This window comes from Phaseolus vulgaris, chromosome 3, assembly GCF_000499845.2.
Source record: "Phaseolus vulgaris cultivar G19833 chromosome 3, P. vulgaris v2.0, whole genome shotgun sequence".
Classification (NCBI taxonomy): Eukaryota; Viridiplantae; Streptophyta; class Magnoliopsida; order Fabales; family Fabaceae; genus Phaseolus; species Phaseolus vulgaris.
The window spans coordinates 42,817,136-42,872,424 of NC_023757.2; the positions used below are offsets into that span (position 1 = coordinate 42,817,136).

General features: G+C 34.1%; 4 protein-coding genes and 1 long non-coding RNA gene across 11 annotated transcripts; 2 read left to right on the forward strand and 3 right to left on the reverse strand.

Moving 5' to 3' along the window:
* Positions 1–4,910: 4,910 nt before the first annotated feature.
* LOC137805653 (uncharacterized) lies at positions 4,911–10,139 on the reverse strand. Its single transcript, XM_068605594.1, has 3 exons — positions 9,308–10,139; positions 5,687–9,203; positions 4,911–5,589 (listed from the first exon to the last, which is right to left on the reverse strand). The coding sequence occupies exons 1-3, from the start codon at positions 10,137–10,139 to the stop codon at positions 4,911–4,913; spliced, it is 5,028 nt and encodes a 1,675-aa protein (XP_068461695.1).
* Positions 10,140–12,653: 2,514 nt separating this feature from the next.
* Positions 12,654–13,628, reverse strand: LOC137807893 (uncharacterized). The gene is made up of 3 exons (XR_011080610.1): positions 13,493–13,628; positions 13,250–13,409; positions 12,654–12,964 (listed from the first exon to the last, which is right to left on the reverse strand). It is a non-coding gene; the product is annotated as an uncharacterized lncRNA (long non-coding RNA).
* LOC137807892 (quinolinate synthase, chloroplastic) lies at positions 13,375–21,368 on the forward strand. Of its 5 annotated transcripts, none has more exons than XR_011080609.1 (8): positions 13,375–14,389; positions 15,668–15,952; positions 16,202–16,417; positions 16,532–16,711; positions 17,258–17,770; positions 18,043–18,204; positions 18,287–18,449; positions 21,163–21,368. XR_011080609.1 is itself a non-coding variant. In XM_068608735.1 (7 exons), exons 1-7 carry the CDS (start codon positions 13,475–13,477, stop codon positions 18,356–18,358), a joined length of 2,343 nt encoding a protein of 780 aa, XP_068464836.1. In that variant the 5' UTR covers positions 13,375–13,474; the 3' UTR covers positions 18,359–18,654. The 5 variants fall into 5 exon arrangements, 2 of the variants coding, with proteins under 2 accessions (XP_068464836.1, XP_068464837.1); XR_011080608.1 differs by lacking the exon at positions 21,163–21,368 and adding an exon at positions 18,866–19,545; XR_011080607.1 differs by lacking the exon at positions 21,163–21,368 and adding an exon at positions 19,004–19,545.
* A 2,875-nt stretch (positions 21,369–24,243) lies between these two features.
* LOC137807894 (protein neprosin-like) lies at positions 24,244–28,520 on the forward strand. Of its 2 annotated transcripts, none has more exons than XM_068608737.1 (7): positions 24,244–25,110; positions 25,206–25,292; positions 25,493–25,693; positions 26,172–26,336; positions 26,535–26,588; positions 26,674–26,820; positions 27,537–28,185. In XM_068608737.1, exons 1-7 carry the CDS (start codon positions 24,721–24,723, stop codon positions 27,912–27,914), a joined length of 1,422 nt encoding a protein of 473 aa, XP_068464838.1. In that variant the 5' UTR covers positions 24,244–24,720; the 3' UTR covers positions 27,915–28,185. The 2 variants fall into 2 exon arrangements, with proteins under 2 accessions (XP_068464838.1, XP_068464839.1); XM_068608738.1 differs by lacking the exon at positions 27,537–28,185 and adding an exon at positions 28,355–28,520 and having other exon boundaries at positions 24,494–25,110.
* A 9,486-nt stretch (positions 28,521–38,006) lies between these two features.
* On the reverse strand, positions 38,007–42,543 carry LOC137807895 (LRR receptor-like serine/threonine-protein kinase RGI3). 2 transcript variants are annotated; one of them, XM_068608739.1, is made up of 2 exons: positions 39,285–42,543; positions 38,007–38,723 (listed from the first exon to the last, which is right to left on the reverse strand). In XM_068608739.1, the coding sequence occupies exons 1-2, from the start codon at positions 42,124–42,126 to the stop codon at positions 38,221–38,223; spliced, it is 3,345 nt and encodes a 1,114-aa protein (XP_068464840.1). In that variant the 5' UTR covers positions 42,127–42,543; the 3' UTR covers positions 38,007–38,220. The 2 variants fall into 2 exon arrangements, with proteins under 2 accessions (XP_068464840.1, XP_068464841.1); XM_068608740.1 differs by having other exon boundaries at positions 38,007–39,085.
* Between the last annotated feature and the right edge of the window lie 12,746 nt (positions 42,544–55,289).

Consider the following 55,289-nt stretch of genomic DNA (forward strand, 5'->3'; position numbering starts at 1 on the left):
CATGTGTAAATTTTTTTTCTTGAATTGGTCACTATTTGTATTATTTAGAGATTTATTATATGTTACTATGTGTATTTTTTTCCTTCTAAATATAGCACTTTTAATGTTATATTTTTGAAGTTATGTTTTTAATATAAACTTTTAATCAAACACATATTTTAAGAAAATAACACAAATATGTATCGATATGCTGAAAAATAGTATATTTTATGCAAACGTACAGAAATACCACTTCTAATTTACCAATTCATTGCACATAAAAAAAATAAATCACTTTAACAATATGACACATGCAATATAAGCCCCATACGCAGTTATCTCTATATATATAGTGTCGTGAATTTAATAATAAGTGGGTTGATATGTAGTGATTGAAATTACATCCCTTGCTTTGATATAATTAATACGAAGGATATACTTTGTTAGTCTTTATAATCTTTACATTTTCGCACAAGGAATCATTGCTTGTGGCTGTATATATAGTATCTAATTAGTAAAATGCGTTGAAAAAATGTTTCTATAGGGCTCTATTCACACTCGAATAGTTTTGATTCCTTTGTGTGAACAATTACTAGTTGGGTTGGTGCGTTTGCCTCAGATATTCCCTTTTGAAACTATTTGGCATCCACAATATAGGAACGTGTCTCCACCAATATTCAATAATTCAATTCTATGAGGAAATTACAAATTACTATATGCAAGATAAATTTGTTAAATTTAATCATAATTAAAGATATTTTAAACGTTATGTTAATGATAGGTTTTGATTTATTGAAAATGTAAAAGTATATAAGAGAAACTCCAAGTCTATTTAATTATAGCTTTAGAAGTCCATATATATTTGGGTGAATTTAAGAAAAAGGTTCTAAAGAGCCTATGTCAATGAGGCAGCAGCATCATGATCATCATCTTGAACCCACTATGATCTCAGTGGGTTATCTGTATGGATTATCAAATGCAAACACACTTGCTTTCAAGAATCTATATACTCATTCTTCCTACAAGTTGCTTCCTACAAGTTGCCGCATGCTTTGAATATATTTTAGGTACTCACAAAAAGAAAAGAGTTTATTCTCCTATGGCCCAAATGCACCTCCACTTGCCAACCAGAACAAATTCCCCTCCAACTTAATCTTATTTTATTTTAGGCTACATGATATATTATTCTTCGTTTTAAATCTTGTGATATATAGATATGTACCTGTATGGATATTGGGAACTGAGTAATGTTGATCCACGTCGATACAAGGTGTCTGCTTCACTCTTAATTGTCCTGTTCTTCAAGTCTCCTTCTTCTCCGCGTGCCTCGGTCGGCCGGTGGGGGTATCTGCGATTGTGCTTCGACGCTCAAGTGACCGATCTTTCTCCGTGAGAATTTCCTGATTATCTGAAAAACGTACCTTTTTTCCTTCCAGAAGTTCCTTTTATGGGTTGACCTGGGCCTGGGCCATCTGGGTCAGGCAGTTGATGGTTAGAGACATGTTTAGTGGTTCTTGGGTCGTGCTTGATGGTGTCCTGAAAATTAGGGGAGTGGTCCAGAGGACGTGCTTCGACTTAGTCAATGGTCATCGTAACCGCTTTCCACTTCACGCGAAATAATTGTAGTGGATTTGATTAGATTTAATTAGGTTTACTCGACGTAAACCACTAGGTCGTTCGGTGCCTACCGGTACAATTAGGTTTACTCGACGTAAACCACTCGGTCGTTCGGTGCCTACCGATACACTAGCCCCCCAGGCTCGAGGGCGTGGATGACCGAAGAGTCGTATAAGATGCACGAAACTTTTGGGTTGGTGCTTGCTAGCTGGCATTATTAAATGCGTGGCAGAGATGTGACGCATGGCAGGGTTGCGACTTCGAGGGGCTGTCCCATCGTGATGCTTTCAACTGTGAGGATCTCGTGTCGTTTCATTTGCCCAATGCACTTAGCCGTTGGATTGGGTTTGATTTGACGGTGCTGAACGAGTGTTAGGGTTTTCTTCTCTCACTTCTCGCCCTATAAATACTGCTTCATTTGAACTTTTGAGGGTTTCTGAATTTCACTTGCTCTCAGTTTCACATTGGTTGTTTCGATCGCCGAGTGCTGAGTTTGTTGCCCGTGTCATTTTCTTCATTCAAGGTTAGTCATGCCTTCTTCTGTAGAGTCTTCGAATGTTGTAGATTCGTCGATGACCCGTACTGCTTCTAGTGGTGCGAGTCAGTCGTTGGACGACCCAAGCTATGATTGGGTTGATCCGTCTGTCCTTCAGATCCCTAGTAAAATGAAGTCTTCGGACGACTTAGATGGGTTTCTTGCTGTTCATAAGAATTTTCTAGCACCAGATTGTCCGACTGAGGCACTGAGTGTTGATATGTGTGGTGTGACCGACCGTGTCTGTCACGGTCGGGAGAATGCTCCTCACGACTTTTTCTTTGTGTATAGTACTTTCTTTTCCCACTTGCATATAAGTTTTCCCTTCGATGACTTCACCATGAGCGTTCTTAAGATTTTGAATGTTGCACCGACCCAGTTGCACCCTAATTCGTGGGCCATTTTACAAGCCTTTCGAATTATCTGCAAAATATTTGGCCTCACGCCGACCACCAAATCATTTTTATACTATTACAACACCTACCCGAGTACCCCAGTAGGTTGGTTGTCATTGTCTAGTCGTCCGGGTAATGTATGTTTTGCCGCTTTTACTACTTATAAGAATTTTAAGGACTACTTTTTTAAAGTGTTTGTTGAACCGGAAGGCCGGGACCTATTTTATAATGCCGATGGGAGCACAAAATTTCCATTCCAGACGGAGAAACCCACCTCCCTTGACCATCGGTTTTGGGAATCTTTGTCTCCCATCGACCAAGAAATTTTGAAGGTTGTGAATCAACTACCGTGTAGACTTCCTACGCAGGAACTGATAGCCCTTTACGGGTCGTCCAAGCAGTGGGCGGACCTAAATGGTGAGCTCTTTCTTCTTTCGGTCGTTCAATTAGCCGCGTAGTGTTTCTTACCTTCGTGTTTATTTTGCAGATATTGTTGTGAGCATGGATCCAAGTTTGAAAAAATACATGAACAGTTTGAAAAGGCAGGCAAACAAAAGCAAGATAGCCACCATCGTTGGGATTGTGCCACGGCCGGTCGAGCAGGAGGTTGTTCCGGTCGAAGTTGTGGCCGCTCCCGTTCAAGGTAAGAAAAGGGGGTGACCGGCGAAGGCACCCCGCATTGACGTTCGATCTTCGTCGGGCAGTCCTACTAGTATGCTGGGGTCATCCGTCAGGGTGGCCCCTACCATGCAATATGACTTGCGCCCCGAGGATGAGGATACCCTAGCAGCCATCCCCACCTTGGATCTAATTGAAGAAATGGTTGAGCCGCAGTGTCGTGCGGCCGTGGTAGGTAGGGCCATCGGGGATGAGTTAAAGAGAGTGAAGACGGTGTCGATTCCCAAATTGAAGTCGCAACTTAGTGAATTGACCGTTTCATTGAAGGATGCTCTAAAGGCTGTGGACGAGGCCCGGAACGATGCTCGGTTGGCTAGGGAAGAGCAAGAGACCTTGAGGGTTACACTGAATGAGGTCACGGTTGGACGAGCCGAAGCTATTAAAGAACAAGAAAAATTGGCTACTGAGAAAGAATCTCTCCTTGCCCAAGTTGAACAACTACAAGGGTTCATGCTAAGCATTAATGAACAATCCTTCAGACAAGGCGTCCGTCAGGTTGCCTTTTTCCATGGGGTACCGTCCGACGACGAGCGGTATGACTTGAACATGGATGTTGTGGATGGCCGTCTGATGCCTCTCGGGGATGAGGAGGCCGAAGAGAATGATCAAACCATCCATCCTGTAGCTGAGATGTCTCGTGGAAATGACACTATACAGTCGGAGGAGTCGGTGCAACCGGATGATACCCTTGACATCGTTTGACATTTCCATTACCTGAGCCCGGGGTGTGGGCTAATGACAATTTTACTGCTTTGTGACGTGTTTCAAACCATTTTACCTTTTGTTATCGAATTTGTTTTTATGTTCCTTTTAACACGCGGTTTATGACCGAACGATTGGTTGGCGGGTACTTTGATGAAGAATTTGGTGAGTGACATGGTTAATGATAACACTGATGGTGTTTCGTATATTAATCGGATCAAACGAACGATTAATAGATTATTAACTTCTGACTAATGATTACTTGGTTATATATTCCGTCCGGAAGAAATGGTTAATTAATAATAACCGAAATATTAATTTCTGACCAAAATTGGTAGATAACGTTAGTTATATGTGCTGACCGAAAGAACGGTTAATTAATTCAGATAACGTTTTAGGTTATAATTCAGATAACCTTAGTTATATGTGCTGACCGAATGAACGGTTAATTGATTCAAATAAGGTTTAAGTTATAATTCAGATAACCTTAGTTATATGTGATGACCGAATGAACGGTTAATTGATTCAGATAACGTTTAAGTTATAATTCAGATAACCTTAGTTATATGTGCTGACCGAATGAACGGTTAATTAATTCGGATAACGTTTAAGTTATAATTCAGATAACCTTAGTTATATGTGCCGACCGAATGAACGGTTAATTAATTCGGATAACGTTTAAGTTATAATTCAGATAACCTTAGTTATATGTGCCGACCGAATGAATGGTTAATTAATTCGGATAACGTTTAAGTTATAATTCAGATAACCTTAGTTATATGTGCCGACCGAATGAACGGTTAATTAATTCGGATAACGTTTAAGTTATAATTCGGATAACCTTAGTTATATGTGCCGACCGAATGAACGGTTGATTAATAATCTAAATATTAATTTCTGACCAAGGTTGGTAATTTAAAGTGCCTCGTTAAAACCTTCTCGGTAGAAAACCCTCCTTAGGGATAAAACAACCGAGCGAGGAAAGAGTGCACTAAATTCATTCATCAACTGTAATAGAATTTGAGATGCGTGGCATTCCACGTTCTCGGTATAGATTTTCCTGACAAATATTCTAAGTAATATGCTCCTCCTGTTGCTGCGTCAGAAATGCGGAATGGTCCTTCCCAGTTACTTGAAAACTTTCCGCCGTCCTTCCGAGCGTCGCTGCGCATGCGCCAAACTAAGTCTCCCTTCTGATAGCTTCGTGGCTTCACTTTCGAGTTATACCTTCGTGCTGCTCGTATTTTGCATGCTTCTTCCCTTATCTTGTATTTGTCTCTTAATTCATTGATGAGGTCGAGGCCGACCAGTAGACTTTCTTTATTCAAGTCTAAGTCTAATGTCTGTCGGCGCAATGAAGGCTCGCCGATTTCGACCGGAATCATGGCTTCTGTGCCGTACGTCAGGCTGTAAGGTGTTTCTTGAGTCGTTGATTGGGGAGTACAGCGATAGGCCCATAGAACCTCTAACAATTCTTCAGTCCAGTTTCCCTTGGACGGGCCAAGTCTCTTTTTTAACTCATTGAGAATAACTTTGTTGGCTGCTTCCGCCTGACCGTTGGTTTGAGGGTGTTCGACCGAACTCGTTATATGTTTGATATGGAGTTTCTCATAGAATTCAGCTAGCCCTCGGTCGGTGAATTGTCGACCGTTGTCTGTGATAATGATCTGAGGTAGGCCGAACCTGCAGACAATGTTTTTCCATACAAAGCTCTGTACATTACGGGCGGTGATGGTTGTCAATGGTTCGGCCTCAATCCATTTGGTAAAGTAATTTATGCCAACCAACAGGAACTTGCATTGCCCTTTTCCGGGTGTGAAAGGTCCGATAATATCCATTCCCCATTTCACAAATGGCCAGGGGGGATAGGATGTAGTGCAAGTGTTCTGGTTTTTGGTGTGATAAGGTGTCGAACTCCTGACACTTCACACATTTTTGAACGTACTCGGTGCAGTCTCCCTGCACGGTCGGCCAGTAGTATCCAGCTCTTAGAATTTTGGCGGACATAGTCCGTGCTCCTGAATGGGTTCCGCATATCCCTTCGTGTAACTCGGTCATCACATAGGTGACTTGTTCTGGACTAAGGCATTTTAGGAGGGGACGGGAGTACCCTCTCCTGTAAAGATCTTGGCCAATGAGTATGTATCGGGCGGCTTGTAGTTTCATTATTTTCTCCAAGTGTGAATCGCATACACCATCGGTCAGATATTGTTTTATGGGAGTCATCCAGTTAGGTTGCGTGTCGGTCGCCATGCATTCTTCGGTACCGACACTTGGTTTAGCAAGGGTCACGTGTATGGCCGATCGGTGGACACCTTTCTTTTTTAGGGTAGCCAATCTTGATAGAGCGTCCGCCCGAGTGTTATTTTCCCTCCGTACGTGTTGGAATGAGATTTCTTTGAACCTGTCTACAAGATTTTTCACAAAATGAAAATATTGTTGAAGTAACGTTTCTCTTACCTCATACTCCCCTGTGAGTTGTCCGACGACTAGACGAGAGTCGCTCTTACAAGTTATACTTGTTATCTCTAACTCGATCGCCAGATGTAGACCTGCGATTATAGCCTCATACTCGGCCTGATTATTGGAAGTTTTAAATTCGAACTTCATGGCTTGTTCGATAACGATCTCTCCTGGTCCTTCAAGTACAACTCCCGCCCCGGACGAACGACTGTTCGATGACCCATCTACGTATAATGTCCATCTGGGAGTTTCTTCGGTCGGATAGGGAGTGAGCTCTGCTGTGAAGTCAGCAAGGGCTTGGGACTTGATGGCCCCCCTGGGTTGGTATTCGATATGGAATTCTGACAGTTCGACTGCCCAACCTATCATTCGTCCGGCCAAGTCAGGTTTGATGAGAATCTTCATAATGGGATAGTTAGTCTTAACCATAACCTTGTGATTTTGGAAGTACATCCGCATCTGTCGTGCGGTAATGACTAAAGCTAAGGCAACTTTTTCGACCATTTGGTATCGGGTCTCCGCGTCGTGTAGGACTCGGCTGATGAAATATACCGGTCGTTCTTCCGCTTCAATTTCTTGTACTAGAACGGAACTCACTGCTTCATTGGAGACAGCTAGGTAGACTACAGTGGGTTCTCGTGCGTTCGGTTTCTGGATGACCGGTGGGGATGACAAAAATGTTTTTAGCTGTTGGAAATTTTGTTCGCATTCATCTGTCCATTCAAACTTAGTCGTTTTCTTCAAAAGTTTTATAATGGGTCTCGTTCGTTCAACAAGCTTAGGTACGAACCGAGATAACGATGTAAGACGACCAACTATTCTCTGAATCTCTTTGAGTCCGCTGGGACTTCTCATTTCATATACCTCCATGTTCCGACCGATCATGTCGTGGAATACGTGATTCATAAGTCGCTGGTACGTGGCTCCGACATTCTTGAGACCGAACGGCATGACTTCATAGAAGAAATTATCAGAATCCGTTCTAAACGCGGTCTTCTCTCGATCACGGTGGTACATTTGTATTTGGTTATAACCCGAATAAGCATCAAGGAAACTGAGGATTTGATGACCGGCTGCACCGTCGACCAGTCGGTCGATTGTAGGTAAGGGATACGAGTCCTTTGGGCATGCTTTATTAAGGTCTGTATAATCTACACACATTCTCCATTTTCCATTTGCCTTTTTTACAGTCACCACATTGGCTAACCACGTTGTGTAGTGGGCCTTCTGAATAAAACCAGTTTGAACTAGCTTGTCTGTTTCTTCCCGTGCGGCTTTGCGCCGTTCTTCACCTAGTTTCCTTTTCTTTTGAGCGATCGGCCTGGCCTCTTTATAGACAGACAACCGATGGGTAATTACATCTGGTTTTACCCCTGACATGTCTGCAGCAGTCCAAGCGAAAAGATCAGCATTTTTTGTTAATGTCTTACCGATCGCCTCTCGGTCGTCCAGTTTGAGAGACGTTCCCATGTGTGTCTTTCGGTCTTTGTCACGGAAGAATATGGGTTGAAGATCTTCCCCTGCTTCCATCCGGGGATCATCCAATCGAGGATCCAGATCAACTAAAGCGACTAAGTGTCTTCTGGATTCTCTTCCTTTAGAACGTCTTTCTGGCGACCGGCCTCTTCGCTCTGTGGTTCGCTCGGCCGACGTGGCATAAAGCCTTCGGGTCGGCTCCACCTTCAGGCTAGCTACATAGCACTTTCGTGCTATCTTTTGATCTACATGCACGGTTGCTATATCTCCATTGACCGAGGGGAACTTCATAGCTAAGTGAGGAGTTGAGACAATGGCTTTCAACCTGTTGATAGATGGACGACCGAGCAAAATATTGTACGATGTGTTGGCGTTGACGAGTAGGTATCGTATGTTGATGGTTTTACTGAGGTAATCGTCACCAAATGTAGTGTATAAATCAATAAATCCTCTCTTATCGACTCTTTCTCCTGAGAAACCAACTATCTGTTCGTTGTAGGGTTGTATCTCCGCCTCTGGGATCTTCATCTTCTTAAATGTTTCCCAGTAAAGGATGTCGACCGAGCTGCCTTGATCTACTAAGACTTTTGCGATTGCGAATTTGTCTATCTCCACAGTTATTACCATAGGATCATCTTGAGATGGGTCAATTGCTGTGAAATCATCGTCGGTGAAAGTGATTGGTGGTATGTGCGGTCGGCGTTGTGTGGAGGTATGAACGAATTGAATTGCCCTTAAATGTTTCTTCCTTGCTGAATTAGAACATCCTCCATCTGCAAAACCACCGGCAATGTAGTTAATCTCTTGAGGGGGCTGGCCGAGTGATACCGGTCCAGCGATTGTATTGATGACCGCGCGAACTTTCTGTTTAGTTCGGCTCCTACGCTCAGGGCTTTCGCTTTTAGGTCTCGTTCGTCGAACCGGACTTTCGCTTCTTTTCCTTCTGTTCGAACAATAATGATTCTCGCGGGTTCGGTCATCTCTTCGTCCTACACGTTCTCGGGGATCATGATCACGCTGGGGTGACCTGGATATAGTAACGGTAGCTTTCACGAACTTACGGAGGTGACCGGCCTGGACAAGCTCTTCAATTTTATCTTTTAGTGTTTGGCATCCTTCGGTCGTGTGACCGTAGTTACGATGGTACTGGCAACGTTTACTGGTATCGGCATTAGGAGGGGTTTGCGACTGCTTTAGTGCCGGAATCAATTCAATTTGTAGTGCTTCGTCTAGAACTTTCCCCCTTGGTACAATCAAGGGAGTGTAGCTGTGGAAGCGGGGACCCCTGTTGGGGCGATGGCGATCTCGGTCGGTCGGAACTATGGGGGGACGAATCCCTTTGCCTCTGTCCGCGTTCTCTGCATGTGTCTTTCAATGATAATCAATGTGTTCTTCTATCTGCATGAACTTTGTCGCTCTTGTTCTTAATTCATCCATATTACACGGGGCCGTTTGATAAGACTTTCAGTGAACCTCCTAGGTAGTATGGCTGAGACCAAATGATGCATGGCTATTTCTGGATTAAGGTTACGAATGCTCATACACACTTTGCTAAATCTGTTCATGAATGTTCTTAATGATTCTCCCCTTTCTTGTTTGACATTCAGGAGGGACATGGAGGATGTCCGATGAGGTCTACTTGTGGCATATTGTGTGGTGAATTTCAATTCCAAAGCGTCGAAGCTTGTAATGGAATTGGGTGGAAGATCAGAGAACCATCCGAGGGGGCCTTCCCTGAGAGAGGTGGGGAAGACTTTACACCACACCGTCCGATCAGTTGTGTAAAGGGTCATTTGAGTTCTAAATATATTCAGATGTTCGTCTGGGTCTGTGGATCCATCGTAAAGATTTATCGTTAGGCCTTTCCACTTGTCAGGGAGAGGAGTGGCTATGATATCATCAGTGAACGGATGGCCTCTCGGGTTTGCTACCCTGTTTGGGGTTACCTGCTTTACACTCTGATGGGTGTGCTGAACGAGTGATGTGGGAGGTATAGTTTGGGCTATTGTCTTCGTGCCTGACTGGAGTGGTGGTGGAGAAGGCGCACGTGAATGTCCCTCACGCTCAGATTGCTCGAGTCTTTCCATCAATCTTTTGTTCTGCTCTTTCAGTTGAGCTATCTCTTCTGCATGCCGTTGGCGTTCCTCTTCCTGTCTTTTCTTCTCTTCCTCTTGACGTAGTTGATCAATGGCTCCCTTCTGGAGCAACTCCTGCATCTGAATCTGGAGGGTTTGGAGTATCGTCCTATGTTCTTCCGTGGCAGTATCATTGTTGTTGTTCGTCGTTGAACCCATCCTTGAGGGTTGGTTCCTCTAGGTTTGGGAATAGTGATTACTCGGCCCCACGGTGGGCGCCAATTGTACCTGTATGGATATTGGGGACTGAGTAATGTTGATCCACGTCAATACAAGGTGTCTGCTTCACTCTTAATTGTCCTGTTCTTCAAGTCTCCTTCTTCTCCGCGTGCCTCGGTCGGCCGGTAGGGGTACCTGCGATTGTGCTCCGACGCTCAAGTGAGCGATCTTTCTCCGTGAGAATTTCCTGATTATCTGAAAAACGTACCTTTTTTCCTTCCAGAAGTTCCTTTTATGGGTTGACCTGGGCCTGGGCCATCTGGGTCAGGCAGTTGATGGTTAGAGACATGTTTAGTGGTTCTTGGGTCGTGCTTGATGGTGTCCTGAAAATTAGGGGAGTGGTCCAGAGGACATGCTTCGACTTAGTCAATGGTCATCGTTACCGCTTTCCACTTCACGCGAAATAATCGTAGTGGATTTGATTAGATTTAATTAGGTTTACTCGACGTAAATCACTCGGTCATTCGGTGCCTACCGGTACAAGATATTTTCTTTGATCTTCTCATTTCAAAGTTTAATTATCAATAGATATGTAGCATAATGCAAGTAAGTTACGTGGTTCTTTGCTTGCCTCAATATTTATTCTCTGATATCTAATTACAGATGCTGATTCCTTTCAAAATCACGCTCAGCCGTGGCAGCCTTTAGCAAAATCCAGAGAACCGATTCTATATTAATGCTTATGCCATAAAATCACACTTTTACGATAACAACTATGAATGAAGTTCATTCTAGGAATGCTTTGCAAAGCTTGTGGGGGAATCTGTTTTTTGAGACTCGTTTTTCGAAAGGGCATGACCAAAAAAACTATGCTTGTGGAGGAATCTGTTTTTTGAGACTCGCTTTTCGAAAGGGCATGACCAAAAAAACTAAGTAATTATATTAAATTCATCTCCTTCGATTGTAGGTGTTGTATATGCATCCGCGACTACTGTGGACCAATATTCATGCTGACTGCTGCAGCGTTTCTGTATATGACAATATATGTAAAACAATAAACTAAACCACCAATTTATAAGAAAGTAATAAAAAATGTCCTTTTTGACAAAACTGATGATAAATATAAAATGCTATCTTTCACATGGTTACCTCCACCATCACCAGGTGCAGGTTGTCCAGCCTATGCAAGCATTAGGATAGGGAAAAATAATGTATTAAAAAAGAGCCAAGAATATAATTCCTCTGTCTAGGAAAAGTGGGAGTCAAGGAGTTTATGTCGGATGCAACTCCTGCACTTATGTTTTCTGTTCAAATGTACATTCAAGTAAAAGAAATTTGGAGGACATTCAAGTAACATGTTTTGTCAAACGAATGAAAGGTAGAAGTGTTTCTTGATTAACTAGTGTAATGTAACCTGTGAAAGACATTGCATTATTGAAGTGTTTCTTCACTAACTAGTGTAATGTAACCTGTGAAAGATATTGCATTATTGAAATGACGAATGTTGCCAATAGATGTTTCTCCCATACCTTATTCACTTTTTGTTGTTTTTGCAAGTGCAAAAACATTTGCCTATGTTGGCCTGATCAGATCTTTAAATATCTCAAATATGCATTGAAGAGTTTATGTAAAGATTCTGGTATTATTTTTAAGTACTCATTATAAAAGTTAACAAACTGTAATGTCTGGACTATTTTCTCATTGTTTGATTAGAAAATTATGCCTAAAAATATGTCACCACTTGTAAGAGTCATAGTATACCATCAATTGAATGAAGTTAAGGGAAAGGAAATGATATATTCACCTGCTACAATATATGATGATATGAAGAAATGGTATTTTTGTTTTCATATTTCATGTAAAAAAGTGAAATTAAAATGAATTAGAATAGGATTATAGAATGGTGCATATCACTTATCTAAATGAAATATTCACCTCTTTCTCTCTCTCTCTTCAAGTGGGTGCATAAGTTAGTGCAACAATATTCTCCTCCTATATTCTACAATATCTATAGTACCACTAAGGTGAACAGAGCTCTACCATTGGTTTTAGTGTTGACATAGATTTAAACTAATGTACACGGAAATAAATATATATAACACTGTGATTGACAAAAAGAAGTTGAAGATGCTGGCAATTAAGGTGCATGGTTAGATACATACAGTCTAACAATAGGTGTGAACAGAATATTGACATAGTAATAGTATAATCTCTTTTCTCAAACATTCTTCTTTCAGTTTCACTAAGTTGACAGCAACTCACATAAGGTCATTTAGTTACTCTTATAACATCTAATTATATAGTCTTTTAGTGGTAAAATAGAATCTTTTTTCTATAGTATTAAAGCAATCATGCAACGTGTCACTTTTATTAGCCATGCCATTCTAAGTGAAAACTTGTATTTTAAGATCAGAACTTCTTAGTAGAGTTCCTCCATATTTAGACACTAAGAACAATTCTAAGCCATCGACTAGGATTTTGGATAGCGCAATGAAACAGAATTTAAACAAAGAATATTAAAATTTCATTATTTTATTAATTAAATTATTTTGAGTGATCATTAAAAACATATATTTGATCATTCAAAACAGAATAATACATTTACAATATTACAACACAATATACTATTTCAATAATGCATACAAAGAATCACAACTATGATTTCAAAAGTATACATGTTGGCCTCATAGAGATGGCTACATTGAATCCACATTCAACAAATTCAGATTTGCTTATCAAACACTACAGACAAACGCCACCCCTTTCATTCTTCTTGTATTTCATGAAAGCAAAAACACTGGATGTAGAAATGTTGACCTGAGAAACTAGACATACAAATACTGTAAAAGAACTCCAAACTTCATCATATTTCAAATGACATTTCAAATTTCAAATTCGAAAATTCAATACACTTATCAGCTACTTTATCTCACTGCAAAGCTGCAAATTCTCAGCATTCCATTTTGGCTAAAAAGGAAATCTACACATATGACGTGAGAAAAGAGTGGTTGTGTGTTTTGCTTTTAATTGTGTGAGAAAAGAATGAACAAAACAAATCTTGAAATCAGATTTCAAGATTCAAAATCGAAAATACAGAATATACTACCTACCTTCTTTCGGCACTTCAATTTTGGCTTGACTGAGAAAAGAATGAAGGAACCACGACTGTGTTCACATTGAGCAAACCTGATGTACACGTGCCTGTGTTTGTTTTGTGTCTCCGTTTTCTTGTTTTGGTACTTTTGCTTTATTGATTTTTTTTCAAACAACCTGTGAACGACACGTGTAAAAACTTCCGTATGTGCTCAATAATGACTGAGAAAAAAGAGTAAGAAATGACAAACTGGGTGGACCTATGCATACACTTCAAGGAATCACCCCTTTGGCCCTTCACTTATTCTTCATGTTCTTTCTTCTCAACCATTCCCTTCACTTATTCTTCATGTTCTTTCTTCTCAACCAATCCCACTTTTGCAGCTATTTTAATCCTTTCGCTCTTTCGCTCCAATTCAACCCTTTCCACGCATTCCTACTACCTAGCCATGGCCGTTGCCACTGTGAACACCACTGTCTCCACTTCCTTTTTCCTCTCAACATCATGCAACCGAAAACTCTTCACCGTCCAACCCCTCAAACAACACCTTCCGTTACTTAAATCCTTCAAATGCCTCCGACGACGTTCAGGTTCGATCAAACCAAACCCTGTGATTTCCTGCTCTGCGCTCATCACCTCGAAGCTCGTCGTTCCGTCGAAGCTCGAATACGTCGCGGCGGAGTTCCAGTCGCTGCGGGAGCCGAAGGAGCGGGTTAAGCGCCTGCTTAAATTCGCGGCGGAGATGTCGCCTATGGCGGAGTCAAGTCGGGTCGACTCAAACCGGGTGATGGGATGCACCTCGCGCGTGTGGGTGGAGGTGGGGATCGACGAGGAGGGGAAGGTGCGGGTGGCTGCAGACAGTGATTCAGAGATTACGAGGGGGTTCTGCGCGTGTCTGGTGTGGGTGCTTGATGGTTCGAAGCCGGATGAGGTCATGAAAGTGAGCACCGATGATTTGGTTGGTTTGAATGTGGGGTTACCGGGAGGAAGTGGGCGGTCGAGGGTTAACACGTGGCACAACGTGCTGGTGAGCATGCAGAAGAGGACGAAGCAGTTGGTGGCTCAGAGGGAAGGGAAGGTTCCCTTTGAGCCTTTTCCTTCCTTGGTTATTACCTCTCATGGGATTTTTCCCAAGGGTAGCTACGCTGAAGCCCAGGTTAGCACCGTTTCTTTCTTTTTTTTCAATTCTGACTCTCTGGAATTCATGCAATCACATATGTTGTGTTTGTTTGCTTTTTTTCTTGTCTTTTTATTTTTGCATAATTTGTTGCTTCTGGGGCTGGGAGTGATTACACAGTCTAACAAAATCTTACACCGTCCAAAAAGTAAAGAATTGTGGAGAGTTATAGTGAGTGTTGGCTTCCTTCTGTTATCGCGAGGATCTGATCCTCATCAAAAGGTGGAGGACTTTTTTGAATAAAGTTTGACACCCTTAAAAAATAACTAATCTGCAACTACTGTTTTTTTAGAATAAAAAATTATGTTTAGGTGTGAAATGAATTTAACTGTGTAAACTGAATATCATTGCTCCACTTTTTTTGTTTGAATCTATTTTGTCTTATTGTCGGATGCTGCTACCCTTATAGTTAGATACATGCTGTTATTAGCCAAAGTGTTTTTGATTTGTTAAAAAAATAACTACTGGACAATCTCTATTTAATATAGTATTAATCACATAACCAAAAAAGGAAAGATGAAATGCAAGACGCAAATTTTAATCATTCTTAATAAAAATAGTTAAATAATAAAATTACATATAGTTCTTTCTCCCTCTTCCTTTGGCCCTTATCTACCCCAACCTTTCTATTCCTTCCTTTCATCCCTTTCTTTCACCCAAAATTTCTTGTACTGTGCATCCAACACATCAACTAGACAAAATGTTGAATTGTGACTCAGATGTTTTGCTAAGCTGTCTTTCTACTTGCTATATCTTCACTATTAATTAGTTGCATTGAAGAACAACATCATCTTAAGATCTTTATAACACACTTTTGTGCGTACAAATTTGTGTTTGATGAAAGTCCTACTGTACCAAAACTTCCTGCGCATTTCTTTGGTGGTCCTTTAGTTTCATGAGATTTTTTTCTCAAAGTTGAGCACTTCAATGTGAATGACATGTCAACCAAAGACCAAGGATGGTGATGTATGTAGGTACTGTTAAGCTGTACACACTAACTTGTTACTCACTGTCCACACAATTTGGGCTTTTAGAAATTTTTGGGAGTTTTTCTTTTTCCTTTTTGTTTTTTTGTTAATGAACTTCAATTTAAAACGTTGTCATATGCTTACTTTATCTGTTCAAGTAGTTCTTCTCTGAAAGGACATGTTTACTTCACATCATTATAGATTGTTATGCCCACCACAAATGCCATAATTTCTTGGAATTATGACCTGACAGCATTGTTCTCCTAATTTTGTTCTAGCTTCACTGCAGGCAAAATATTTGTTCCCTAATGAGTTAAAAGTTAATGAACTAGTCAATGTGCTGAAGGAGAAGAACATTGGTGTTGTTGCACACTTTTACATGGATCCTGAGGTCCAAGGCATTTTAACTGCTGCTCAGAAGCAATGGCCTCATATCCATATATCTGATTCACTGGTCATGGCAGATACTGCAGTTAAAATGGCAAAAGCTGGATGCCAGTTCATAACAGTGCTAGGTGTGGATTTTATGTCAGAAAATGTGCGTGCCATCCTTGATCAAGCTGGTTTTAGTGAGGTATGCATTTCTCTTGTGTTTGTGTTTTCTATTTTGAAGATAGTCATCAGCAGGCGAAATATGTAATGATAAGTGAAGGCTGTCTAGAAGATAGCCTCTATTAAGTTAAGTTTCCTATTTATAAACATTGGTGAATGGTTTGTATGAAGCAGGTTATATGTGCTGCAGTAAACCATATTAGTAAAATTCAATATCTGGGTTGTGTGTTAATCCTTAGCCCTTAATTTTTCTTCGGATAATTACTTGCAGGTTGGTGTGTATCGGATGTCAAATGAGCAAATTGGTTGTTCTCTGGCTGATGCTGCAGCTACTCCTACTTACATGGAATATCTTTCTGCTGCTTCCAGATCTACGTCTTTGCACGTCATATACATTAACACTAAGTTAGAGACAAAGGCATTTGCTCATGAGCTTGTTCCTACAATAACCTGTACTTCATCAAATGTTGTCCAGACTATTCTACAGGTTGGTCAAATAAAAACCTTTATTATTCCTCTTTGACATTGTAATGATCATATGATCATCACCAAGCCCATTTAGTTGTTTCTTTAAATAATTTGTTGGTCCATACTCATGCAGGCATTTGCTCAAGTTCCAGATTTAAGCATATGGTATGGACCTGATTCTTACATGGGTGCAAACATTAAAGAATTGTTCCAACAAATGACAAAGATGACTGATGAAGAGATTGCTACAATACATCCCGAGCACAACCAAGACTCTATTAGATCATTATTACCTCGACTTCACTATTTTGAGGTAAGATCTTTAGCACGTTTTTTAAAATTCCAGGAAAGAATCTAATTCATTTGGAATTAGATGTGCGTCATTTACATGTTGTGTCAATCCATTTGATTGAGATCTTCTGTTTATCCTTTTGGGATGCTGGTTTGTAGTGAAAACGTTTTGTTGTGAACTATTTTTCCACGTGTCAATGATATACTCAGTAAGTTAGTATGATACCTCATTCTTATTGTACATTTCCCTCTCATAATTTCATTCACATAAGTTGGTATATATGCTTTGTTAAATAATTTCATCTTTCTTTTCCCGGTGTTGGGTTTTATGCGACATTACACTTTGAGAGAAATTTACCAGTGCCTGCACTTGACACTGTTGTGGTCTTTCTTTATTTTCTGCAGTTTTTTTTAAAAATTTGAATTTTCCTTGTATAAAATATGGCTTGTATTGTATTGGCTTATAATCTGCTGGTTTAAGTGTTTTTATTTTAGTAGGCTAGTACTAGCAATCTATGGTTCTGTACTTCATTTCATGATTATATATTCTTTTTTGACTTGGTGCCAGGATGGAACATGCATTGTTCACCATCTATTTGGCCATGAAGTTGTGAAGAACATAAAAGAAATGTATTGTGATGCGTTTCTCACTGCTCATCTAGAGGTTCCTGGAGAGATGTTTTCATTGGCGATGGAAGCAAAGAGAAGGGGAATGGGCGTAGTAGGCTCCACTCAGAATATTTTGACTTTCATAAAGGATCGGGTTCAGGAAGCTTTGGATAGAAATATAAATGATCATCTCCAATTTGTTTTAGGAACAGAATCTGGGATGGTGACTTCAATTGTTGCTACAGTTCGTAGCTTGTTGGAGCCTGCGAAGTCCTCTTCTGAAAAAGCAAAAGTTACTGTTGAAATAGTCTTTCCAGTTTCTTCCGACTCAATCTCAGAAACATCCTCAAGTTTATCCTCTGGTGTTCATTCTGCCAAAGTGGGTGATATCATACTTCCCGTGGTACCAGGAATAGCTAGTGGGGAGGGTTGTTCCATTCATGGTGGTTGTGCATCTTGTCCATACATGAAGGTAGAGTTTGTCGTTTGCTTTACATATGGTTAGCTCAGTTTGTAACCCGTTTTGAGATATTCTCGTAGAGTGACAAGATCTTGAATAGCAGTTGCATAAATGACGATAGTTGGTTGGTCATTAAGTACATTATAGGTTTATTTCTAAAATGTAATGAAAGACTTTAGTTCTATCATTTATCTCATCGAGGTGGGTTTTATATGGATTGTAACTAGTTTTCTTAAAAAAGAATTCTTGCAAGCTGTCATCTGATTGTATCTTCAACCTTTCAGATGAATTCTCTCAGCTCACTCCTGAAGGTTAGCCATAACTTACCTGATGAAGAAAATATTCTTTCTGCATACAAGGCAGAGCGATTTAAGCTACAGACACCAAATGGCAAATCAGTGGCAGATGTTGGATGTGAGCCTATTTTGCACATGCGGAACTTCCAGGTTAGCTTCTTGGTATATTTCCTATATTATTGAGTGGCACGTGTACCATGTGCTTTGAATTCACGTATTGATACTTGCACAGGCTACTAAAAAGCTTCCAGAGATTCTTGTTGACCAGATTCTTCACCCTCGAGAAAGTACACGGTCAATTTGATAAACTAGTGAAACAATAATGTGATCTGAAGACCGAAATTTGTGCTGCTATCTTGTGAGCAATTCCAAGTTGCAACTGCTGCAAAAGCTAGGTTCGTTCATGGTCTTTGTTGTTGTATGGTATCTAATATATATTATTTAGATAAAGATTACATAATATAGTCATACCGATATAGAGAAATAAATGAAATTACACCTGCTTTTTTTTTTCTTTTATTAATAAAAAAGATCGTACAGGACATATGATGTTTTGAGCGAGCAAAGTAGTATTGCACAAAATACCCATTTAGATATGCATTTGAAGTTTTTACAGGATGGATTTTAAGGTACATTAGCATGATATGTGGTCTATCATGAATCGCAATTGAGTTTCTAAATTAATATCATTATCACATGATTATAAGACATCCTTCAGACCAAATTCTTCCTCTTCTCCATATCTGAACTAATTTTGGTGATTTTTGGCGGTGGCCTTTTTTCCCTTCTTTTCCTCTCTGTCAACAACCAGATAACCGGCTTTCTTTATTACTATGAGTGTTGTCATTCTCGCCATCACATTCCTCCACAAGTATCATAGTCTTATCTTTCTCATTTCCCTAAGTCGGTTTTGTAATCGATTCCTCAATCATTCTCATGGTTTTGGCAGAGGGTGTGGAGGGGGCTCATGCTGCGTTGAAAGCCAAGGTGTTGTCTTTGGTCTCTGGGATTTTGCAATTCGCTATGTCATGTGTAGGGAAGAAATATTGTGCCTCCTCCATTTTGCTAGCCTAGTGACTGGTGTTCTATTCAACTATAAGGGGTTTCTGGAATGGTGGTTTCCATTATCTTGCTACGAAGATGATTGATCATTAGGTTACCTTAAAAGTGAACTAGGAGGATGACAATGGCGACATAGATTGAAAGATTGTAGTATGGTAGTCCACAATGAGGCTCCAATTCTTTGGAAAGGAGAAGGAATATGGTATGGATGGTGCACCATTGTGATATAAACATGAAATCAATTTGAGCGCAATATAAACCGCACTCATGGTATCGATATTTTTTTTGTGGCAAAATAGCAAATATTTCCTCTATAGTAGTACATCATTAAATATTTTACACTACTATTTCAATTAGTGATTAGCATTATTCACATTGTATATTCATGGATTTACCATCCTAAGGAATAAACACACTAATGTAATTGGATTTTTTTTTCTCAATTTTCCTAAACTGAGCCAAAAACTAATCTTTTCAAGATTCAATTTTGTCATTCCTTTATTTTATTATTATTTAAAACAATTCGAACAATTTAAATTGATGTTGATTTTTAAAAATTATATCAATAACTGTTTTTTTTTAATATGACTATTTTTTCCTTACCTTTATTATAATTCATATTTTTTTTCTTTAAAAAGAGTTCATTTACTTTATTTAAAAAAAAAATATAAACTATTATTTTCTTCTTTTAGATTAGACTCACGTTGGTCCAATATGGTTTTTCTTCTAACTTTAATAGTATATTGATTTAAATAAATAATGTGATATTAAAAGAGATATTTTACGCAAATAAATAATGTAACACTAACAGAGGTAAAATAAATATTTTTATAAGAATGAAAACTGCATAATAATAATAATAATAGTAATAATAAAAAAATAAAATAAAAAAAGATAAATAAGCAATCACTTACATAGATGATGTAGTAAGAATAGATTGAACAACTAGGCTAGATGGTGTAAAAGACACTAGAGGATCTAACAGCTGATTACTATCTTCACACTAGACAATATGAAGAGAGATCATCTATAAAAAAAAAATAATACGCAAAATCAAGTTTATCATAATTTATATCTTGAAAAAGGTAAAGATAGGTTTAAGTTTGCATTTAAACTATGCAAAATTTAAAATTTTAATATACACCTTATCTCCTATGATTTTATTATTTAAATTGTTTTTTACCTCAATTTCTAAATTATACGAGACTATTAAGATATAGAACAAAGTATTTATTTATTATTTTATTATAAACTCGTAATACCAAACTTGATTTCAATATACTCAAGTCTCACATGAAAATTTAGAACAATAATAAATTATAAACATTTATTTCCTTAATTCATTGAAATATTTTTAAAACAAAATAATGATGAAATGTTTAGCAACTAAAACAAATAATATGTTAAATGTGTCACTAAACATGAGCTTAAAACATGAATAGTGTAAATTTATCTAAAGCATTCGATAATATGCATGAGAAAGGGAACTTCCTCATCAACTTAAAAAGTCATTTTCATAATTTTTATCATTTAAAAAAACATTAAAATGTATTTTAAATGACAAAGTTCTTTAATACGAAATAAAATATTTAAAAAAAATTAATTATAAAAAATTAAAATAGTGTGTCTAAAGAAGTTATCTCACTAAAACAGTATTTGTGGAAAAAGTGTTCAATTGAAATCAAATACAGGATAATTTGTTTTTCAAAAACATTTATAATTAACCAAATGAATTTTCACCGTTCACGACCCACGCAAAAATCCCAATTCTCAAATAACACTGAGTTTTTTTTTTTTCGACATCACTTTGACCTCATATAATTCACATAATTGAATACAAAATAGAGAATATTTTAAAGATAATGAAATATATCATGTATTACTAAATAAATTCGAAAAAAAAGTTAGAGTAAAAACAATAGCAAATTAACGTATATTGAACTTGGGAGGGTGTAAGAATAATTCTTTTAATAAGAAAAAGTCAATATTTTTCTCTTATTATGAAGTTATTGACTCGTTTCCTTCTCTGATTCTTACAATTTACAGAAATTTGGACAATAGTTTGGTACAGAAAGATTAAATTTGAAGGGACAACATAATAACAGAATAGACACCCTTCAATCACTCTCGTGAATGGTGATTTGTGGGCACACTATTAGATTATTGACTCCTTTGACCAACAATTGATATTAGTTAACTATGTTCCTTGCGTAAAAGAAGTCATCATTTGAAATAAAAGATTCACTTTAATTATTTTATTTTATATTTTACTTTCTTTTTATTGTAAAATATTTCAGTGTAAATAAAATTACCCTAAAATGCATTAATGGTAACAGGGTACCTCTTCCTTGTTATAAAATATATATTACTCATTCTATTTTTTATTCTCTTAATTTTTTCTAAAATTTGTTGTTCATATTTTATCTATTTTAAAATTTTATCGCATCCTACAATTCTCCATATTTTTAAATCGTAAACTTCTATTTACTATAAAGATATTTTGTTTTTCTATTTTTTATCGAGGATTTAGTCATCAAACTTAGTTTGATTAGTTGAGAAAAGTGAAACTTTCAACTTATTATATCATAACTAAAATTATGATATGTTTAGATAACTTGCACTATATTCTCATACTTTGAAGTTAATACAAACCGCAAAGATGAGGTTATAAAATGTTTTTTGGAAAACAAACGATTCACGTAAGGAAAGTTAATGTGTTTGATAGAACTTTAGAATTACTTATATAAATTAGTCCATAAATTGGAATTATCTAGGTTAGATTGGAAATTTAGATAAAGTAAGTTTTGACTTGGTTGATGGATGAATGAGTTGGATTGAATGTTTGATGGTTGATTTGTATTGTATTGTTGAACTAAATGTTTGAATGGACTGAATAAGCTTTAGATGCAACTTTAAAAATGAATTTGAGTTGTCTGGAAGGTTAGATTTCTCATTCAAGTTTGAAATTTAGTTTGCAAATTCTGTCAAATTCGCTCAGTGTAGGAAAAATTTGTTCAATATAAATTTAAGGGTACTCTCAGGGTCAAATTTGCGTAACACATTTTGTCAACACTTAACGCTTTCACCCCTACGTCGATGCGAATTTGGATGCAATTTTGGGGTACTTTCTACCTCCAAATTCGCTTAAGCCTTTGCTCCTTCACTAAGCGAATTTAGTGAAAACTCAAATCCACTTAGTGCAAGCATAGTGTAGTTAGCAAATTTTCGTGGACTTAAGTCCGGACTTCCTATGATCAAGTCTTTTTGATAATATTTGTCATTTTTGCTTAACAATTTTTTGTTTCTTTTTTACGGTCATGAAATTGAATTAAACATTCGAAAATTTTATTATTTTGTAAATTATAATTCATTACAATTTTTTAATGTGAATATTTGATTCAACTCTCATGAAATTTGAATATTTAAAACAAGTATATATAACTATTATTAAAATATAAAGTTAATACTAATTTGTAAGATAAATTTGTTCCTTATCTCTCTTTATTAATCTTGAAGGAGAAATGATATCTAAATAAAATAAAAAAATACATATTACCACACAATCATATAATTTCTAACACACAAACTAAGATCCAAAATATCTATTATCACATTAAATTCACTTCTATTTATCCATTATATTGAATAATATTATTATTAAGTTCACAAATATGTTTATTTGTTCATTTGTCCTACTAAAAAACTTTATGTATATGTTTAAAAAAGTGAATAACTTTTTTAACAATAAATAAACGTGTTTGAGACAAATATTAGATGCGGTAGATGGGATTAGCCCACACTTGCACCCCATTTGGTGTGTTAGATCAAAGAAAGAAATAGGGAAGTTTTTATATTCTAATTCCTAAATTCCTGATCTAATGTTTAAGAAATAGTTAGTAGTAGTATCAAAGAGAAATAATATATGGTTACAAATATTCTCATTTTATGTGCAACTTTAATTATTAATTAATATAGTATAATATTAATTAAGTGTGGAACCTTAAGAATCTGAAAATAAAATGAAGAGATTAAAAGATGGTGATAAGATTTTGATGAGAAGGTTATTATGATGTAAAGAGATGGAGTAAAAAAGGAGTGAAGAGTATAATAAGAAGTTGTGAGTGTGGTTCCCCATTGATGATAGTGTTGGCAATGTGTATAAATAAAATAGAATAATTAGGTATGGTCCCATTAAAGTTGCTTTGGTGGGTGGAGGTAGCTTCATAGCCATAATCTTAAAGTCAGTTTCTCTTGGGCCGTATGAATTGCAATTAATAATATTAACAGAGGAAAGTAAAAGCAGATGCATATCCCCAAGGAAGACCCTAATCATACACAAATACTACATCCATAACCATGCTATTCAACTTTAACACGCACTAATTAAACAATGTTAATTGCCTTAACACCCATCATGAGCCTCTTATTTTAAGGACTTGTCCCAGATTTTAAGGCGTTACCTTTTTAATATTTAAAAGTTTAAAACAGAGTTAATCATGTTCTTAGTAAAAATATTTTTATCTCCTTAGCTAATATTGTAGAGACATTTGTCGAAGTTAGTGTGACTTAATTAACAACTCGTATTAAGCTTGTAGAAAAAATATGAATTCAATTCTTACATAATAAATCCAACCAGAACAATTAAATTCGGAGTTAAAAATATGTCTTTTAGACTTTTACGAATGGAATAAAAATCCATTTAAAAGTAATCTTAATGAAAAATAAATATTAAATTTAACAATGTGATTATTACTTCTTCATACTATTATAACTTGAATTGATCTTAGAATTAGAAATTACAATTTAATATTAAAAAAAATTAAAATCAGAAGATATAAAGAAATGAGAGAGCAGACCAAATATAAAAAGGACACATGTCATAGAAAAAAGATAGAACAACAATTTGACCAAAATTTCATATGTTTCTAACTAAATTGAATATTCTAGTTGATATTCATCATTTGCTATGACCAACCAAAACTTCAAATATACTTCTTAAATTTTTCAACAATAAAAAAAAGTCTTAATTAGAGTGATTACTTAAAAAAAAACATTCTAAGTTGTTTATTTATTAAATTAAAAGAGAGAGTTAAAGAAATAAATTGCCGGTCTATTTAGGGTTGTAATGCCTTTACACGGTTAGGTGGAAAAAATTTCAGTTGAATTCAATAAGAAAGAAGACCCTAGCTTCAAACAAAAGATATCGTGGTTTGTAGTAGAAGTTCCAATGTAAATGTTTGGGTTTATATTCTTATTCTGATTATTTAGTACAAAACCTTTGTTAACAAGAAGAATCCATGATGTAGCATCACATAAGTTTTGGCTTATTATTTTTTTGTGTTTAGTTATTGGAGTGTGTGTAGAGAGTCCTTTCCTTAGCGAGGTAAAAGTAAATTTGGAAAATGAAACCCCACCTATTCGGGTTCTGGTCCTAGTTTTGATGGGATGGTGAGGGAGCATAAAAATAAAATCACTATATTCTCTCACACTCTCTCTCCTCTCTCTGTGGTTATGAGCAGTAGGAAGAGTTGTTTATAATTTGAAAACTTGAACGCAGCCAACAAAGTAGGGGATTGATTGTTCTTTGTAGTTCTTCTGTTTTGTATGGACATGAAGGCATATTCAGTTTCCTGGACAAAACATAAGAAAGAGCCATATTTTGCAGTTCCTCACACAAGAAGACAACAACAGTGCATACAAGCAAATCATGATACCCCAGAAGAAACAACTTCACTAAATCATTCCCTGAAATTGGCGCTTTCCACTTCCCAAAACACTCTACTGCCTACGCTACCTGCCTTTGTTGTTTTGCTACTACTTGTTACTTCAATTGGCACATCATTTTCTCACCCCATTGCCTCCAATTCACCTTTGCCACCACCCTCTCACCCCACTGCTAACCATACTTTCAGACCAGCTCCAGTGTCGCAAAAGTTCAGGACAATCAGAGCTCACCTCAAGAAGATTAACAAGCCACCTGTTAAAACAATTAAGGCATTTTTCCTTTTACTTTACAATCTGTGACAATGACACTACTGCATTTCCCTTCTCCCGATTCAATGATCTTTGTTTCTGTTCCTTTCTTGCAGAGTCCAGATGGGGATTTGATAGACTGTGTTTTCTCTCATCACCAGCCTGCTTTTGACCATCCTTTGCTCAGAGGGCAAAGACCATTGGTAATTTCATCCAACTCAACCCAAGGAAACTGACTTTCTTTTCAAATCATAAACACATCCACATTCCTCAGAATTGTTTAACCATTCTGGGGATGGTGGAATCCAATTTAGCCACTATTCATCTTTTCGTCTAAAGGTTTTATTTTGGGGATTGAATTTTATTTGAGAGACTGAGAAAGTAAGAGGCTTAAGGTTTACAGGATCCACCAGAAAGGCCAAAGGGCCACCACAATGGAGAAACAGTCACAGAGAGCTTTCAGCTTTGGACTGATTCTGGTGAAATATGCCCTGAAGGAACTGTTCCGATCAGAAGAACAACTGAACAAGATTTTCTACGAGCAAGCTCTATCAGAAGATTTGGAAGAAAAGTACGGAGGGACTCAACTGGCACTGGTCATGAGGTTAGTGCTTACGGATGGATGTAATTTGTTTATTGAACTTTCAGTGCCAATTCAATCCTTTTGCCTCTATTTTTTCCGTTTCTCACAATGCATTAATTTGAGAGGAAAATGTATGCTCTTATCTTCTCAGCATTGCGTTCATTTCCACCCTTTTTCTTTACCAGAAAGAAAAGAACAACCCTGTTTTTCCTTATTCATCAAAATTCAACATGAACTGCAAAAACGAAGACATTGAAGGGACACCACTTTCGAAAGTTTGCCTCCTGGGTGGACCAAAAAGTAACGTGGAAATCATTATTTTCGTGAGGAAGTTATTGTATCCCTGTTGGATGCCACATGCAAATCTTTTTTCAGAACGAGCTAACAATTGAAATAAATAAAAGTCCTTAGCACACAATAGGAAAAATCGTTGATTCTTATGCACGCATATGTGTAACTTCTACTGATAATTTTGATTTTTTGACACATCCTTTTGCAGCATGCAGTTGTTTTTGTAAACGGAGATCAATACTATGGAGCAAAAGCGAACATAAATGTATGGACACCCAGCGTAACCGATCCATACGAATTCAGTTTGTCACAGATATGGGTTATTGCTGGATCTTTTGGCAATGATCTGAATACCATAGAGGCTGGATGGCAGGCATGTCAATATCTACTTGTCCAAAAATTCACAGTCATCCATTTTTTGTAGTAAATATTGTGAAAGTGTTGAAGAATGTACTAGGATTGCATTTGTCTTTATCGTTGATAAAAAATAAAAATAAAAATTGTCTTTATCATTTGCTTTAGTTTTCAGTTCTTCGATTTCTAGCTAAATAACAAGCATGCTTTCCTTCAGGTAAGTCCTGAGCTATATGGAGACAACTATCCTAGGTTCTTCACTTATTGGACAGTAAGTAATGCACGTTTCATTTTTCTTCTTTTGTTTCTTTTTGCCTTCATTTCTTTAATATCTTACAGTATGTGCTATTTGACAGACGGATGCATATCAAGCAACTGGATGCTACAATTTACTATGTTCAGGATTTGTCCAAACTAACAACAGGATAGCAATAGGGGCTGCAATCTCCCCAAGATCCATCTATAATAACAGACAATTTGATATTGGCTTAATGGTTTGGAAGGTGAGTCTTTTTCTTTTTTTCCCCGAAACAATTCATCACCTTAAGTCAACCAAAAAGAAAACACCAATTAAGGAGAAAAGAGGGTCCTTTAACACAAAAGGCTCAATGGTTTGGATGGTGGTTTGTTGTTAATTTGAGCTTTTATGCTTTTCAAACCGTTATTTGCTTCATTTCGAAGCTTGTTTACTTTGAGAAAAAAAGGGCTAAACATGCACAATCAAACTAAGAGTAAAGAAAATCATATCTAAGTGAGGCAATAATTCGTTTACTTCTTTTTTGCCCCTTTACTTTTGAATTTTCTGCATGTTATTGTTATTCAAATGGAAGATTCCCTTGCTTTCCTTGTACTAGTGTCCTTCATGGGGTCGACTCTAGCTGAGCCTTTTCCTTTCCTTCCTTTATTAAAGCAATATTTCGCGGCACACGCTTTTCTCTTTTATTTTGGTTTTGCTCTAACGGGCATCTCACTTTGTCTTACCACTTCTTTTTCCTCAGTTTTACTCTCCTCCAATAATATCATTAATAATGGTAATCAACTACTCTATAATACTGAGACACGCATTAATTAATTAACCCGTAAGGGAAAAATTTGGTGTTTGCATTTATGCCAACACATTAATGTAGGTTAGACAGTTGGAGTCAAGCTGTAACATACTAACATGCATTTTCTTTTGCTTTAATAATTCTAAGATACCATAATGAAATTCTGTGTATAGGACCCAAAGCATGGACATTGGTGGCTGGAATTTGGGTCGGGGCTACTTGTTGGGTACTGGCCAGCATTCTTGTTTAGCCACTTGAGAAACCATGCTAGCATGGTACAATTTGGAGGAGAAATAGTGAATTCTCGTTCAAGGGGCTACCATACTGGCACTCAAATGGGTAGTGGCCATTTTGCAGAAGAAGGATTTAGAAAAGCAGCCTACTTTAGAAACTTACAAGTTGTTGATTGGGACAATAACTTGCTTCCTCTTTCAAATATTCACCAACTGGCTGACCATTCCAATTGCTATGACATAAGGGTGGGATCAAACAATGTCTGGGGAACTTACTTTTATTATGGAGGTCCTGGAAGGAATGTGAGATGTCCATGAAGATCATACATATATCCATATCTATATAGTTCCTATTATACAGGCTTCTCTGTTCTAAATATATAAATATTCTTTTCTTTATCCCACTTTTTTTTTTCTTTTGGGGATTTTTGGTTTCATTATAAGCTTCACATGGTTCGGCTATATTTGTTAATTTTGGTTTTGGGTTAACAGGTTAGAGACAGTATGTTCCGTTGTTAGAGATTATGTAAATCCACGAAAAATATGCTGTCAATTTATAACATTAAATTAGGAGTTCTGTATTCTTCAATTCCTATTTCTTTCCCCTTTGCAATTCAAATAAACTCGAACCTTGCGCAGGTAATAGTTGATTTTCAATTGGTGAATAAACATTTAATGCAGCCTGTCTTTCCAAGATGGAATCATAATTTTTCATGCTTAGTGACAATTATATTTTACTGCTAATGAATCCGTCATAGGTGGCTTTGCATGTGGGGGAGCTTCAAAGAACCAAATTACAAACATATCTCCGAGACTAAATGCGTTCAACCTTCAATATCTTCTCTGTTATAGTATTACTAAGCAAATTTATTAACTATCTTGAATCTTCTATCTTCTTGGTAAATAAAAAGAGAATATTTTAATGTACATGCAGTGTCCTCATTTAATTTGCACTGTAAATAAAAAAAAATAGTTGAATACTATTATACAGTGAAACCAAGACCAATTAGCACTGAAACACTGTTTCCCCCGAGTAAACTTGAGGTAAAAATACTTAAGATACCGCATATTGGGAAATACAATGCGGAATAAACAGTTGTTTTGTTGTTTGAATTTTGAGTGGGAGATGAGATAAATCTAGCAAAATGTTATTTTGACAACCGATAAAATAAGATACCAGTTTACCATAATGAGGTGACACCATGCACTTCCAAAACTGTTCATTTCAATAAAAGAATATTTCTCTCTCTAGTTATAACAACTAAATCTCTATTAAAACACTAAATTCTATGTAACAATAGAGTGAGAGAGAGTAAATAAATAAGGCCTTTTTGAAGGGAAAATTGATTGAAAGCTAAAGGTCAATGTCATGATTGTATTAAATCTTAGACCATCCGAAACTAGACAGGAAGAAAAAAGAAGGGAGCAGATGGGTCTTGTGAAAATAAGGTTGTGGTGTTAGTAGGCTAGGGTTAGGTGTTTGCATCCTAGTGTCCAAATGGATGTTGGTGGAAGTGTGAAGTGACACAAGATATGGATCCTTTGTTTTCAAAACTATAATGATAATAATATTGAGAAGGGTAGAATTGATAATAGTAACTGAGTCTTCTTGCGTGACAACAAAGCGATCCCCACCACATTCGATTAAAGAATAAAGGACAGTGATGGTGTAGACAGGAATCCAGAAGCGTATTGTGAAAGAGTATGCAAGGAAATGGAACAAACACTTCTTTTTTACTAGGAGTTTGGGCTTCTGCTGCCTCAATCTGGAAAGGTTTATCAAAAGATGATTTGCATTTGAAGCAAGAGAAGGCCACTTTCTTGTAGAATGTAGTAGTGTGAACAGAGCCAACAGTACCAAGCAAGACCTACTTTCTTTATTTCTTTGAGGGAAAGTTAATGCAACATTCATCTCAACTTGTCTCTTTTTTTACACAATATCACTCTTAACATAAATAATAAACATGTTTTAGTTGTCCTTCCAAAATTAAACTTTACCTATGTGAAAAAGAAATACAATAATGGTGTTTATGCCGTATATTGTTGAGGTAGAGCTTGATTAACATGGATAAGAACAGAATCGAAAACAAACAAAAGACACAATGTGGGTACACCATCAACAACCATAGTTTCTAGCAAAAAGTAAACGTCAAAGAGGCTCCAGCTATGATGAGGAGACACTGCTGCAAAAACATGTCCGGAGGAAGACTAACCAGAACACTGACCAATGCATTACCCACTACATTACTACTCAATCACATTATACTTTTATGGTGCCTACAACACATACAAAAATATTTAATTAAATTAAACAATCAATGTTTCAGTCATTTTAGTATTTTATTTATATTTATGTAAATTTAAAAAAGGAAAATAAAAATATAACAAATAGTATGTGAAGTGACATGAGAATGGCTTTTTGAGACAGGTGCATCATGTATGTTTGATATGGATATGACGCCATTGTTTTTAAAGTGGTCCTTACTTCTTAACTTTGAACACTTGTTCGTATTAAAGATTATGTGGTATCACAACAAAACCCCTTTTACCTTTTAATTTAATAACACTAAAAACTAAGCAAGTTATTTTCACTTTCAGTGTCTTTACTTAACTCATCTACTAGAGACTAGTAAAGATAGTATAACTGGTTATAATGACCCTTTTAACTTACTTTAGATAAAAGATTACTTAAACTTCTCACAGCACACAAAAGTTATATCTATAGTTATATTAATTCTAACAAATTATTTTTTTTATCTTATTTAAAAGAAAATAGAATTATTGACAACTTTTATGTTGACCTCAATATTAGTTTAATCATTTTCTATATCTAAACTTAGAAATAACATGAATTTTTTCTAGACATCATTTTTGGTGAAACCAATGCCACAAGTTAGCACGCTAACATCGATAGACAAAACTTCTATAAAGACTACATTTACTACTTTAGTACAAAAATGAGTCTAAATGAAATCATAATCTCTATAAGCAAAATATACTCTCCAACACATTTTCATAAACTTGTGGTCAAATCTTTAATATAATTTTTATACTAACATTTTTCACACCTTTATAGTCTATATTAAACTTATAACTATAAATTTTATTTTTAATGTAATATTATTCTCATATATATTTCAATAATAAATTCGAACTCCTTAAAAAAAAGTTGAAAAGCAACAGTTTAGTTCATATATGTGAATGGCTACATTTTCATCAAGATGTTTTCCTCGTTGAAACAATGAATTTTTTTTGTCCATTGGAAGTATAAGTATTGCGTTTAAAGAGTTCATGGCCCCCTGTGGGATCCAATGTCCTTTACCCTACAATTTTCGAAATGAGCTTTTCCGGATGTACTTTTCCGGATTATTACATTTTGGAGAGCCCACTCCAGAAGATTGAGGGGTGTACAAAGAAAGCCCCGCGTTATGAATATATCAGCCCAATAGCTATTGGTATCCTTCGACCCACTTAGCAGAAATAGAAGTAATGGGCCAAGATTCGACCCAAAAGTACAAGCTGAATGACTATAACTCCATTTTGGCAATTGCTTCCTGCACCATACCACTACACCCGATTTCAGTGGAAAGATGAAAATGTTCTTAAAAAAATGAGGTGCATATAAAAATACCTTCTGGATTCCCTTTCCGGAATGTGTTTTGGATTTTTTTTTCTGGAACGAATTTTTTGTATTACGGATTTTCTTATCCATAATACACTTTTTATTTTTGTTTTTTATTTTTATTTCTGAAACACAATAATCTATCTTCCGATCTTCTTTTCTAAAATGTATTATTTTCAATTTGAATTATTTTATCCAGAACAAAATTTTGATTTTTTTTCCAGATTTTTATTTTCGAAACTCAATAACTTCTTCCAAATTTATTTTTCTGGAATATATTATTTTCAATTCCAGATTTTTATTTATGGAATAAAAGGCATTTTTGGAAATAAAAAAAATATGTTGAGTGCAGGTTAAAAATGATCGGCAATTGCTTCCTACACCCAAACACTTTTGAACCCGCACCCAACACAATTTCAAAAAATTTCGAAAATACCCTTTATTCAAAAAATGAAAATAATGCATTACAGAAAAATGGATCCAGAGGAGATTATTGTGTTTCAGATATAAAAACCCAGAAACAAAAAATTAAAATTCCATTCCGAATAAAAAAATCCAGAATTGAAAATAATACATTTCGGAAAAAATTTATCTGAAAGAGATTATTGTGTTCCAGAAAAGGGAGTCTGAAATCTAATTTTATATTTATCCCATTTATTTAAGGATATTTCTGTCTTTTCACATGTAATTGGGTGCAGTGATATGGTGCAGGAAGCAATTGCCCTAAAATAAACTACTTGTCATCTTTCATTAGGATGTTTCTTTCTGCAATCTATCAAAATTCTTCCTAATTTTTAAAAATACTAATTTACTCCTTTTTTTTAATGACTTTTGAATTTTATTTTTTTCTGAAACACACTTTTCAGAATTCATTAAATATATTATGAAAAAAAAAATCCCAGAACAGAATTTCTAGAATGCATATAATATATTCCATAATATATTTTTCAGAATAACTTTTTCAAAATCTGAAAGAACTTTCCAAAATAAAAATGAATTAGATGGAGCACTCATTTCACTTATATAATGGAGTGCAGGAAGAATATTAATGGGCTGCACTCTTTTTAATATTCACGGACCTAATAATTTTATGCAATTCTCCAAAGGCAAATTCTCCTTGCACCATATCAATTATAACATACATCTAATCTGCTATAGGAAATAACAAAAATACTCTTAAAAGATAACGAAAATAACCTTAAATAAAAAGAAGTTGTGGATAAAAATTACTTCCGAAACTCTTTTTTCAAAAATATTCCAGACATGAATTCACATAATACATTTTTGAATTTTGAAAATTCTTATCCATAATGCATTTTCAATTTTGTATTCTGAATTTTTTTGTCCATAATGTATTTTTTTAGTTTTGAATTATATTTACTATTCTGGATTTCAAATCCAAAATAAAGGTAATTTTGTAAATTTCAAAAGATGATAGGATGGAGGTTAAAAGTAATATGGTGCAGGAAGAAATTGCCTTGTCCAAATAGCAAACAAAAATAAAAGGTTTTTCAATCCTTCAGAAACACCGACACATTTATCACAGATAAGGTCAGTCCAATTTATGTCAAAGCCCAAAGTGAATTTTAGGACAAGACGTTTAAACATTATTTATTTATTTATTTGATGTTTATGTTTAGGCAATTTCTTCTTGCACCCAATCCATTGTGATTGGCACTCAACAAACATTCTAAAATTCAATTGTATCCTTGTCATGTTTATTTTGAAAAAACTTGTAGGGTGTGTTGATGTCCTCATATCTTCGCGCAACAATGGAGGACCTTCGCGCTTTTGGCTTCATCTTTGTTTAAGGGGTCATTCCACTCAACACTACGCTACTGCAGAAATGTCAACCAAGATGCGAGGAGGCGAACGCTCGTGTGAGAGATGGTGTTGGGTGCGAGAATGGCAGAAACGAACTTGGATGTGTGATTGGATGCAAAAAAACTAAACCCTAATTTCATTTTCATTAAGGGTAATTTGGTACTTTCACAAATGTAGGTCCAATTTGATTGGGTGTAAGGAGAATCAGCCTTATGTTTAAGGAATTTGAAAATGTAAAACTACTTATTGTATTATTATGATTAACTTTATTTTATATTTCCTTTTTATCTGGTAATGAAGTTACGTTTTTAAATTTTATAGATAAATAGTCAGATAATAAATGTCAATATATTTTATTTTCAATATAATAAATTAAATTTTACTACAAAATCTTTAATTTCATCATTTTTTTTAAAATTATGTTAAGGATTGAGATAATTGAATACTTGATTATTAGTAATTGTAGTTGTGTTTATTAAAGAGATAATTACGTTATAAAACAAGTTATGCACCTCACAATTAAGGATCAAGATAGACTTTACACAAAACTGAGATTAAATGTGTTAAGCATATTATTTTCTAAAAGAATTTAGACAAGTCAAAAGGTGAAGAGATATTTCTTTACCAGTTATCAGAGATCATGCCTGCCATACGATATATTGTGCCATTCTTAAACACTACATTCACTACAAGAAAATCATGAAATAGAAACAAGTTTTAGAAATAAAAAATAATTAGTTACTATATTGATTAAATTAGAGATCATTTCAGAGACTACAAAATTTTTTAGTTTTTAAATTAGTTCCTATTATTGATAAATGGTTTCTAAATTAGTATCTAATTAGCAACCAAGGTTTTTTGCTAACAAATTTAGAATCTAAATAATTGGTAGTTAAAACCTTCGTAGCTAATTAGATACCAATTTAAAACCATTTAACAATAATAAAAACTAATTTAAAAATAAAATAAAAATTAATTTCTAAAATTGTCTCTAATTTAATTACTATAGCAATTAATAATTTTTTTTTCAGAAATTTGTTTTTATTTCATGATTTTGTTGTAGTGATTATTCCTTTAGCATATGTATCATCTAAACAGTGTATAACTTTATATAATTCAAAAAGTAATCGTAGCTTATGTGAGTTATTATATGTGATTTTTGGTGTCCGTATATATATAACCATGTTTTAGAATGTTACATATATTAATATTTAATTATTTTAGAAGATATAAAAAATTTCAAGAGCACATTTGACTCGATGTTTATTTACCATTGATAATAACACAAATACATGAGATGAACGGAAGACAAAAAAAAAATATTTTTAACAAAAACTCTACTTTATATTTTATACTCATATTATTTATTTATGATAAAATCATTAAGTTGATATACACATAAAGGATACGAGGTAATCTCACATAAGGTATGAAATAGTGACATAATGATTCCATATTTACAATCCATCAAGTTAATTTGTTAAATAAATGAATAAATTAGTTTAAAAGCTCAAAATTAAAACATAAATTTTCTCTTTATTTAAAAGATCAGAAAATTTGGTGTGAATGAAGGAGATGAATGAGAAGGAAGGAGATGCATGTTAGAAGATTTATATAGAAAGAGAAAGGAAAATTTTGAATTAGAAAATTTATCATCTTTAAATTTGGATTTTTAAATTAAAAATAATCTACAATTTTTAGTCGTTGTTGCTAATGCAGAAATTCATAACATATAAATTAGCATTAGCCGATACTAATTTAAATAAATATTAAAAATATATTATATTAATGTTAACTTAATTGACACTAACTTTAATAAATATAAATATTAAAATAAAATAAATAAGATTAGCATCAATCATCTCATTTATTTTAATTAGCGATAACTAGTCTCTGAGTGACATATATATTTTTTTATTAAAAAATTAAAAAGAATTAATGTTACTTGATAATTAACTCTATTAATAACTAATATTAAATAAATTCTATCAGCATTAATTAAGCTAACATTAATCTAACACTAAAATAAATATTTACTTATTAAAAGAGTTAAAAATAATTAGTATGAACTTAGAATGGACTAAACCAACTCTATTTATAACTAAATTATTTTTAAAAAATCAAATTATAACATGTAATTTAACGGACACCATTATTTAAAAGTTAGTTTAATATTTGTTTAGTATACAAAGTTACTGTTTGGGCTATTTGGCTCCAAGATTCATAAAGAATTCTCGAAGATGTCGTGGATGAAGTTTTCATGTGTTACTTGTCTTGTGAGAAGCTTGCCTTGATTACATTTGCTTGTGTGCTTTGTGTTTTCCATGCTTCAATTAATGCACTCTTTACCTCAAATTCTCCACCTTCTCTGACCTTCATGGGCTGTGATTAAGTGAGATTTAATACCAAGATATAATAATTACAATTCGAAAGATAAAATAAACTAAAAAAAGAGAACAACTAATTATCTTATTCTTTGTTCCGTATTATATTTTTTGAAATTTTTCTATAACGTTTATACTTTTTCTAGGTTAAGGTAGTGATCACTTGAAAAAGTTAAGTGGATAGCTGTTTTGAATTAGAAACAACAAGTTATTTTTAATTGGATCATGGTGATCTTTGTTTGAAAAGAATTATGGAGTATTTTTATTACCAGCACTTGGAACTCATAATGTCAAATCCTATGAAAGTTATGGTTTGGCCTAAATGTGGATAATTTGTGTTATTGAACCTTGAATGAACCAGCGGTCCAAGAAAATGAGCTTCCATATTTGTTTTCTTTTTCTTTTTTCCGAAAACAAGATGTTTTCCATAGATAAAAGTTGAGACTTATCTCCTAAAAGAAGGAAAATACCAGGGAACAAACATACCATTATAGGATTTTAAAAGTTGGATATGGCTTTATAGGAGATTCAAAATAGAAGGTGAGAAAAAGTTAGAAATACTTCATATATTTTCATTTCAGATTCAGAGTTCGATTTAAATAGATTTAGTTTATCCTAATATTGTTGAAAACTTGAGAAACACTTTTTTTTTTTATTTTAGTAAAAGAGTTATTTAAATCCTATTTTAGATATTGCTTCATAAACAAACAAACATATCATGATAGAATAAATCATGAAGAAAAAATATAGTTGAGTTGGGATTCTCTATGTATAGAGAAGGGATGTTTAGATGTTGATATGGAAGCTTTTTTTTTTTTTAATGTTTCATTTAATCATTGTCTCCACATGGACTGCACTTGAAGGTATGAGCTCATATAAATCAAATAATTTCCGCAGTTTGCAAGTAAAAAGACTTATTGAAGGTAAAGTTTTAATTGAAAGTAAAGGTGGTCGTATCTTCATTACTTTGATTATAACTGGTTAAACATTACCTATTAAATCCAATATTTTCTTTGATAATATTTTTTGTTTTATGCATGTGAAAATTTATCTACCAAGTTTATGCTTACACATGGACAATCAATATTCTTTATTGTGAGGTATTTGAAAAAGTACTATTTTTTAAATATTTTTGTTTTATATTATTAATTATATTAATCTAATTACTTATTGATTATTTTATGTTCATCATCTTAGTTATTTTAATTATTTTTTACGTGCAAGGCACGGGTATGTAATCATTTTTAAAAGGTGCCTTTTGATATATGGGACTTTATGGTTAAGCATTTCCGTCAAACTATTTTGCTTTATTTCACTCTTATTACGACAAAGTATATTTAACGTTGATTCCAAGATCTAAGAGGGAGTACTAAATTAAAGTGTTTGTTGAATTGAAAGGGCAATTTAAACTGTTAAAAATTATTTTTGGTGAAGTTGAGATATATAGGCTTTTAAGGTTTAAATAAGGAGTTTGCTTGGTCGCTACTGAAAGTCAATCACACAACTATGATGATAATTTTATAGTTTTTTCTCTATTTGTGGACAGCGTAAGAATTATCAGTTTATGAACGACTAAGAGGCTATGACCCATGACCCCGACTCAGTAATTTATTTTGCTGCCACTTTTTGGGAATGTTAATTTAACCTTTTTGGGCCATAAACGGAATGTGAAAATCGACTCCAGTAGCAGTCATACCTGTTATTTGGTAATCTCTCTATCAAATGACACATGCATGAAACGCTTAATTTATTTTCTTTTTCAGGTATAAGGAAAAACAAAATTAGACGAAAATTACTTGGTAATCTTTCGTTGTCATTTTCATTATTTGATGGATGCTCGCATATGTAATTTGTTCTTTTCTCTTTGTAAAGCAATAGATGAAAGATCCCATGCATGTCTTGCGGGAAGGGGGGGCCAGCCAGAGTCTGCGCTACACATTAATCTGCATGTGCAGCTGTTAAGCACCATTGAAATGGCACCCTTTGGTCTTGAAATAATAGTGAGTGATATATGAAAATTGGGAAGAAACGCAGCACATTAATCGCGTTGCATTTGGTCTGTTCATGACATGATGGTCATGTGTTGTCAACTATTTAAGGAAAAGCCAGTTGCTATACGGTGAAATGGAAAAGGTTATGTGCGGAAAGTGTGGTAGTAGTGATTGCTAACTGCTTGGCCATAAGTGTTGTAGACTTGAATGCAGAATGCTCCAACTTCACATGGTGCGGGCCAAGAAAGTTTGTTGAACGAAAACAAGCCAACTCACTTTTTCCATAATCAGCAACAATCATAATGCAAGCGAAAGAGGGCTCAAAAAGTACCTAGTGATAGTCCACCTTCCTGCTCAACCTGACATCTCCCACTTTTACTCTTTGGCTTTCAGAGTTACACCACACATTATTGCCCTCTTTTGAAGAATTGATGAAAGCAGCTTCTTATGGAAAGCTCCCCCATTTCATTTTATACCATACATGGATATCAATGTAGGCCCCCCTCATATATTTTACACAACAAGAGTAATTAAGATGCTGGCAGAAGCCACAGTTTGGGTGAAGTGAATAATAAAAGAAAATGAATCGTGTCAATCAATTAAGCTTCTGTACACTCATTTCATTTTACCTTATCTCAATCAGATACGCAAAGTACCTTTACAATTCCCACATTACACCGAGGTTAATGACTAGTACTAACTAATTAACCAATCAAAATAACTAACATGATCTAAATCCTAAAAATATAGTAATTAACATTTGTTTTTTTTTTCTGAAATAGAAAGAGGCATTAAATTTGAATTCAGGACTGATTCCTTGGAGGGAGGTAGGCTGCTGCGGAGGAAGAGGAATAAGCAAGTGATGAGGAGTTGGAAGTAGATTGTAGGAGCAACAACTGAGCAGGGGTGACAGAGGAGGAGGAATAGGAGGAAGCTTGAGTTGTTTTGGGTTTGGGCTTGTGGGGCTCAGCACCTGGTGGAGGATCGTGACGAATTTCTCTCAATAATGCTGCAACATCTTTCATTGTGGGTCGATCCTCTGCACGATTACTTGTGCACAAGAGGGCAATACCAAGTGCTTGTAGCATCTCTTGGATTTGTGTGTCTGGATGGCCCTGGAGCTTGGAATCGAGAACCTGGATCGGGTCCTTCTTGCTCTTGAGGTGCTCCCTGACCCACTGAATAACATGTTGGCTATCCGGGAATGATGGATCCATTGGCCTTTTCCCCGTTATTATCTCCAGTAGGACCACGCCAAAGCTGTACACGTCGCTCTTCTCTGTGATTTTAAGCATGCAAGCGTACTCTGCAAGATTCCAACCCAACAAAACATTATACTCTCCACATGTTATCCAGACAAAGAGGTAAGAGACATTTGCTGTCTGTAAAGTAGTTCAACAACGATTAATCAGATTAGGTTGGAGGCATTCCGTGTGTGTGACTCGTGATCAATTGCCTTTTCTGCCGGCACCATCATGTCTTTCACTTGTCCAAAGAGAAAGATTACATGTAATTATTATATATGCATGCAGCGAATTTGTAACTTTGTGCCATCAAGTACGTGAGATGTACATGTAATCAAACCCAAAAATCAACAAATCAGAAAACATCAACCATAATGAATGGAAGCCTTCAGAATGGATTGCCGTACGGTCCCCATTTACCAACCTTCATGAGGAAAACTCAAAATCTCACTATCACTTTTTAATTTCTTTTCACATTAATTACACCGGTATCATCTAATTAAAATTAAGACTCTCGTTATTTACAAATCATCATATATCATTGGATAAACTTGTTAATCAATGAAAAAAATTGAGAATGAATAACTTTTTACTCAAAAAAAGAAGAAAATTGATTGACTCACCAGGGGCAATGTAACCGTAGGAGCCGGCGAAATGTGGATTAACGGAAAAGGAGGCGTGATCCTCCTCCACGAATCGAGCGAAACCAAAATCCGCCAAACAGGGCTCATATCTGTCTCCTAACAAAATGTTCTGCGCCTTGACGTCTCGGTGCAAGATAGCAGCAGGCACGCAATCGTGGTGCAAGTAAGCCACGCCCTCAGCTACGCCCAACGCTATCTTGAGCCTCGTCTCCCAATCAATTAATCCTGTGCACCCCTCGTGTAACAGCGTGTCCAGGTTACCGTTCGGTAAATAATCATAGAACAGTAACTTGGATCTCCTGTTCGCCCCCCAACCCAGCAGCCGCACGATGTTCCGGTGACGGATTCGCGCAAGCGTGGCAATCTCCGACGAGAATGCCGCAGCGGAGAATTTCTCCGACAACCGAAACTTCTTCACCGCGATGGCGAGTCCCGTTCCCGGCAAGTCGACTCTATAAACGACGCCAGATCGACCTTGGCCGATGACGTTGCCAGCAGTGAGACATTTCGCTACGTCAGAGATGGACAAATCGAGTTTCTGGTACAGGGTCACCTCCCAAGGTGGGGCCATGTCCACGTCGCTGTCCTTTCCATCTAGCTCCACGTCGTTTTCGCGGTCCCCTCGCCGTTTCGCTGCGATGACGACGTACAGCGCCGCCATGAGCAGCACGCACGCGGTGCACAGCAGGACCACCATCACCACGCGCGCTACCCTCGCCCGCCGTCCCGACCTCCCGCCGCTGTCGCCACTGCACTCGTTGCCGGAAAAGCACAGCGCAGGGTTCTTCGCTAGTACACTCAACGGCAGCTTCGCGAAGAAAGGCGTGTCCGGAACACGTCCCGAGAATTTGTTATTCGAGATATTGAGCACCACCAGATTTTGCAGTCCCGCGAGATACTGAAGGTTTCCGCTGAGAGCGTTGTGAGATATGTCTATCACTCCGAGTTTCGTCAATCCGGAAAACTCCGGAGGGATCTCACCGGATAGCTGGTTCAGGCTCAGATTCAGAGCAATTTCCAAAGCGGGAATGTTGCCAATGCTGCCGGGGATTTGGCCGGAGAGATTGTTGCTGCTGAGATCCAGTAATTGTAATTTGGAACAAGACCCGATTTGACCCGGAATTGAGCCAGAGATTCGATTCTTCGCGAGAACAAGCTTGGAGAGCGCGGTGAGTTCGCCGACGGTTGGGTCCAGTATACCTTCGATCATGTTATCGGAAACATCGAGAAACTGAAGCGCATTAAGCCGGCTCAAACTTTCCGGTAGGTTTCCGGAGAGAAAGTTGGAATGTATATCAAGAAATGCAAGATTCCGGCAGCCGGAGATCTCCTCCGGGATACTGCCGGAAATCCGATTGTTCCCCAGGTCGAGGAAATTCAAATTGTTGAGATTCCCAATCTGCGAGGGAATAATCCCGGTGATGTTGTTGTCGTTGGCTCGGAATCGAATTAGGGAAGAACAATTTCCAATCTCAGAGGGGATTTTCCCCGAGAGATTATTGGATAGGAGCAAGAGCTTGTTGAGATTCTTGAGCTGGAATATGCCCTTGGGTATGGGACCCGTTAATCCATTCTGTGACAGATCAATAGCCTCTAGGTTTTGACAATTGGAAAGGGAAGAGGGAATGTTACCTTGCAGCTTGTTGTGCCATAAGAACAAGAGCGTTAGATTCGCAAGGTTTCCCAATTCGGAAGGTATGGTACCCGTGATGAGATTGTTGTCAAGCTCCACATGTGTGAGTTGCTGACAGTTCCCCAGTTCTCCTGGAATCTCCCCCGAAATCTGGTTCACACTGAGTTGGAGCTCTTGCAATGATGTCAAGTTCCCGAAAGTGTTGGGAATGCTTCCGGTTAGTGAGTTCATTGACACGTCAATCACTGACAACTGCTCGCAGTCGCCGATCTCGGGGGGCATGGTGCCAACTAGGTTGTTCTGCCACAGTAGAAGGTTTTCGAGATTCTTAAGGTTTCCCAACTTGCTTGGTATGGATCCAGTGAGAGAGTTCTCGTAAAGGTATATGTTTTGAAGTCCTGTGCAGTCCCCAAGTTCAGGTGGTATTTCACCTGAGAGTAAGGAAGTGTAAATGGCAATGGTTTCAAGGTTCTTCAGAAGGCCAAGAGTTGGGGGCAGAGAACCTGAGAGGCTTGTTTCAGCAAGGCCCAACATCACTAAACTGGAACAGTTGCCAATTTCTTGTGGTAAAGGACCCTCCAGGTTCTTGTTTCCCCCTGCTCTTATCACTTGAAGTCTCTTAAGGTTGCCGATGGTGGTAGGAACTTCCCCGCTGAGTTGGTTGTCATATAGGATCAGCTTCTGCAACTTTGTGAGGTTCCCAATTGCAACTGGAATGGACCCCACGAGGTCATTGGAGTTGAGATGGAGTTCCTCGAGTTTAGGCAAGTAACATAGCTCACTTGGTATTTCGCCACTCAAGGCATTGTCACTTAAGTCCAAGTAGCTGAGTTCCACAAGATAACCTATTTCTTTTGGAATTGAACCCGTGAGATTAGTTCCGGCTAAGATCAGACTGCTTAAGGAAAGAAATGAGGTGAAATCACTGGGCAGTCTTCCAAGCAAATCCACATACCTCAGATCCAGCTGTACTACTTCGTTCTTCGTGTTGCAACTCACTCCATACCAGCTACATGGGGTGTCTTGAACTGGGTCCCAGTTACTCAATACCTCCAGGGACCCGTTCAGGGTTCTCGTCCATGATAGAAGAGCCTCCCCTTGTTGGTTCACTGCAGCAACTATGAGAAAATGGAATGGGAGTAGAAGGGAAATGCATAAGAAGAAGAGGGTCCATGGATTTACAGGCATTACAACTAAGCTACGAACTCCAATGAAAGAACACGCAGAAAGGTTTGAGCCTAGGGAGGAACAACGGGAAGGAACCAAATCATGTCTTGTGGGTTACTGTGTTTATAAAAAAAGACTTATTATATACAAATTAAAATAACCCAGAATCTCCGGATCCAAGAAACAGCTAGGCCATGATGTTTCTGCAGGGAGAAATGGAATTTTAGATGGTTGTGTACAAGTATTTGTTTATGTTGAAGTGGAGTGCAGGGGTGGGTGGGTAGTAGAAGAATTATAACAGTTTAAAATTTTGAGAATGAGTAACATAACAGAGATGGGATGGGATGGGTGGGTGAGTGCCTTTCTTTCTAAATTTTGTTTCAATATCAACCGTTTACCTTCTGATGTGGCTTTGTTATAAAATAAGCTCTCATTTTCTCTTGGATTTTTTAGTGACATGGATAAGACGAATTATATTTATATCCTAAAAATATGGGCAGGCTCATTTTGTCTACTACGACACATTCTGTCCTTGGCCAACTAGTTTTGAGTCTGACTATACATTTTGTATTGAAAGGTATATTTTGTTAAATCTAAATATAAACCTGATTAGATTTAAGAGCTAATCTTTTAGGCTTATGCGATTGATGATCTTATAACATCTTAATGATGGCCCTAAAAACATACGGTTTGCATATGATGACAGATTAGATACTCTTCTTTAAACAGGAAATACGCTGGTTTTATATATGTAACATCATGTTAAAGTTAATATTCGTATTTCTTAAACTACTAAATTTCTCACTTTCCTTTCTCCTAAGAATTTGTTTCCTCATTTCTTGCTATAAAACTCTTTCAAATTATCCACTTTTTATTTAACTTTAAGAGAGAGAGAAAGATATCTTTCATTCTCTCCAGGGGATCTTGAGTACTAATGCCAACACTGCTTAATAGAACCTACGCACGGCATCATAAATAGTTTTTGTTTTTTCTTCCTCTATTTTGGTACAGGCACAGGATGCAGAGTCCGTATGCATTAATTTATTACTAAAACAATCCTTTTCCATGGTTTAGAAAAGAAAATGAAACTTTCGAATAAAGGGTCTGCTTGCTATCTGCCATGGATCTCAATCAGATTTGAATTTTTATTTGTTTATGTACAATATGATTTTGGAGTGGACTTGGCTACTATGCTGCTACACTCTCTTGTGATTCAGATGTTGTTCCTATTTAACTGTCAAGCATAATTAACTTTGGATCTGATCCATACTTAAAAAAATCAAACCTTGAGAGGATTCTCATTCTCACGAATTCAAAAAACCTGCTATATATTTGCATAACTAGTTCATCCATGATGCGATCTATGACACCGTCCATTTGTCCTGAGAATCTCGCATTATTTTAGATCAAACCCATCGTTCAAAATTGGGCATGCAAGAACCATTTATCCATTTTATCTTTAAACTAATTCGAAACCCATTTGTTAATTTAAGCACGTATTAAAAAGAAGAAGAAAAATAGAAGGTGTCACGTGGTGTCGCGTGACAAGAGGGGACTTGTGACACTTGGCAATTCATTGATATAGAGAATTACAGATATACTGCATGCCCTCGTGATGATGGTGGGATGAAGAATATTATAGTAAAAATAATTTGACAAGTGTATCCATTAGGAATCTATGCAGGAGGTAGATGATAACAGGGGCACATGAGAGAGAATTGTGTAGTTAAAAGGGCTGCAGCAGCCCTGGCTTACGACAGCTTTATGTAAAATTACACACAAATAGGGTCCCTTTAAGATGTGGATGCCAAAGTCCACATCTTAAGTTTCATTTTCCTGCTTTTCATTCTATGATTAATCTCTAACAATGTAACTCCTTGGTCACCAATACACCCAATTTGTGTGACCCTTGCTTAAAACTTGAACCTCAAAAATTTTGTGATATTTTGTTTTGAGGGTGTGAGGAAATAAATGATTGAGGAGGCAGTGATACAGCTAGCTAAGGCAGAAGCAAAATGGGGTTCCATTTATTGCACTAAGAATAAGAGTGAGTGGGTTTGATTCTGTTGTCGCGCAGAGATGGGACCTTTCTCAACTGCTTGCTTTTTGGCTTGGCACCTAAATTTCCCACAGAGTAAACCTACCCATATCATCACTCTCCTTCTCACACTTCTTTTTCTTTTTCTTTTTCTTTTCTTTCATATATACATTTTCCTCTAAATCATTATATAAATGTATAACTTTCCCATATCTTCATCTAATCCATTTTATCCCTTTAATCCAATAATTTAAATTCAATCACTTGGATTAGTTTGAATTGGATACAGTTTCGATGTTTTAACTCCAAATGTGAATTTGACAAATTATCAATTATTTGATTATCATTTTTATCTTTCTTTTTCAATTAATACGAACCCAAACCAATCTAATAAATTATTTTTAAATTTTACAACACTATATTTTAAACTTTGACTTTAATTCTCTTAAATGTTGTATTTTATTTATTTATTTATTTTAGTTTTATTATAATTTATCTGCTCTAAATATTTTGGACTTGGGCCAGTAATTTTTAGATTGTGTCTTTTGTTGTCCCTCATCTCATCTTATATTTTCGATGTTTGTTCTTTTAATAGTGTATTTACGTCTGTATAGTCTAATAGCGACATTTATTGTTGTTTATTACCCCGAATGATGTCTCTTGTTTCTCACACTATTATTGTATATAGGATATGAAGTCATTAATGTTTCTTGATATTAGGATAATTAAAGCTAATTATTAAAAAAAAAATGCCTAACTAGTGGTCCGTGGTTGAAACTTCATCTAATGATCTCCCACACTAGATTATGGGTGGTTAATATTTTTATTATATTTTAGATAATTAAATTAATTATAAATACCAAATGATAAGTACAGAAAATAACGATTTAAATATGTTTATTATTCATATAAATTTAGCAGAGTTATAGCTTTGGTATCTATAATTTTTCTTCTTTTTCATTTCTAAAAACAAATAAATCTTCATTTAAATGTTTGGACCACATTTTTTATCTTTATTTATCTTGAGAAAATATTGATTTCACGCATACATATGAAGCGTTTTTATGGTTAGTGTTCAGAAGCATAGTTGCCTCTCTTTAGCTGTGTATCTCATAAAAGCTTTCATCTAATATCATTTTTGTACTTCGTCTGTTTATTCCTTTTGAAGGGGATATTTCAGATAAAGGAATATTTATATTGTAAGTCAAGGACGACTTTGTAAAATATTTATTTTCAATTTATAGTGAAATATAATTTATTGGTCAATAATTTTATGTAGTTTCGAGATGAGATAAAAAAAAAATTATTCTCGTGCTTTAGTGATATACAAGTACAGAAATTTTGTTTTTTTCTATTCTCACATTTTTCTTTGTTTATTTGCACCATTTATTTTCTTAAACTAAATCTTAAGTTTTGTTTCTTCTTTTGTAAAAAAAAAATCAATAATTCAGCATCAATTACATCATCTTAAAAAGTTTTTTATGGAGATATTTATGAACATTATATCTCACCCGCAGTATGTATTACTTAAAATGGAAATTTAACATTGTTCAACATATAGGTATAGTTAATTGGCATTATATAATTTAATATAATATTAAGGATCAGAATTTGCAATAAGGACAAAACGCAAAAAAATAAAATTACAAGAATTAAAATCAAAACTCACTTATTTTACGTGGATAAACGACATGTTTACACTAAATTTAAATATTTCGAGTAAAATAATTATTAACTATTAAAAATAAAGAATATTTTTTACATTTCATAACATAAAATTGAATATTTTATTTAAAATAGATAATAAATATAAAAGAACATAGAAATATAATTTATATTTTTATCATAACTCAGTTGAATCAAATCAACCTGATTTTTAATTGATTTCAAGTGGTTAAAATCAGTAAAAAAAAGTATTTTTTACAAATCCAATTAAATATAATTGATTGTTATCTTAAATCTAAATCAATTCAACAAAAACCTATTACTTATTTATATTTTTCGACCACTGGAACAGACTATAGGAATAGGAAAAATGAAAGGAGAGAATAAATTATTTGTCTTGCACCATAACCGAAGAAAGAAAGAAAAACAGCATGTAAGAAGAGTAAAAGATGTATGTTTTTGGAGATTTTTTTCTTAAACAGAAAAAATATATTGTTTTTATAAATCAATTTATAAAACTTACCTTATAGTAATTTTTAATCTATGCATTAACGGGTAAACAACTAAAAAAAATTATATGTTAATTTGTAAAAGAGTTTTTTTAAATTAGACTTTTGATTTATTTATAAGTTGGTTTAAATTTATAAAAAAGATTTTAATTTTTTCTTCTATAAATATTCATGAAAAAAAAATATAAATATAGCCCCCAATAAACCTATACTACACCGAAATTGACACATCTGATATGGTTGTGGTTAGGCTTTGTATCACTGTTGATTCTGAAAACAACTGTGGAACCATTCATATTTTTATTTTTACCGAGATTTGTCGAAAATGCTAAAGAGTGGAACATTGAAAACGAAACATTAGTGAGTAACCACTAGCTGATCTAAAAAAATGGTTACGGCCTTTAACAGTACCACACCTGCATGTCCTTTTCTATAATTATTTGATTTGATTTGCTCCAGTTATGTATGGTCTTTTTCCGTGTTAAATCCAATGTATATATAGTAATAGAAATAGAAATAGAAAGAAGATTTTTTTTTTATCAGCCGAAATAGAAACAAGATACTGTTCACATGTTTTTTTTTTAATTTCAGTTTGTTGGTTACATTTAACTCTCTTAGTTTTAAATTGATTAATCTATCTTTAAGCAGTGTTTTTTATTTGATAAAAAAACACATAAATTAGATCATTTTCATCCTAATAAAGTGAAATAATATACATTCTCAGAAATTATGTTATAATTTCTTCAAACTTAGAAAATATATTTTCAATAATACTGTATATACATATATAATATAAATATATACTACATACGTAATAAATTAACTTTAGAAAAGAAAAGAATTAGCGGCAGATAGAGGAAAAGTAATCAATCTTATTAATGTCTCGTTTTAGGAAAACAACCTTTGTTACTGTAATCAATCTTAAAGACATTGATCAAGAACCATTGTCTTGATTTGTCTACCCTTACAACATTGATTAGGCTATAACAACATACAACTTGAATAAAAATAATTTAGCATTAAAGAGACTTGTGTTTTTCATGTTTGAATTTGTCATTTTAAGACTTGTATTTTTCTCTCTATACAAATTAGTGTAAAAATTCAATAGTAAAATTTTCTATTTCTAAAAAATTATTAATTATAAACCATTTGACTTTTTCAATAAACAATCGATTAATATAATTAATTATTAATATTTATAATTATGCATTTCATATAATTAATTATTAATATATGAAAATTAATTATTTTAGTAAAATACTATTTCAATATTTTTTTTATCTTCTCTATTTATTTATTTTATTTCTCGTAAACCAAAACTTTATTTCTATAATAATAATAACAACAATAATAATAATACTAATAATTATTATTACTATTATTTTAACTACTGAAAACAGATGTCCGTTAATTAAGGGCATGTATATTTATATTTTTATTAGATTAAAATATATGTAAATTTATAATTTTTTTGTTTTTATGAATATTTAATTACAAAAATATCATTTTAATATATATATATATATATTTGTAAAAATAGTATTAAAAATTATATAACTGTTCTTTTTAAAAATAAAATTTATTTAATTAATTTAAAATAAAAAATTTATTTTATTAAATAAAAAGATAAATTATTTTTTATTTATTAAAGAGTAAAATTGTTCAATTAAAATAAATATAAATAATTTTTATAATTTTTTAAACATTTTTTTCTTATTTTGTAACTAGTTTTTTTGTATAGGTATTTATTTTAGTTTTAAAGAACGGTTATTCTCTATAAAAAAAAAAGAATCTCCTTTACTAATGCTATAGATTATAGATAATAATTTTTTTAAATATTAATATTATAGTTATTGTTAATTTTATAAATGTTTTAAACAAATCCTAATGCCTATTAATATTTTTATTAATATTGTTATTGATATCATTATTATTAATATTACAAATATTATTAATGATATTAATATTAATATTATTAATGTTATTATTGTTATATTATTATTATTATTATTTAATAATAATAATATTAATAATAATAAAAGTAATACTACTTTAAAAATAATAATAATAATAATAATATACACAAGTTTACATACAAAATATTTATAAAATAATCTATTTGCAATTAATTTCTTACGACCATATTTATATGCGATGCTAAATTTACTAAATTTATAAACGGATAAAAATTATATATATATATATATAATCAATATATAATACTAAATATGCTTATAGATCAATCTGGATCATTATATCTAGATATCAAGTAATAATTCGTATATAATATTAACAATTTTTTTAATGTATATAATAAATTTTACAATGTGATCAAATAACAAATTGTTGTGAACGATAAATTTGTGAATTTCTATAACAATTATCTTAAGATTTATACTTACATGAAGTTTTTTTATTGATAGGCAGCAAGAAATATATATTATGACAAATAAACTCAATAGTAATGAGCACATAATAATAATAGTTTTATAAAATAAACGCTTAAAAATATTATGAAAATAAGAGATATTTGTATTAGGCATATAAAACATGAGTATCAAACCCAATAATTTAGGGTTATGCATAGTTCCAACAAAGAAGTGAAAGAGTGATAGAAGATAAAAATTACAAGAGAAATGAGGTGTGACAGAGAGAATGAATTTGAAGAGGGAAAGCATATATTAGCGATAAAATTAATAATTTTCACGTTTTTTTTTTCCGAACATGGGAGTGTAATTGATTGATATTATCTTCCGTTTTGGTTCTGCATATAAAAAATGTGTTGTTCATCTAAAGGACAAAGCAAGGTGGTAGAATGGAGATAGTTTAGGACAATAATTGAGTCTTCCAACTTTAAACCAGACGGGAAAAGATCCAATCAATGGTGTATATCCCAAATCAACTCACACACCCACTCACCTATAGCTAGAGGAATACTAGCTTGTACTAATATTTTATGTATTTTAAGAAAATTATTTCCATAACTTTGTACTCTGTGAAAGCCATTTTCTCTTTAGTTATTTTTTTTTTTGGAATGTTCTTCTCTTGCTTCAAGATCAATGACTTAATGTATCAACCTTTTCTCCTTTCGGCTGTAAAGTATTAAGTGGATCATTAGTTAAGTAAAAAAATGAGTAGACAAAAGGAATTAGGAGACCCTATAAAACTGTTTATGCATGGCCTGCACTGCATTTGAAGGTCGATTCTTGCTTCAGCATGACATGTATGTGGCTTCAACCCAACGTGAGGTTTTTAACTTATTTTGGAGGATGCATATGACAAGATAACGCGGCTTATATGAAAGCGTTTATTATGCATGGCCTGCTCAGTGATAAAACCACATAATGTAGGTAAAACATGAGTTTTTTCTTCTTCGCATTCCAACTTCTTCGAGTTTGAGAGATAAGTATACGAATACTATTTTGAGAAGACCTCAAACATTTCAATTTGCATACATTAAGTGAATAACTGAATAATTATACACTCATATGTATTGAGATTAGTTTAATAAAAATTTATTAAATATTCTAAATCTATAAATAATACAAATATATAAATAATACAAATGGAACTCAGTCAAAGGTAACTTTGAACACGTGTCATTCACAAAAAATTCAACAAAAAAATTCAAAAAAAATATTTACCAAACGGAGTAAGATTTGAACCAAGGCACCAATGAAAGCATGACAAATGGCATCACCTCACGAAGCCACGTTTCTGGATATAAACGCCCTTCCCTTCAACCTCTTTACTTTCTACTTCTCCAAAACCCTTTTCTTCTCCATTCCCTCCAAAAATCTCAGCCTTTTCTTCTCAACTTTCACCGGATTTGGCCACTGCACATATTCTGGTCATTGCCTTACCAGCAACTCAAATATCCTTTTTTAGGGTTGTTTCTTATGACGCGATTTTTGAATTTGAAAATGGCTTTCTAAGATTTCTGAGGTTATATAAGTTCTCATAAACTGAAAAACCTTAATTTCTCATTTCGTCTTTCATTCTTCCGAATAAAAGGTTAGCCTTTTATCATTCCTTTTCATTTTTACAGTTATTTTGATGTTTTTGGTTTTCTGTTTGTTATCTTCTTCTCTATTTCTTCGTGTTTCTCAGTACAGGTCTCAATTTTTTATTCTTTATGAACAATTTGTAAACTGTAATAAAAAAATAAAACAAAATTTTAAATGCCAAATACCATAAAAAAATTGTCTAAGAATTTTGAAAATAGATGAAGAAATGACATTTTATTTTTTTGAAAAAAATTAACTCAAACATAATAATATAATAACTAAATAAGTATGAGTGAGAAACTTTTTGGAAACACGAAATACACTCTTTCAAGAACATAAATAAATAAATTTATTATATAAGAAATAAACATTAGTGTGTACGGATAAATAAATAAACTAAACATACTAATATGAACAATGAATAAAAATAAATAATACACGTAAAAAAATAAATTGTTTAAGTATTAATAAATTTACGCAAATTTCGAGAAAAGTAAGTAACACTACAAGAAAAACATGAAATAAAAACCAATTTTTAGAGAATAAAATAATTAGTTGCAATAGTAACTAAATTAGAGACCATTTTAGAAACTAAAATTTGTTTCTAAATGAGTTTCTATTATTGTTAAATAGTTTCTAAATTGGTATCTAATTAGCAACCAAATTTTTAACTACTAATTATTTAGTTTCTAAATTTGGTCTCTAAAACCTTGGTTGTGTAAGGGTCTAAAAAAATAACCTTAGAGTAGAAGTGGTATATTTTAAATGATACTGAATATTTTATTATTAAAATGAAATGACATATAAATAGAAAATTCAGTTATTCAAGTTTCATTTCAAAAGAACCACCATCTCTCTATTTATATGAATAACTGAATAACTGAATTTTCTATTTATATGTCATTTCATTTTAATAATAAAATATTCATGTATCATTTAAAATATACCACTTCTACTCTAAGGTTATTTTTTTAGACCCTTATACAATCAAGGTTTTAGAGACCAAATTTAGAAACTAAATAATTGGTAGTTAAAAACTTGGTTGCTAATTAGAAACTATTTAACAATACTAGAAACTAATATAGAAACCAAATTTTTTTTTAGTTTCTAAAATGGTCTCTAATTTAGTTACTATTGCAACTAATTATTTTGGTCTCTAAAAATTGGTTTCTATTTGATGATTTTCTTGTAGTGTATAATAATAAACATTTATGTAAAAAAATGATTTATTCTAATAAACAGTTGTACATTTATTAATATTGTAATAAATGAAATATTATAATTGTTTATTAATTTATTTATAAATAATAATTATTTCTATATTATTATTATTAGCTATCATTAATCACTATTTATTTATTTTTATTAGTTCTTTATTATTTATAAATAAATATCAAGAACAATGGAGCAAACAAACCAATCAAAGAGATGAAAAGATTTGACATAAATGATAAAAGTAAGGAATCCAAAAATATAAAATTGATGTTGCGAAAAAACGTAACAAACAAATGAAGACAATCAGTAGAAAAAATAAAAGCACACAATGTAGAAAATAAATGATAAAGAATAATCTGTTCTTCAAAAAATGAGAAGAAATGAGAATGAATGGATATATGTTTATCATGGTGCAGTTATCATATATGTTTACCATTTATAACCTATATAAACTCAAAACCCCATGGTGCAGTGATGACTTTTTACGGCAAGTGCACCGCGTTTGTCAGAAGTAATAATTGTCCCTAAGGACGGATATCGATCCCACAAAGAACGGTGAATCATCGAGTACAATATTCGCTAAATATAACAACAGAACAATAAAAAAGAGTGTGAAGTGATTATGTTGGCACTGATCAATAAGAAAACAAACAAAGAATTAGTTGCTTCAATTGGAAAAATTGGGATTAAGTTTCATCTCTCTCACTCTCATGTATTTTGATTAGCATGTTAATATTAAGTTCTTTAATTGAAATTGATGCCCGTATAAAAATCATTTATATCGATTCCTCGCATATAAAATCCTTAAGAATGTTCCCTAACTATCGATCCCTCGCATACTTATAAGAACAACTTAGAACGAAGCTCAGACGTTTAATAGCAATTAACATTTCAAGTCTATTCCTAGCACTCAAATATGTTAAGTATTGTTGTTTAGGTCCGAACCCTAAAAATACCTCCCGGTCAGATTTAAGATTCTCAATTTGTCACGGAGAATTAAAAGTAAAACAACAATACCAATAATCAATCAAGAACTGAATATTAATATATAAAATATCACCTCAATACATAAGAGTTTGAGTAGATTACTCCCAATCCCAAAGGGTAGAATTAGCCACGCATACTTCTATCACCTTCCATTCTCCCAATTGGGTTACAATTCACTCTATGGTGTTTTCCTCTCAATCTGGCACACTAAGGTTGAGCCTCTAGCCCTCTATTTATCCTAGTTTTCTAGGGTTAGGTTGTTTATTGTGTCGCGCTAATGGGCTAAATGATAAAACATAAAAAGGCCCAATCTTTCTTTCTTTCTTTTTTTCTTTCATTCTGGGACCTTCTATCTTTATCTTTTTGGCTCAAATCATTCATCTTTAATCCAAATCTCCAATCTTCCTCAGAAATCTGCAATTAACACCAAATTTGGGAATAAAATACTCTTATTCAAATAAAGATCATAAAAAATGTAAAAAGGTATAAATTCATAAATTAGGGATTATTTTATATGTAAATTAGCAATAAATCCTCATAAGTGCCTATATTTTAATATGAAATATTACTGAAATTAGACACTTATCATGCAGTTGTCAAAATCGTGAAACATAAGCATAACATATGAGAGAAATGTGAGAGAGAGTTTTGGAGGGAACGGGAAGGGTTAGGGTTTAGGAAACGGAGAATGAAGATAGTGAGAGGAATGAACGTTTATATGAACGCTACGTGGCTCCATGTGGTTACACCATTTGTTAGCATTTCATTGATTCCTTTCTTCAAATTTTCTACATTTGGTAAAAAAAAATAGTGATTTTTTTTTATTTCTTAATTATGTGTTATGTTACCACCTATATTTTAGAAAAACTCTCTACTAAAATAAACTAACATTACATTAAATTTAAAACCAGATGTTAAATATTAAACTTAAAGTTTAATTTAATCTTATAAATCTAACTTATAAAGTAATGTTTCTATTAACATATATTATGAAATGTTTTTATCTTTAATCGTTCTAGAATTTTCAACACCTAATTATCATAAAAAAATCTATCTTAAATTATAAATTTCCCAAAAACAACAAAATAAAATATTACTTAAAGTATTTCATAAAAATCAAATTAAAAAAATTATAAATGATTTGAACAAATAAAACCAACAACTTATTCAATAAGGAGAAATTCATTCTTAATAAAAAAGACATTAGTAAAGGAAAGTGTTTCCATCTTGAAAAAAAAATCATCCAAATCAATGATATAGATAAGAGATGACAAACTTATTAACTTGTCTTCATATTGTATAAACCTGTTTTGGTTTTGACGAAAATCTTGACATTATATTATTAGTATGAGTAATATCCCATTTTTTAAATGGGATATAAAATAAAGATATATATGCCGTTCTTCCAATATTTATTTTCATTTTTATGTTTTTTCATTTTAAATTACTAAAAAAATTTAATTTATTAAATAGAAAAACTTATATTAACCTTTTATTTAGTTCTTAATTTCAAAACTTATTTCTAAATATTCCATTTAATTATTTTTTTTATTTTTTTTTAATTATATAACTATTATTTGATATTGTGATTTATTATTTATATAATTATAATTTTTTTCTTAATATTTAACATTCACGGATATGTTTTTGGCTTTATTTCATTTAAGATAAAAAAAATTATTTATTAATTATGTCAACAGACTAATTCTTTTAATTGCAATAATTACTTCTACAAATATATATATATATATATATATTTATTTTATTTTATTTTTTAATCTGTGAATAGTGTGGCTATATATTAAATGAAATAATATTTTTTATTCCTTTTAGGTCAATAGTTCAATTTTTTTATTTTTAAAAAATTAAAATTAAGAATATTAATAAAAGAAAATATAACGTTATTCTACACTTTAATTTAGATTGTAACATGTTTTCTCTAACGTAATTTTCATTAATATTTATTTTATTACAGTATACTTAATCACTACAACAAAATGTGTAAAAAATGGCGGTTTTAATATGGCGGTTATTAATAACCGCCACAAATTTCAGCATAATACGTCATTTAATTAACCGTCACAATTAGCTTTCAAATTATGCCATTTTCAACTGTCATAATTTTCTTTCAGAGAAAACTTTTTATTCCTTTATTCCTATATTTACATTTTTAACTTGATTTAAAAATCCTTCAGATTTTAACTTGAAAATTGATTTTCTTTTTGAAAACTTAAGAAAATAATTTTTTTTGAATTTCAGTTTGGAAAAACCCTAACTCCTAACACTCATCACTCTCGTCCCTCTCTCTGCCTCACATGAACCCTAACCCTAACGCTCTCATGTACCCGCGCTCTCTGCCTCCAACGAACCGCGCTCTCTGCCTCCAACGAACCTAGCGCTCTTCGCCTCAACACGAACCTAACGCTCTTCGCCTCAACACGAACCTGGCACTCTTCGCCTCAACACGAACCCTAGCACTCTCTGCCTCTACACGGAACCGATTTGAAGGTAATTAACCTGCTGTGCATTCCTTATACTTATGGTAGTTTGTCATTGTTAACTCTAGTTTTTCATATGCTGCTTTGTCCTTTACATTTTAGGTTTTATGCAATGAACCCTAACACTCTCTTCCTCCACACGAACCCGCGCTCTCTGCCTCCACACGAACCCGCGCATCATTCTTCTTGTTGAGATGTTGCAGGTAACGTGAATGTCAGCTCCTCGCAATACTTTCCATTAAAACCGCGTTTGCAAAGATTGTTT

What these genes read in the sequence shown, in the direction of transcription:
- LOC137805653 (XM_068605594.1), bottom strand. Translation starts at nt 10,139, where the DNA reads ATGGGTTCAACGACGAACAACAACAATGATACTGCCACGGAAGAACAT. An exon ending in ACCTAGGAGGTTCACTGAAA is followed by an intron (nt 9,204 to 9,307) that starts GTCTTATCAAAC and finishes AGACACATGCAG; the next exon opens with AGAACGCGGACAGAGGCAAA. An exon ending in ATGCAAGTTCCTGTTGGTTG is followed by an intron (nt 5,590 to 5,686) that starts GCATAAATTACT and finishes CATTGTCTGCAG; the next exon opens with GTTCGGCCTACCTCAGATCA.
- LOC137807892 (XM_068608735.1), top strand. Translation starts at nt 13,475, where the DNA reads ATGACAAACTGGGTGGACCTATGCATACACTTCAAGGAATCACCCCTT. An exon ending in ATCAAGCTGGTTTTAGTGAG is followed by an intron (nt 15,953 to 16,201) that starts GTATGCATTTCT and finishes AATTACTTGCAG; the next exon opens with GTTGGTGTGTATCGGATGTC. An exon ending in CTCGACTTCACTATTTTGAG is followed by an intron (nt 16,712 to 17,257) that starts GTAAGATCTTTA and finishes ACTTGGTGCCAG; the next exon opens with GATGGAACATGCATTGTTCA.
- LOC137807894 (XM_068608737.1), top strand. Translation starts at nt 24,721, where the DNA reads ATGGACATGAAGGCATATTCAGTTTCCTGGACAAAACATAAGAAAGAG. An exon ending in GGTTCTTCACTTATTGGACA is followed by an intron (nt 26,589 to 26,673) that starts GTAAGTAATGCA and finishes GCTATTTGACAG; the next exon opens with ACGGATGCATATCAAGCAAC. An exon ending in TTGGCTTAATGGTTTGGAAG is followed by an intron (nt 26,821 to 27,536) that starts GTGAGTCTTTTT and finishes TTCTGTGTATAG; the next exon opens with GACCCAAAGCATGGACATTG.
- LOC137807895 (XM_068608739.1), bottom strand. Translation starts at nt 42,126, where the DNA reads ATGCCTGTAAATCCATGGACCCTCTTCTTCTTATGCATTTCCCTTCTA. An exon ending in CTACGGTTACATTGCCCCTG is followed by an intron (nt 38,724 to 39,284) that starts GTGAGTCAATCA and finishes GGAATCTTGCAG; the next exon opens with AGTACGCTTGCATGCTTAAA.